This window comes from Arachis hypogaea, chromosome 4, assembly GCF_003086295.3.
Source record: "Arachis hypogaea cultivar Tifrunner chromosome 4, arahy.Tifrunner.gnm2.J5K5, whole genome shotgun sequence".
Classification (NCBI taxonomy): domain Eukaryota; kingdom Viridiplantae; phylum Streptophyta; class Magnoliopsida; order Fabales; family Fabaceae; genus Arachis; species Arachis hypogaea.
Window position 1 is genome coordinate 82,838,980 of NC_092039.1, and position 72,089 is coordinate 82,911,068.

The 72,089-nt window shown below is 38.9% G+C and overlaps 2 non-coding genes across 2 annotated transcripts; both read right to left on the minus strand.

Moving 5' to 3' along the window:
• Nucleotides 1-20,911: 20,911 nt before the first annotated feature.
• Nucleotides 20,912-21,015, minus strand: LOC112799401 (small nucleolar RNA R71). Its single transcript, XR_003200982.1, has one exon. It is a non-coding gene; the product is annotated as a small nucleolar RNA R71 (small nucleolar RNA).
• A 15,390-nt stretch (nt 21,016-36,405) lies between these two features.
• On the minus strand, nt 36,406-36,509 carry LOC112799188 (small nucleolar RNA R71). Its single transcript, XR_003200765.1, has one exon. It is a non-coding gene; the product is annotated as a small nucleolar RNA R71 (small nucleolar RNA).
• Nucleotides 36,510-72,089: the final 35,580 nt, after the last annotated feature.

A 72,089-nucleotide genomic window follows, 5' to 3' on the forward strand; every position in this document is an offset into this window, starting at 1 on the left:
CAAGAAGACTTGTCAAGAACAACTTGAAGATCATGAAGAACACTATGAATGCATGAGATTTTCGAAAAAATGCAAGAAAAATTTTAAAAGCATGCAATTGACACCAAACTTAAAAATTAACACAAGACTCAAACAAGAAACACAAAATATTTTTGGTTTTTATGATTTTCTAATTTTTTTTGTATTTTTATTAATTTTTTTTTTGAAAATAAAGTTTAGAAAAACGAAAAATTAAAAGAAAAAAATTTTGAAAAAGATTTTTGAAAAGAAAATTACCTAATCTGAGCAACAAGATGAACCGTTAGTTGTCCATACTCGAACAATCCCCGGCAACGGCGCCAAAAACTTGGTGGACGAAATTGTGATCACTATGTTCTTTCTACTTGTATTACTGTTGTGTTGTGGAATTTAGGATTTTTAGCATGAGTGGACACAACTCCGTTCAACTAACCAGCAAGTGTACTGGGTCGTCCAAGTAATAAACCTTACGTGAGTAAGGGTCGAATCCACAGAGATTGTTGGTATGAAGCAAGCTATGGTCACCTTGCAAATCTCAGTTAGGCAGATTAAAAATGGTTTATGGGTTTTCGAATAATTAATAATAAAAAGAAGAATAAATAAAAAGGATAGAACACTTATGCAGATTCATTGGTAGGAATTTCAGATAAGCGGATGGAGATGCTGTAGAGCTCTCGGACGCCTGCTCTCCTACTCCTTCTACTCAATCTTTCTTACTCCTTTCCATGGCAAGCTTTGTATAGGGGTTCACCATCAACTATGGCTACTTTCATTCCTCACGGGGAAATATCCTGTGCGGCTGTCACTCGCACAGCTAACCAGTCTGGAGGCATCACCCATGGCTGATGGCTACATCCCATCCTCGCAGTGAAAACTATGCTAACGCACTCTGTCACAGTACGGCTAATCACCGGTTGGTTCCCGCTCCTACTGGAATAGAATCCCTCTTTTGCGTTTGTCACTAACGCCCAGCAGGTTAAAGTTTGAAGCACGTCACGGTCATTCATTACCGGAATCCTACTCGGAATACCACAGACAAGGTGAGACTTTCCGGATTCCCAGGATCCTACTCGGAATACCACAGACAAGGTGAGACTTTCCGGATCCTCATAAATGCCGCCATCTATCTAGCTTATACCACGAAGATTCTGTTGGGGAATCTAAGAGATACGCATTCAAGCTCTGTTGCATGTAGAACGGAAGTGGTTGTCAATCACGCGCGTTCATAGTTGAGAATGATAATGAGGGTAATCTGACTCATTACATTCATCATGTTCTTGGGTACGAATGAATATCTTGGAATAAGAATAGAAGAGATTTGAATAAAAGAAAATAGAACTTCATTAATACTTGAGGTACAGCAGAGCTCCACACCCTTAATCTATGGTGTGCAGAAACTCCACCGTTGAAAATACATAAGCAAAGAGTTCAGGCATGGCCGAATGGCCAGCCCCTCTAAACGTGATCAATGATCTCCTAAGATGAAGAATAAAACAAAACTGAGATCAAAGATGTCTAATACAATAGATAAATGTCCTATATATACTAGACTAGCTACTAGGGTTTACATGAGTAAGTAATTGATGCATAAATCCACTTCCGGGGCCCACTTGGTGTATGCTTGGGCTGAGCTTGATCATTCCACGAGCTAAGGCATTTCTTGGCGTTAAACTTTGAGTTATGACGTGTTTTGGGCGTCCTTTTGTCAGCCTTCTTCAGAGTTTTGCTCAAATCCCTCAATTTCAGTCAGAATTTACCTGAAATCACAGAAAAACACACAAACTCATAGTAAAGTTCAGAAATGTGAATTTAACATAAAAACTAATGAAAACATCCCTAAAAGTAGCTCAAACTTACTAAAAACTATATGAAAACAATGCCAAAAAGCGTATAAATTATCCGCTCATCAGCCATCACGCGGATGCGTGACCTGCAAATTCAACGTAAAAGAGTGTTTGGGCAGAGAGTTGTGCTGGCTTGGGGCAGGAAGTGTGCTAGAAGCACAAATTTGGTCACGCGGATGCGTCCCTGACGCGGCCGCGTCAATTGCACATTTGGCCATCCACGCGTGCGCGTGCGTGACGCGAACGCATCGTATGAAATTTTGGTTCCCAAGCCATGCGAACAGAAAGTCGCGCGGGCGTGCGGCTGGCTTCGCGCAAATCGCGCAAAATCCAGGCACGCGTGCCTGACACTAACGCGTCATTATGGAAATTTCGCGACCCACGCGAACGCGTGCTGTACGCGTTCGCGTCGCTTGCGCCACACTAGTTCGCCGTCCAATTTTCTTTCTCACTCTCTCCCGATCCTAATTCTCTCTTATTCTTTTATCCTTTTATTTTTCTTTCCTCATAATATTTGTCTCTTCTATTTTCAGTTCTTATTTGCTTGAGGACAAGCAAACCTTTAAGTTTGGTGTTGTTGGACGCTGCGCTTATTGGTTTTCTGGCACAAAAGGGAGGCGAATCATCTTCACGGAGGAGCACAACCTGAAGAATAAAGCGACCGCTAGGATAACTAAGGTGGTTGAGTTCCTTTCATTTTTATTCATCCCCCTCTTCTTCTATGTTATGTTCCAATTTTCTGCTATTTTACTTTGTCTGTTGCATGATCTTTTATTAGTTTGAATCCTAGGATTAGTTTTCTTTTAATTGCTTTAATGCTGAAAAAATATTTCATGTACCACTCACTGAACTTGAATCTAAAAAGAAAAAGAAAAAGAAGTGATGTATTGCATGAGAAATTGAGTTTAATTTTAAGAATAGTCTTATTTACTTAAATGTGGTGGTATTTTCTGTGATATTTTTGAATGCATGATATGAACAGTGTGTATTTGACTTTGAATCAAGGGATGTTGATGTATAAGGAACAGGAATTTAGAGAATTATTATGCCTTCTTTGAAATAAACAAAAATTTAATCCTTGAAAAAAAATAATAAAATAAAATAAATGCAAGGTCCAAGGCTCTGAGCATCAATGACTAGGGAGGTCAGACATGATTAAAAGTTCAAAGAGTTGTTTTCCTAGTCATATGCTTGTGGTGTGATTGTGTCAAGTAATCATTGAGACAGAACACTTAGAGTCGAGATCAATTACATTTAACAGAGTATGCCAAAGGTTTTGGGCACCACTGTCTAGGAGTAACTGAAAGAAAAATCAGGACTCAAAGAGAGTTTCCCAGTTAAGTGCTTGTGGTGTTTCTGTGTCAAGTAAAGCTTGAGACAAAACATTTAAAGTCACGGCTAGGCTCAAAGGTGCAAAGCACCAAAGAAAAATAAATTAAAGTAAACTTTGATGTGTTCAAGGATTAAACTGAAATATAAAAGATCAGAGAATTCATAATATTATCCAAATGACATTGACATCCTTCTGATTCAAAGGAGAGTGAGATGCCAAACCTATTCAGGATTACAGTTATAAACCCCACTATAAAAAGAGACATGAGCTTAATCAAACTCTCATTCTCATGCAAATTCACATCATAAGCTTATATTAGTTTTGGTTGCTTGAGGACAAGCAACAGTTTAAGTTTGGTGTTGTGATGCGTGAGCATCTTATCTATCTTTTCCTAGTGAATTTGCATCTAAATTGTTGAGTTTAATTTAGAATTAATTATATTTTAGCCACTATGGATGCTATTTTGAGTTTTGTGCAATTTTATTTATTTTAGGTAGCATTCGGAGGGATTTGATGAAATTTCTGCAGAGAAAAAGAAGAAACCAAAAAGATGACCAGCGAAGACCGACGCGGACGCATGGCTCACGCGACCGCGCGGAATGGGGAAATCGCAATGACGCGATCGCGTGCTTGATGCGAACGCATGGACTGGAATTTGCACAAATGACGCGAGCGCATGGACGACGCGGACGCGTCACATGCGCGATCTGCAATAATTCAGAAAACGCTGGTTACAATTTCTGGGCTATTTTTGACCCAGTTTCCAGCCCAGAAAACACATATTATAAGCTGCATAATGGACAAATCAAGTGGTCCCCACCCATAAACTGAAAATCTGTTAATTAATTTGAATTTAAATTCAAATCTTATCTTTTAAGAAAAGATATTATTTTTAATTTTTGATTTTAAACCTATTAGGATTAGTAATAAATAGAAACTCTGTACATTTAGACAGGTACCAGATTGTTACCAGAACCGTTATTTTTCTTCTCTAAACCATGAGCAACTAATCCTCCTCTGTTAAGGTTAGGAGCTCTGTCTATTTGTAATGGATTAATTCGTTTAATCTTTCTAATTTATTCATGTTTTGATTTATATTTCAATAATTGTTTTCGCTCTTAATTTTATGAATATTGGGTGGAATGGAAGTATGACTGATGAGCGGATAATTTGTACGCTTTTTGGCATTGTTTTTAGTATGTTTCTAGTAGGATTTAGTTAGTTTTTAGTATATTTTTATTAGTTTTTAGTTAAAATTCACTTTTCTGGACTTTACTATGAGTTTGTGTGTTTTTCTATGATTTCAGGTATTTTCTGGCTGAAATTGAGGGACCTGAGCAAAAATCTGATTCAGAGGCTGAAAAGGACTGCAGATGCTGTTGGATTCTGACCTCCCTACACTCGAAGTGAATTTTCTGGAGCCACAGAAGCCCAATTGGTGCGCTCTTAACGGAGTTGGAAAGTAGACATCGTGGGCTTTCCAGAAATATATAATAGTCCATACTTTGCCCGAGATTTGATGGCCCAAACCGACGTTCCAAATCAGCTCAAAACTGCCCGGCGTTAAACGCCGGAACTGGCACAAGAATGGGAGTTAAACGCCCAAACTGGCACAAAAGCTGGCGTTTAACTCCAAGAGAAGTCTCTACACGAAAATGCTTCAATGCTCAGCCCAAGCACACACCAAGTGGGCCCGAAAGTAGATTTTTATGTAATTTACTCATTTCTGTAAACCCTAGGCTACTAGTTCTCTATAAGTAGGACCTTTTGCTATTGTATTTTCATCTTTAGATCTTTGAATCTTTTGATCACGTTTTGGGGGCTGGCCTCTCGGCCATGTCTAGACCTTGTTCTTATGTATTTTCAACGGTGGAGTTTCTACACACCATAGAATAAGGTGTGGAGCTCTGCTGTACCTCGAGTATTAATGCAATTACTATTGTTCTTTTATTCAATTCAGCTTGTTCTTGTTCTAAGATATCACTTGTTCTTCAACTTGATGAATGTGATGATCCGTGACACTCATCATCATTCTCTCCTATGAACGTGTGCCTGACAACCACCTCCGTTCTACCTTAGATTGAGTGGATATCTCTTGGATCCCTTAATCGGAATCTTCGTGGTATAAGCTAGAACTGATGGCGGCATTCAAGAGAATCCGGTAGGTCTAAACCTTGTCTGTGGTATTCTGAGTAGGATTCAATGATTGAATGACTGTGATGAGCTTCAAACTCCTGAAGGCTGGGCGTTAGTGACAGACGCAAAAGAATCACTGGATTCTATTCCAACCTGATTGAGAACCGACAGATGATTAGCCGTGCCGTGACAGGGTGCGTTGAACATTTTCACTGAAAGGATGGGAGGTAGCCACTGACAATGGTGAAACCCTACATACAGCTTGCCATGGAAAGGAGTAAGAAGGATTGGATGAAGACAGTAGGAAAGCAGAGAGACGGAAGGGACAAAGCATCTTCATTCGCTTATCTGAAATTCTCACCAATGAATTACATAAGTATCTATATCTTTATGTTTTATTCATACATCATCCATAACCATTTGAGTTTGCCTGACTAAGATTTACAAGGTGACCATAGATTGCTTCATACCAACAATCTTTGTGGGATCGACCCTTACTCGGGTAAGGTTTATTACTTGGACGACCCAGTACACTTGCTGGTTAGTTGTGCGAAGTTGTGATAAATAGTTGAGATTACAATTGTGCGTACCATGTTGATGGCGTCATTGATGATCACAATTTCGTGCACCAATGACCCATGTTCTAATTGAGTTCTTGTAAAACTTGGAAAAGCTCTTTACTTGAACAACAACTTGAAAACATATTATACTGAATTTTTAATTGTTTGCATTTAATGGGATACGTGACATATAATCCCTTTATTTGTGGATAATTAGGATTCTTTTGGCATATAAACTAGAAACTGATCATCACCCTCTAATTGGAATTAATTGTCCAAGGAATTGGCAGTTAATGAATTTTAGAGGAGACTAGGAAGGTCTAAGGAATTAGGGCCTAGTCACATATAGTTTGCCATGAAATTATATCTTGCATGATTAAATTAGTTAGTGATAAAAGTTAATCTGGAAAATAGATAACTCTAAAACCTTAACTGCTTTCTTAACATTTTATTCCCAACTCATTTATTTGTCTATCCTTTTGATATTCTAAGTTTGAACTTAAACCTTTTGAACATCTCAAAACCATTTTTGCTTGCCTAACTAATCCAATCAATCAATCATTGTTGCTTGATCCATCAATCCTCGTGGGATCGACCTTTACTCACGTAAGGTATTACTTGGTACGACCCGGTGCACTTACCGGTTAGTAAGTGTGGGTTATAAATTCCGCATCATTAGTTGACTCTTGTTTCCGTTGATGCTAGCTTTTTACCAATTAATTTGGTAAGTTAGCTAGGACTTATGGATTAAGGTCAATTATGCTTGCTTGACTTACTCCTCGATGTTAGGTGTAGACAAAGTGAGATTGACTCATCATAGTTGCCATAGTTGTGGTTATGACGATGATAGGATTCCTTGGATCCTCATTTCCAAGTCAAGGCTCTTTTATACATATCTTTGCTTTTTCACTAGTTTTGATCTTGTTTCCTTTTTAATTGCTTTGATTCCAATTTTGATCATATCTTAGTTCTTTTATTTCTTAGTTCTTTTAATATTTCGTTCTTTGATTGCAAAAACCCTTTTTCCTCACAACCGAAAGTGTAACACTTTAATTGCATTCCTAGGAAGAATGACCCGAGGTTGAATTACTCTCAATCTCGGTTTATATTTTGTTTTTGAAAAATCAAACTTTGATGTTTGGGATTGAATTGCCGGTTTGTACTATGCTATCAACGAAATACTTAATTTCAATTGAGAAATTCTAAACCGGTGCAAATTCCATCTATAAAGTTTTTGGCGCCATTGCCGGGGATGCAATTGGTGTTATGTTTTCTGTTGTTGCAAATATGTTAATAGTGTAAATAGCTTACTTTTTGGTTATTTGGTTGTTTTTTCTAATACTTAGGTGTTTGTTTTTCTTATTTGTTGATGTCTTTTACTTTTATTTTCTACTTTCTCTATGAGCTATCACCCTTGTTGCTTGGAGTTTGGTTGTGATCAATTTTTGTAGGGTGTGATAACTTCAAATTGGGATTGCCTCATGGAGTGGGAGAATCAATTGAGGGAAGAGCAATCTTCCCCATACTACAACGAGCCAAACCCTCCCCTATGTGAATATCAAATCCAAAGATATGAAAGATACCCTCTACACGACCCTCAACCACCAAACCTTCAAGCACCACACCATCCACCTCCATGGAAATCTAATGTCTATACACCTTGATACCAACCATATGAACCATCAACCCCTTATACACCACCTTAATACCCTCACCCATATGACACACCTTACAACTATATAACCTTTCTCCCAACTATTGAACCTTCTTCACCTCAATATGAAGTTTTCCAACCCTTGCCCCAAGAACAACAAGATCTTCAAGATTTTCTCCAAGTGCAAGGAGAGTTCCGAAAGAAGCAAGGGGAATTCATAGCTACTATAGCCAAAGTGGTGAACGGCTTGGCCTTACTACACTCAAGCAATCAAGACATCTCCCTTGAGGAAGGTGGAAGATCAATGGTGCGTATGTACGCAAAACCCACACTATTTCGTACAGTAGCAGTACCAGCAAGTGCACTGGATCGTCCAAGCAATACCTGAGCGAGTCAGGGTCGATCCCATGAGGATTGTGGCTTGAAGCAAGCTATGGTTGTCTTGTAGGTCTTAGTCAGGCGGAATCAGAAGTTTGTTAATTGTATGATGATTGATTATATGTCATAAATGCTTAGATAAAACCAATAGGATTAGCTAATAGGAATTATATGCTGGGAATAGGAATAGGGTTGAGAGTTGGAGTTGCTTTGCCTTTCTGAATTAACTCTGGTACTACTGCTCCCCTTACTTGTGAGTGATTTCTTCAATGGCAGGCTGTATGTGATTATCACTGGTTTGAGCAGCTGCCAATACTTCTCTAGATCTGAACCCCAGGGTTAGTGTGGATCCATCTCTACTTGAGGGTGAAGTTCCTGTAGGCTATTCTCCTTAATGATCCTACTCAAAATGCCACGGACAAGGTTGGATCTTCCGGATTGGAGAATGCTGTATCTTTGAGTTCTAGCCTCTACCACAGAGACACTAATCTCCCCAAAAATTGGCTGAACTGATGCCTCGAGAAGTCTCCAACGAAGTCGTGGATTAGCTGTCTGAGAGATGTATATTCAAGCTGTTAGTCGTCCTTGTTTTGTGAAAGATGCATTCTGACCCAAGTAGACACGGGTGTTTGTCAGACACGTTCGTCTTAATGTGATGAACAGAGCTAATTGGTTAGATCATCCTATTCACCATGATGAAGTACGAATATACATCTTAGAATTAATCAAACATGGATCGAAGAGAAACAACAGTACTTTTATTAATTCATAGGACTCAGTAGGGCTCCTCTCCTCAACCTAGGAGGTTTAGAAACTCATACTGAAAGTCAAAACCTGTATGATGGTAAAGATGATGTAAAAAGTGTACGAATAACATGAATAAAATCCCTTAAATACTAAACAATGACTAGTAAGGTGAAACCGTCTATTTTGTGTTAAAATCCACTTATGGAGCCCACTTGGTGAGTTTTTAGGCTGAGCTTTGATGAGATCCACGTGCTATGAGGCTCCTTGGGCATGGAACACCAGCTAGGGGATCCTCTCTGGGCCTTTGGATGCTGGGCTCTGCTCTTTGGGCGTTGGACTCCTAGAAAGGGGCAGGAAGCTGGCGTTGGACGCTAGTTTTGGGCCTTCTAATTCGAAGCAAAGTATAGACTATTACATATTACTGGAAAGCTCTGGAAGTCAACTTTCCATAGCCATTGAGAGCACTGATGAGCGGATAATTTATACGCTTTTTGGCATTGTTTTTAGGTAGTTTTTAGTAAGTTCAAGCTACTTTTAGGGATGTTTTCATTAGTTTTTATGTTAAATTCACATTTCTGGATTTTACTATGAGTTTTTGTGTTTTTCTACGATTTCAGGTAATTTCTGGCTGAAATTGAGGGACTTGAGCAAAACTCTGAAAAAGGCTGACAAAAGGACTGCTGATGCTATTGGAATCTGACCTCCCTGCACTCGAAATAGATTTTCTGGAGCTACAGAACTCTAAATGGCGCGCTCTTAATGGCGTTGGAAAGTAGACATCCAGAGCTTTCCAACAATATATAATAGTCCATACTTTATTCGGAAATTGACGACGTAACTTGGCATTAAACGCCAAGTACATGCTGCTGTCTGGAGTTAAACGCCAGAAAAACGTCATGATCCGGAGTTGAACGCCCAAAACACGTTATAACTTGGAGTTCAACTCCAAGAAAAGCCTCAACTCGTGGATAGATCAAGCTCAGCCCAAGCATACACCAAGTGGGCCCCGGAAGTGGATTTATGCATCAATTACTTACTCATGTAAACCCTAGTAGCTAGTCTAATATATATAGGACATTTAACTATTGTATTAGACATCTTTTGATCACTTTAGATCTGAGGATCAGATCTCTGGATGCCTAGTCCTTAGACCATGGGGGCTGGCCATTCGGCCATGCCTGAACCTTTCACTGATGTATTTTCAACAGTGGAGTTTCTGCACACCATAGATTAAGGGTGTGGAGCTCTGCTGTACCTCAAGTTTCAATACAATTACTATTACTTTTTATTCAATTCTCTTTTATTCTTATTCCAAGATATACGTTGCACAACACTTTGATGAATGTGATGATCCGTGACACTCATCATCATTCTCACCTATGAACGTGCGTGACTGACAACCACTTCCGTTCTACTCTAGGCCGGGCGCATATCTCTTAAATTCCCCAACAGAATCTTCGTGGTATAAGCTAGATAGATGGCGGCATTCATGAGGATCCGAAAAGTCTAAACCTTGTCTATGGTATTCTGAGTAGGATTCTGGAATTGAATGACTGTGACGAGCTTCAAACTCCTGAAGGCTGGGCGTGATGACAAACGCAAAAGAATCAAGGGATTCTATTCCAACCTGATTGAGAACCGACAGATGATTAGCCGTGCTGTGACAGAGCATAGGACCATTTTCACTGAGAGGATGGGATGTAGCCATTGACAACGGTGATGCCCTACATACAGCTTGCCATGGAAAGGAGTAAGAAGGATTGGATGAATGTAATAAGAAAGTAGAGATTCAAAAGGAGCACAGCATCTCCATACGCCTATCTGAAATCTCCACTATTGATTTACATAAGTATTTCTATCCCTTTTTATTTTCTATTTATTATTAATTTTTGAACTCATCATAAACCAATTTAATCTGCCTAACTGAGATTTACAAGGTGACCATAACTTGCTTCATACCAACAATCTCTGTGGGATCGACCCTTACTCACGTAAGGTATTACTTGGATGACCCAGTACACTTGCTGGTTAAGTTGAACGGAGTTATGATCACACCAGGGATTATTAAGATCCCAATTTATCACACCATGATCTCTTTGGGGTATTTTTGATTTCATACAATTACAAAGAGACCTACTTTGAGGATCACAATTTCATCTACCAAGTTTTTGGCGCCGTTGCCGGGGATTTTCGAGTATGGACAACTGACGGTTCATCTTGTTGCTCAGATTAGGTAATTTTCTTTTCAAAAACTTTTTCAAAATTTTTCTTTTCTTTTTTCGTTTTTCCAAAAAATATTTTCAAAAAAAAAAATTAATAAAAATCCAAAAAAATCATAAAATCATAAAAATAAAAAATATTTTGTGTTTCTTGTTTGAATCTTGAGTCAATTTTTAAGTTTGGTGTCAGTTGCATGTTTTAAAAATTTTTCTTGCATTTTTCGAAAATTCCATGCATCCATAGTGTTCTTCATGATCTTCAAGTTGTTCTTGACAAGTCTTCTTGTTTGATCTTGATGATTTCTTGTTTTGTGTTGTTTGTTGTTTTTCATGTGCATTTTTCGTTTGTTAGGGTCCATGCATTAAAGATTTCTAAGTTTGGTGTCTTGCATGTTTTCTTTGCATCAAAAATTTTTCAAAAATATGTTCTTGATGTTCATCATGATCTTCAAAGTATTCTTGGTGTTCATCTTGACATTCATAGTGTTCTTGCATGCATTAAGTGTTTTGATCCAAAATTTTCATGTTTTGGGTCATTTTTGTGTTTGTCTCTCTCATAATTAAAAATTCAAAAATAAAAAATATCTTTTCCTTTTTTTCTCATAATTTTCAAAAATTTGAGTTGACTTAGTCAAAAATTTTCAAAATTAGTTGTTTCTTATAAGTCAAGTCAAATTTTCAATTTTAAAAATCTTATCTTTTCAAAATATTTTTCAAAAATTATATCTTTTTCATTTTTTTTCTATTTTTCGAAAATTTCAAAAATATTTTTCTAAATTTATTTTCAAAATCTTTTTCTTATCTTTATATCAAATTTTCAAAAAAACTCACTAACAATTAATGTGATTGATTCAAAAATTTTTTTTGAAGTTTGTTACTTTCTTGTTAAGAAAGGTTCAATCTTTAAAGTTCTAGAATCTTATCTTGTTGTTTCTTATTAGTGAAGTAAGTATTTTTAAAATTTTTAAAAATTAAATCTTTTTATCCTTTATCTTATCTTTTTCAAAAATTTTATCTTTTTCAAAATTTGATATCTTATCTAACCTCTTATCGACTTATATTTTCAAATTTGATTTTAATATCTTTTTCAACTAACTCTTTGACTTTTTGTTTGTTTCTTATCTTTTTCAAAACCACCTAACTACTTTTCCCTCTCTAATTTTCGAAAATATCTCATCTCTTTTTCAAAAATTCTTTTTGTTTTAAATTTTAATTTTAATCTTATCTTATCTTTAATTTTCGAAAATTACTAACCCCCTTTTTCAAAATTATTTTCGAAATTTCCCCTCTCTCTTCTTGTTCTATTTAATTATTTAATTACTAACACTTTTCTTCACCTCTCTTCACCTAAATATCCGAACCCACTCTTCTTCATTCTTCACTCTTTCTTTTTCTACTAACATAAAGGAATCTCTATACTGTGACATAGAGGATTCCTCTTTCTTTTCTTGTTTTCTTCTCTTTCATATGAGCAGGAACAAGGAAAAAGGCACTCTTGTTGAAGCTGATCCAGAACCTGAAAGGACTCTGAAGAGGAAACTAAGAAAAGCTAAATTACAACAATCCAGAAGTAACCTTTCAGAAATTTTCGAACAAGAGAAGGAGATGGCAGCCGAAAATAATAATAATAATGCAAGGAGAGTGTTTGGTGACTTCACAAAGCCAACGTCCAAGTTTGATGGAAGAAGCATCTACATTCCTGCCATTGGAGCCAATAACTTTGAGCTGAAACCTCAGCTAGTTGCCTTAATGCAACAAAACTGTAAGTTTTATGGACTTCCATCTGAAGATCCTTATCAGTTTTTAACTGAGTTCTTGCAGATCTGTGAGATTGTAAAGACGAATGGAGTTGATCCTGAAGTCTACAGACTCATGCTTTTCCCTTTTGCTGTAAGAGACAGAGCTAGAATATGGTTGGATTCACAACCCAAGGATAGCCTGGACTCCTGGGATAAGCTGCTCACTCCCTTCTTGGATAAATTCTTTCCTCCTCAAAAGCTGAGCAAGCTGAGAGTGGATGTTCAAACCTTCAAACAAAAAAATGGTGAATCCTTCTATGAAACTTGGGAAAGATACAAGCAGCTGACCAAAAGATGTCCATCTGACATGTTTTCAGAATGGACCCTATTAGATATATTCTATTATGGTCTATCTGAATTTTCAAAAATGTCATTGGACCATTCTGCAAGTGGATCTATTCACCTAAAGAAAACGCCTGAAGAGGCTCAAGAACTCATTGAAATGGTTGCAAACAACCAATTCATGTACACTTCTGAGAGGAATTCCGTGAATAATGGGATACCTCAGAAGAAAGGAGTTCTTGAAATTGATGCTCTGAATGCCATATTGGCTCAGAACAAAGTGTTGACTCAACAAGTCAACATGATCTCTCAAAATCTGAATGGATGGCAACATGCATCCAACAGTACTAAAGAGTCAGCTTCTGAAGAAGCCTATGATCCTGAGAACCCTGCCATGGCAGAGGTTAATTACATGGGTGAACCTTATGGAAACACCTATAATCCATCATGGAGAAATCATCCAAATTTCTCATGGAAGAATCAACAAAAGCCTCAACAAGGCTTTAACAATGGTGGACGCAATAGGCTGAGCAATAGTAAGCCTTTTCCATCATCTTCTCAGCAACAGACAGAGAATTCTGAACAAAACACTTCTAATTTAGCCAATGTAGTCTCTGATCTGTCAAAGGCCACTTTCAGTTTCATGAGTGAAACAAGGTCCTCCATTAGAAATCTGGAGGCACAAGTGGGCCAGCTGAGTGAGAAAGTCATTGAAACTCCTCCCAGTATTCTCCCAAGCAATACAGAAGAGAATCCAAAAGGAGAGTGCAAGGCCATTGATGTGATCAATGTGGCCGAATGCACAAGGGAGGAGGAGGACGAAAATCCTAGTGAGGAAGACCTCCTGGGACGTCCTTCAAGCAAGAAGGAGTTTCCTATTAAGGATCCAAAGGAATATGAGGCTCATACAGAGACCATATACACCATGTCCATATCCATCTACCCAAGAGCCATATGATCCTAATCATGCAATCCAAGCGGAACAAGAATCAAGGGATCGTCTCAAGGAAACAGTGGATCGATTTCATGCAATTCTTTATCAACTGGAGCAAGCGATAAATCGATTAGCTTCCCAATGTTCGGACACTCAAGGAACCCCCACGGCTTCACGTGGAGAGTCTACTAAAGAACACAGCATGAAGGAGAAGCTAGAAACTCCGGCAGATAGAGAGCAGCATGACTTTGTGTTAGAACAGCTGGAAGAAGCTATAATTGTTGAAGAGGAAGAAGTGATCGAAGACTTAGGAGATGCTGAATCTCCATGGGAATCTAGAGTTGTAGAGTATTCCTCCAATGAGCTTGAAATTAATGTTGAGGAGGATAGTGCACAACTTCCAAGGCATGTTCCTTATGAAAAATTGGACGGAATAAATCAAGAGCCAAGTTCCCTTGGTGATGATGATCATGAATTAAGCCCCCCTTGTTATGACTCTGCATCCGCAATTGAACCTTTTGAGCTTGAAGAACCTTCCCCAAGTGAATTTGAATTTGATGCGGAGGTAGATTTTTCTCAACCCCCAATTTATGACTTGAGTGACGGGGAGGAATCAGAAGAATCTGATGAGGTTGCGGATGAAGTTGAAGAGGTTTGCAAAGAGACGGAAGAATTCAAAGAAGAGCACAAGGGAGTGGAGCCTGTAAGATCATTGGAAACAACTGTCCCGAAGCCATTACCATCTAATGCAACATTCAAGTGGGTGAAATTCTTATCTTCAACCTTTTCTTTCCTACTTGAATACGGGTTACTTGAAACGGATGGTCAACGCAGTGCTCTTTATGGCTTTAAGAGTAAGAGAGAGATGGTTAGTGGCAAGAGTTATCATGCAAGGTTTAGGATGGTTATATGCTCCAAGTTGAAATGCACAAGTTGGTGCGAGGCTCAATTGATTGGGTCTAGAAGGTTATTTGGATGCTCCAGTGAGAACTCAGATTGCTTACCACCTGGTCAGAACAATAATGATCAACAGGAAGACGGGCGCAAAAGCAAGGTTTGGGACCCCAGAATTCATTCTAGCAGTCAACACTCTTGGGGTCTTGTCACTTGTTTTAAACTGCTTGAAGGCGTTATGTGCCTAGTTTGGGATCCCGGAGGCTATTGGAATTACAAGCATTGGTGGGGATTCCTGAAAGAGTTCAAGCATAAGCCGCCCTGACAAGGAGTTCACCAAATGTACAACTTAAGGACTTTAACTAAAAGTGCTAGGTGGGAGACAACCCACCATGGTATGATCTTTTATTTTTATCTTTAGTCTATTTTATTCTATTTTTATTAGTATCAAGTCATAATGTCTGCATCAGCATTAGCATAAGCATCTACATTCTGCATTCTGCATAAAAAAAAAAGAAAGCCAACCCACGCGTGAGCGTCGGCCACGCGTGGGCTCGATCCCAATTCGGCGCTTCCATCCAATGAACATAAAGTTGTGATGGAATCATGTGGCTGGTGTGCTAGAAGCACAATTCGAGCCACGCGCATGCGTCTGTGTCGCATACACGTCAATTCCATCTTTAGCATACCATGCGTGGGCATGAGCGAGCGCACGCATCACAAGTCAGATCTAGTCCCTTCAATCTGAACAGAGCATTGCGCTAAAACAACGCTAGAATTGTGCGTTTAGCACAATTTTGGACGACACGTACACGTGTGTCATGCATACGTGTTACCTTCATTTATCCCTTTTCACGCGTTCGCGTCTATGACGCGTACGCGTCGTTGCATTTTTGCCTCAATCACGCTCAAGCGTGATCCATGCGTACGCGTGGATTTGATTTCAGTAACACCCTGACGCGAGAACCCTAACTCCCTCGTGTGCCCCTTTCTCTCCCTCTCTTCCCTCTATTGCATCAACCACCACCCACCACCATCAACCTCACACCACAACCACCACCGGCGACCCCGAATTGCCGCCCATGCTGCCGACCACCCCTCCTCTCTCCTTCTTTTCTTCTCCTTCTTCTCTATCCTCTCTGCCCACCTCCGCCTCCACCACACACCACCGACGACAGCCCTGCGCCGCCGTGCTGCCGCCACCTCATGACTGGCAGTACTTTGCGCCACCCCTCTTCCTTCTTCCGCTTTCAGTTCTGTTTCTGTCTGACCCAGGTCCCCTGTTTCGATCTCTGCATTTTAATTTTTCCTCTATTCAATTAAGTTAACTTGCTTCTTTAAATTTTGTTCAAATTAGGATAGTTAGAAATGCATATTCTTAGTTGATTTTAGGTGGTTAGGTAGCTAGGATATGGTTAGTAGATTTAAGTCTGATAAGTGCTCTGTTCTTGCTGTTTGAATTGTCTAATTTTCCCAATTGCTTTGCTTGATGCTTTTAAATGGGTTTAAATTTCTATTCATGTTCTGTTAATGTGTCATTGATTTACTCTGGTGCTAAACTGGTTTATTGATGCTGCTGAGTATCATCTGAAATCGCTAAGTTCTTCTCTACGTTGATTTGGTTCATGGATATTGGATTCTTAATGTATGCTTTTTATGGATTTCAGTTCTGAGTTGCTATTACTGTTGAATTCTTGTTGCGATTTGATCTTCATTGTTAATTCAGTGGAGTTTAATTCTTTGAATTCATATTCGTTATTGATGATTGGTTGCAGGATTTAATAAAGGAAGGCTGATTGCATATCTTCTCTTTGAGCAATTTTTGTTGAATTAGTGCCATGGTTTCATCCATTATTCATTGATCAAAGATAGCATGCTGCATGTGCTTAATTGGTTATAGAATCATTTCTTTTTGCTATCTTATTGGCTCATTTACTTATTCCCTATGAATTTATATATGGTTTTGGTGCTTTTAATTGTTAATGAATTCATAGGAAACCCAAAGTGATTGCTTAAGTTTGAGAAATAGCAAGCTATTTCGCTTTGCTTAATGATGCCTGAGGCATATGAATTTTCTTGCTCTTCATGCTAATTGACAAATATTGAACTTCATATGAGCTTGAATTGACTGGTTGATCTGCTGCTGTTTATTTACTCCGAAAACATTTATATTACTGCCAAAATGCTACCGGATTTTTCTGAACACTGTTTTACTCCACTTCCATTCATGAATTGGCTTTGGTACTTTTGAATTATGCACTATTTGGTTTCAACCAAGCCCACTCATAGGATGATGGGCTAGCATTCCCATTCCCTTTGGTTCCCTTCTTAGTTGAATTGCATTATTGATGATTTTATCCCTTTTTTGTGCCTCTTTCATTACATGATTTATCATCCATAATCTGCATTGTATGCTTGAATGTGAGTGATGAGCGGATAATTTATACACTTTTTGACATTTGTTTTAGGTAGTTTTTAGTAGGATCTAGCTACTTTTAGGGATGTTTTTATTAGTTTTTATGCAAAATTCACATTTCTAGACTTTACTATGAGTTTGTGTGTTTTTCTGTGATTTCAGGTATTTTCTGGCTGAAATTGAGGGACCTAAGCAAAAATCTGATTCAGGCTGAAAAAGGACTGCTGATGCTGTTGGATTCTGACCTCCTGCACTCGAATTAAATTTTCTGGAGCCATAGAACTCTAAATGGCGCGCTCTCAATTGCGTTGGAAAGTAGACTTCCAGGGCTTTCCAGCAATATATAATAGTTCATACTTTATTTGAGTTTAGATGATGCAAACTGGCGTTCAATGCCAGTTCCATGCTGCATTCTGGAGTAAAATGCCAGAAACACGTCACAAACCAGAGTTAAACGCCAAAAACACGTTACAACTTGGAGTTTAACCCCAAGAGAAGCCTCTGCATGTGTAAAGCTCAAGCTCAGCCCAAGCACACACCAAAGTAGGCCCCGGAAGTGGATTTCTGCACTTAGACTTATTTCTGTAAACCCTAGTAGCTAGTTTAGTATAAATAGAACTTTTTACTATTGTCCTAAGCGTCTTGTCTTTGGATGGATCTTTGATCAGTGTATACGATTTTAGACCTTCATGGGGGCTGGCCATTCGGCCATGCCTGTACCATCACTTATGTATTTTCAATGGTGGAGTTTCTACACACCATAGATTAAGGTGTGGAGCTCTGCTGTTCCTCGAGTATTAATGTAATTACTATTATTCTTCTATACAATTCAGCTTATTCTTATTCTAAGATATTCGCTGCACTTTAACATGATGAATGTGATGATCCGTGACACTCATCATCATTCTCACCTATGAACGCGTGCCTGACAACCACTTCCGTTCTACCTTAGATTGAGCGCGTATCTCTTAGCCTCCATTCCGAAAGATCGGAGTCTTCGTGGTATAAGCTAGAATTATTGGTGACCATTCCTAAGATCCAGAAAATCTAAACCTTGTCTTTGGTATTCCGAGTAGGATCTGAGATGGGATGCTGTGATGAGCTTCAAACTCGCGAGTGTTGGGCGTAGTGACAGACGCAAAAGAATCACTGGATTCTATTCCAATATGATCGAGAACCGACAGATGATTAGTTGTGCTGTGACAGAGCATTTGGACCATTTTCACTGAGAGGATGGGAGGTAGCTATTGACAACGGTGAAACCCAACATACAGCTTGCCATAGAAAGGAGTAAGAATGATTGGAAGAAAGCAGTAGGAAAGCAAAGATTCAGAAGGAACAAAGCATCTCCATACACTTATCTGAAATTCCTATTAATGATTTACATAAGTATCTCTATCTCTATTTTATGCTTTATTTATTTTTATATTCGAAAACCATTATAACCATTTGAATCCGCCTGACTGAGATTTACAAGATGACCATAGCTTGCTTCATACCAATAATTTCCGTGGGATCGACCCTTACTCACATAAGGTTTATTACTTGGACGACCCAGTGCACTTGCTGGTTAGTTGTGCGAAGTTGTGACAAAGTGTGATTCACGTTTGAGAGCTCCAAGTCTTTGGTGCCATTGTTGATGATCACAATTTCGTGCAGCAAGTTTTTGGCGCCGTTGCCGGGGATTGTTCGAGTTTGGACAACTGACGGTTCATCTTGTTGCTCAGATTAGGTAATTTTCTTTTCAAAAAATTTTCAAAAATCTTTCAAAAATTTTTTATTTGTTTTCATTTTTCCAAAAAGAAATTTTTGAAAAATCCAGAAAAATTAATAAAATCATAAAAAAAATTTAGTGTTTCTTGTTTGAGTCTAGTGTCAATTTTTTAAGTTTGGTGTCAATTGCATGTTTTTAAAATTTCTGCATTTTTCGAAAAACTCATGCATGGTGTTCTTCATGATCTTCAAGTTGTTCTTGATAAGTCTTCTTGTTTGATCTTTAAATTTTCTTGTTTTGTGTCTTTTGTTATTTTTCATATGCATTTTTGCATTCATAGTGTCTAAACATGAAAAATTTCTAAGTTTGGTGTCTTGCATGTTTTTCTTTTCTTGAAAATTTTTCAAAAATAAGTCTTGATGTTCATCTTGATCTTCAAAGTGTTCTTGATGTTCATCTTGACATTCATAGTGTCCTTGCATGCATCATTGGTTTTGATCCAAAATTTTCATATTTTGGGTCATATTTGTGTTTTTCTCTCTCCTCATTAAAAATTCAAAAATAAAAAATATCTTTTCCTTCTTTTACTCAAAAATTTGAAATCTTTGGGTTGACTTAGTCAAAAATTTTTAAAATAAGTTGTTTCTTGTTAGTCAAATCAAGATTTCAATTTTAAAAATCCTATCTTTTCAAAATCTTTTTCATTTTTCTTATTATTTTTCAAAAATTTTAAAATTGATTTTCAAAATCTTTTTCTTAATTTTATTTCATAAATTTTGAAAACTTTACTAACAATTAATGTGATTGATTAAAAAATTTGAAGTTTGTTACTTTCTTGTTAAGAAAGGTTCAATCTTTGAATTCTAGAATCATATCTTTTAGTTTATTGTTAGTCAAGTAATCAATTTTAATTTTAAAAATCAAATCTTTTTTAAAATATCTTTTCAATCATATCTTTTTAATCATATATTTTTCAAATCATATTTTTTTCAAAATCAATTTCAAAATCTTTTCTAACTTCTTATCTCTTCAAAATTGATTTTCAAATCTTTTTCAACTAACTAATTGACTTTTTATTTGTTTCTTATCTTTTTCAAAACATCTAACTAATTTTCTCTCTCTAATTTTTGAAAATTCCTCACCCTTTTTCAAAATTCTTTTTAATTAACTAATTGTTTCAAATTTTAGTTTTAGTTTTATTTCTTCTCTTAATTTTTGAAAATCACTAACCAATTTTTCAAAAACAATTTTCGAATTTCTCTCTCTCTCATCTTCTTCTATTTATTACTAACACTCTTCTCTTCATCTTAAAAATTCGAACCATTTCTTCTTCTCTGTGTTCGAATTTTCCTCTTCTCCTTCTTCTATTCTTCTTTTCTTCTACTCACATAAAGGAATCTCTATACTGTGACATAGAGGATTCCTCTTCTTTTCTGTTCTCTTCTTTTTCATATGAGGAGGAGCAAGAACAAGGACATTCTTGTTGAAGCAGATCCTGAACCTGAAAAGACTCTGAAGAAGAAGCTAAGAGAAGCTAAAGCACAACAATTCAGAGAAAACCTTACAGAGAAACACGAAAAAGAAGGAGACATGGCCGAACCCAATAATAACTCAAGGAGGATGCTTGGTGATTATACTACACCTACTTCAAACTTTTATGGAAGAAGCATCTCAATCCCTGCCATTGGAGCAAACAATTTTGAGCTGAAGCCTCAACTAGTTGCTCTAATGCAACAGAACTGTAAGTTTCATGGACTTCCATCAGAAGATCTCTATCAGTTTTTAACTGAATTATTGCAAATCTGTGATAATGTTAAGACTAATGGAGTAGATCCTGAAGTCTACAGGCTCATGCTTTTCCCCTTTGCTGTGAGAGACAGAGCTAGAACATGGTTGGACTCACAACCTAAAGATAGCCTGGACTCTTGGGATAAGCTGGTCACGACCTTCTTGGTTAAGTTCTTTCCTCCTCAAAAGCTGAGCAAGCTTAGAGTGGATGTTCAGACATTCAAACAAAAAGATAGTGAATCCCTCTATGAAGCTTGAGAAAGATACAAGCAGTTGACCAAAAAGTGTCCTTCTGGCATGCTTTCAGAGTGAACCATTTTAGATATATTCTATGATGGTCTATCTGAGCTTTCTAAGATGTCACTGGACCATTCTGCAGGTGGATCCATTCACTTAAAGAAAATGCCTGCAGAAGCTCAAGAACTCATTGATATGGTTGCAAATAACCAATTCATGTACACCTCTGAGAGGAATACTGTCAGTAATGGGACGCCTCAAAAGATGAGAGTTCTTGAAATTGATGCTTTGAATGCCATATTGGCTCAGAACAAAATGTTGACTCAACAAGTCAACATAATTTCTCAGAGTCTGAATGGATGGCAAAATGCATCCAACAGTACTAAAGAAGTATCTTCTGAAGAAGAAGCTTATGATCCTAAGAGCCCTGCAATGGCAGAGGTGAATTACATGGGTGAACCCTATGGAAACACCAATAATTCCTCATGGATAAATCATCCAAATTTCTCATGGAAGGATCAACAAAAGCCTCAACAAGGCTTTAATAATGGTGGAAAAAACAGGCTTAGCAATAGCAAGCCTTTTCCATCATCTTCTCAGCAACAGACAGAGAATTTTGAGCAGAGCCCCTTTACCTTAGCAAACATAGTCTCTAATCTATCTAAGGCCACTTTAAGTTTCATGAGTGAAACAAGGTCCTCCATTAGAAATTTGGAGGCACAAGTGGGTCAACTGAGTAAGAAAATAACTGAAAATCCTCCTAGTACTCTCCCAAGCAATACAGAAGAGAATCCAAAAAGAGAGTGCAAGGCCATTGATATTATCAATATGGTCGAATCCAAAGAGGAAGGGGAGAACGTGAACCCCAATGAGGAAGACCTCATGGGACATCCCCCAAACAGAAAGGAGCTCCCTATTGAGGACCTAAAAGAATCTAAGGCTCATATAGAGACCATAGAGATTCCATTAAACTTCATTCTGCCATTCATGAGCTCTGAGAACTATTCTTCCTCTGAAGAGGATGAAGATGTAACTGAAGAGCAAGTTGTTCAATATCTAGGAGCCGTCATGAAGCTGAATGCTAAGTTGTTTGGTAATGAGACTTGTGAAGAGGAATCCCCCTTGCTTATTAGTGAACTAAATACATGGGTTCAGTAAACTCTACCTCAAAATAAGCAAGATCCTGGTAAATTCTTAATATCATGTACCATAGGCACCATGACCTTTGAGAAGGCTCTGTGTGACCTGGGGTCAGGCATAAATCTTATGCCACTCTCTGTAATGGAGAAGCTGGGGATATTTAAGGTACAAGCTGCAAGAATCTCATTAGAGATGGCAGACAAGTCAATAAAACAAGCTTATGGATTGGTAGAGGACGTGTTAGTGAAGGTTAAAGGCCTTTACATCTTTGCTGATTTCATAATCTTGGACACTGGGAAGGATGAGAATGAATCCATCATTCTTGGAAGACCCTTCCTAGCCACAGCAGGAGCTGTGATTGATGTTGACAGAGGAGAGCTAGTCCTTCAATTGAATGGGGACTACCTTGTGTTTAAAGCTCAAGGATCTTCCTCTACAACCATGAAAAAGAGGCACGATAAGCTTTTCTCAATACAGAGTCAAACAAAGCCCCTACAATTAAACTCTAATTTTGGTGTTGGGAAGGCACAACCAAACTCTAAGTTTGGTGTTGAGAAGCCCCCACATTCAAACTCTAAGTTTGGTGTTGGGAGGCCCTCATCATGCTCTGATGGTCTGTGAAGCTCCATGAGAGCTCACTGTCAAACTATTGACATTAAAGAAGCGCTTATTGGGAGGCAACCCAATTTTTATTCATCTATTATTCTTTTATGTTTTATTAGGTTTATGATCATGTGAAGTCACAAAACAATTACAAAAATTAAAAATAGAATAAAAAATAGTAGATGAAAAAGCACACCCTAGAGGAAGAGCTGTCTGGCATTTAAACGCCAGAAACAAGCATATGTTTGGTGTTTAACGCCAGAAACAAGCACCAAGCTAGCATTTAACGCCAGAAACAAGCATCAGGCTGTCGTTAAACGCCAGAAATAGGCTACATCTAGGCGTTTAACGCTAAAAACAAGCTACAGTCTGGCGTTAAACACCAAGATTGCATATAGAGGGCGTTTTACATGCCTAAAAGGTGCATGGATGAGAAATTCTTGACACCTCAAGATCTGTGGACCCCACAGGATCACCTCAGGATCTGTGGACCCCACAGGATCACCTCAGGATCTGTGAACCCCACAGGATCCCCACCTACCCAATCTCCCTCTCTCACACCTTTTCATAACACTCTTCCCCAAACATCATTCACTAATCACCTCAATCACTCTTCCCCATCACCTCTTCACCACTCACATCCATCCTCTCTTCCCCATAAACCCCACCTACCTTCAAATTCAAAATTTCTTTCCCATCCAAACCCACCCTAAATGACCGAACTCTAACCCCTCTCCCTCCACTATATAAACCCCTTCCTCCTTCCTCATTTTCACACAACACTACCCTCTCTTCTCCCCCTTGGCTGAAACCTACACCACTCTCCCTCTCCTCCATCTCTTCTTCTTCTTCATCTATTCTTTCTTCTTTTGCTCGAGGACGAGTAACATTCTAAGTTTGGTGTGGTAAAAGCATAGCTTTTTTATTTTTCCATAACAATTGATGGCACATAAGGCTAGAGAAACCTCAAGAAAGAGGAAAGGAAAGGCAATTGCTTCCACCTCTGAGTCATGGGAGATGGAGAGATTCATCTCAAAAGCCCATCAAGACCACTTCTATAAAGTTGTGGCCAAGAAGAAGGTGATCCCTGAGGTCCCTTTCATGCTCAAGAAAAATGAGTATCCGGAGATCTGACATGAGATCCAAAGAAGGGGTTGGGAAGTTCTTACCAACACCATTCAACAAGTCAAAATCTTAATGGTTCAAGAGTTCTATGCCAATGCATGGATCACTAGGAACCATGATCAAAGTATGAACCCGAATCCAAAGAATTATCTTACAATAGTTCGGGGGAAATGCCTAGATTTTAGTCCAGAAAATGTAAGGTTGGCATTCAACTTGCCTATGATGCAAGAAGACGCACGCCCCTACACTAGAAGGGTCAACTTTGACCAAAGGTTGGACCAAGTCCTCATGGACATATGTGTGGAAGGAGCTCAATGGAAAAGAGACTCAAAAGGTAAGCCGGTTCAATTGAAAAGACTGGACCTTAAGCCTGTGGCTAGAGGATGGTTGGAGTTCATCCAACGCTCCATCATCCCCACTAGCAACCGATCCGAAGTAATTGTGGATCAGGCCATCATGATCCATAGCATCATGATTGGAGAGGAAGTAGAAGTTCATGAAGTCATCTCTCTAGAACTCTACAAAGTAGCCGAAAAACCCTCCACCTTGGCAAGTCTAGCTTTTTCTCATCTCATTTTCCATCTATGCTACTTAGCTGAAGTTGTCATAGAAGGAGACATCCTCATTGAAGAGGACAAGCCCATCACTAAGAAGAGGATGGAGCAAACAAGAGAGCCTACCATGGATCTCAAGAGACGCATGAGGAAGCTCATAATAAAGAAATCCCTGAGATGCCTCAAGGGATGTATTTTCCTCCAAACAACTGTTGGAAACAACTCAACACTTCTCTAGAAGTATTGAGTCATGACATGAACCAATTAAGGGTGGAACACCAAGAGCACTCCATCATTCTCAATGAGATTAGAGAAGATCAAAGAGCTGTGAGGGAGGAGCAACAAAGGCAAGGAAGAGACATAGAGGAGCTCAAGAACACCATTGGTCCTTCAAGAAGAAGGCGCCACCCTCATTAAGCTAGACTCATTCCTTAACTTCCTTGTTCTTATCTCTCTGTTTTTCAATTTTATGCTATATATTTGTCTATGTTTTGAGTCTTTACTACATGATCATTAGTATTTAGTAACTATGTCTTAAGGCTATGAATAATTCCATGAATCCTTCACCTTTCTTAAATGAAAAATATTTTTAATACAAAAGAACAAGAAGTACATGAGTTTCGAATTCATCCTTGATATTAGTTTAATTATATTGATGTGGTGACAATACTTTTTGTTTTTTGAATGAATGCTTGAATAGTGCATATTTTTTATCTTGTTGTTTATGAATGTTAAAATTGTTGGCTCTTGAAAGAATGATGAAAAAGAGAAATGTTATTGATGATCTAAAAAATCATGAAATTGATTCTTGAAGCAAGAAAAAGAAGTGAAGAACAAAGCTTGCGAAAAAAAAGTGGCAAAAAAATTAAGAAAGAAAAAGAAAAAGCAAGCAGAAAAAGCCAATGGCCCTTAAAACCAAAAGGCAAGGGTAAAAAGGATCCAAGGCTTTGAGCATCAATGGATAGGAGGTCCCAAGGAAATAAAATCCAGGCCTAAGCGGCTAAATCAAGCTGTCCCTAACCATGTGCTTGTGGCATGCAGGTCCAAGTGAAAAGCTTGTGACAGAGTGGTTAAAGTCGTGATCCAAAGCAGAAAGAGTGTGCTTAAGAGCTCTGGACACCTCTAACTGGGGACTTTAGCAAAGCTGAGTTACAATCTGAAAAGGTTCACCCAGTCATGTGTCTATGGCATTTATGAATCCGGTGGTAATACTAGAAAACAAAGTGCTTAGGGCCACCGCCAAGACTCATAAAAGTAGCTTGTTCAAGAATCAACATACTTAACTAGGAGAATCAATAACACTATCTGAACTCTGAGTTCCTATGGATGCCAATCATTCTAAACTTCAAAGGATAAAGTGAGATGCCAAAACTGTTTAGAAACAAAAAGCTACTAGTCCCGCTCATCTAATTAGAACTAATATTCATTGATATTTTGAGATTTATAGTATATTCTCTTCTTTTTATCCTATTTAATTTTCAGTTGCTTGGGGACAAGCAACAATTTAAGTTTGGTGTTGTGACGAGAGGATAATTTATACACTTTTTGGCATTATTTTTAGGTAGTTTTTAGTATGATCTAGCTACTTTTAGGGATGTTTTTATTAGTTTTTATGCAAAATTCACATTTCTGGACTTTACTATGAGATTGTGTGTTTTTCTGTGATTTCAGGTATTTTCTGGCTGAAATTGAGGGACCTGAACAAAAATCTGATTCAGGCTGAAAAAGGACTACTGATGTTGTTGGATTCTGACCTCCCTCCACTCGAAATGGATTTCGAGAGCTACAGAACTTCAAATGGTGTGCTCTCAATTGCGTTGGAAAGTAGACATCCAGTGCTTTCCATCAATATATAATAGTACATATTTTATTTGAGTTTAGATGACACAAACTGGCGTTCAACGCCAGTTCCATGCTGTATTATGGAGTAAAACGCCAGAAACACGTCACAAACCAGAGTTAAACACCAAAAACACGTTACAACTTAGCGTTTAACCCCAATAGAAGCCTCTACACGTGTAAAGCTCAAGCTCATCCCAAGCACACACCAAAGTGGGCCCCAGAAGTGGATTTCTGCACTTAGACTTATTTCTATAAACCCTAGTAGCTAGTTTAGTATAAATAGAACTTTTTACTATTGTACTAAGCGTCTTGTCTTTGGATGGATCTTTGATCAGTGTATGCGATTTTAGACCTTCATGGGGGCTGGCCATTCGGTCATGCCTGGACCATTACTTATGTATTTTCAACGGTGGAGTTTCTACACACCATAGATTAAGGTGTGGAGCTCTGCTGTTCCTCGAGTATTAATGCAATTATTATTATTCTTCTATTCAATTTAGCTTATTCTTATTCTAAGATATTTGCTGCACTTCAACATGATGAATGTGATGATCCGTGACACTCATCATCATTCTCACCTATGAACGCGTTCCTGACAACCACTTCCGTTCTACCTTAGATTGAGCGCGTATCTCTTAGCCTCCATTCCGAAAGATCGGAGTCTTTATGGTATAAGCTAGAATTATTGGCGACCATTTCTAAGATCTGAAAAGTCTAAACCTTGTCTGTGGTATTCTGAGTAGCATCTGAGATGGGATGACTGTGACGAGCTTCAAACTCGCGAGTGTTGGGCATAGTGACAAACGCAAAAGAATCACTGGATTCTATTCTAATATGATCGAGAACCGACAGATGATTAGCCGTGCTGTGACAGAGCATTTGGACCATTTTCACTAAGAGGATAGGAGGTAGCCATTGACAACGGTGAAACCTAACATACAGCTTGCTATAGAAAGGAGTAAGAATGATTGGATGAAAGCAGTAGGAAAGCAGATATTCAGAAGGAACAAAGCATCTCCATACACTTATCTGAAATTCCCACCAATGATTTACATAAGTATCTCTATCTCTATTTTATGCTTTATTTATTTTTATATTCGAAAACCATTATAACCATTTGAATCCGCCTGACTGAGATTTACAAGATGACCATAGCTTGCTTCATACCAACAATCTTCGTGGGATCAACCCTTACTCACGTAAGGTTTATTACTTGGATGACCTAGTGCACTTGCTGGTTAGTTGTGCGAAGTTGTGACAAAGTGTGATTCACGTTTGAGAGCTCCAAGTCTTTGGCGCCATTGTTGATGATCACAATTTTGTGCACCAGTGAGCTTGCTTGTTCCTCAACCTTTTGCACTTCTCTTAGTTAGGAACTACATTACCATGCCACTGATTCTAACCTACTTCTTTGACTTTTGACTAAACTGATTTTTTTCACTTTTCTTTTTCGTTTCACCCTTTTTCAAACTAACTCTTTTAATCACTTTCACGGCATGTTAATTGTCGCTTCTTAACAAACAAGCATTCTAGATTTCATTGTATAAATTCTTGGATTGTGATTTCTGATTGATTCCTTTGAATCCCACCTTTTTTTCTTCCAAGAATTTGCCTCTTTATGACTCACTTCATGCTTTTACTTTCATTCTTCTATCGTATATCTCTTGCTTATTATGCTTGCCTCTTGTTTACCTTTTTGTTTCTCTGCTTTGTGTGTTTATCTATATCCTGGGATTTCTATTTTTCAGGATATCTGATCCGAAAGGAAAGGGCAAAGCTAAGGCCAGCACCGGTGTAAAAGGAAAAGAGGACAGTCATCTGTCGCTCTGTCGGATATTCTAGGGGATGAATCCTGGTGTGAGAAGAACTTCACTCCACAGGAAAAAAAGGATCAACTAGTGCCTGCAACTGACCCAGCTAAATTTGCCAATTGTTACTGTGAACTAAAGTTTTTGGTCTTTCGAGACACATGGCACCTCTACTTGGAACGGAAGCTCCAAATACCAACCGAATTAACAAAGTACACTGAAGAGCATATCAAACAGAGAGGTTGGGTATTTCTGGAAAGAGATCTGATAGAGGTAAACGCATCATGGGTCCGTAAGTTCTATTCCAACTATTTTAAGAAGACCCTTGATGCAGTGCAGCTTAGGGGAAAGCATATTTTAGTCATTGAGGAGGTGATAGAGGATATCCTCCACTTCCAGCCTAAAACAGCTGACAAAGATGGTTATCAACAGGCCAAAGAGTCTATTAGATTCATGGGACGCTATCAGGCGCACCATAGCTTTTGATCCTGATGCTCCATGGGCTCTGTGTAAGTCAACGGTAACTCCCAGTGGTATAAAGATTATTTATCTCAATGATGAGGCTAGGCTATGGCAATAAATACTGAGTAATTATGTTATGCCTAGCATTCACGAGTCCGAGGTGCCAGCTGCTATGATCATCCTTATTTGGTGCGTCATGGAAGGAAAAGACCTGTACCTTCCACGGTTCATCAGGAAGTACATGTCTAGAGTTCATGTTTGAGGCACCCTGTCATTCCCTTATCTGATTACCCAGATGGCTCGCCGAGCTGAGGTACCTCGGAAGCCAGAGGATGAGAGACCACCCATTGCCGACTGCAAGAAGATTATTCCACACGGCAAGCAGTTTGGCCCTCTAGGCCACAGATTACCTGCCATTACCACCTCTACTGGTGCAGCCACATCCTCCGCAACGCCTTCAGCACCTTCAGCCCTACCTGCTTCCACAGCACCATCATCCGCCTCTCAGCCTATCTATCACCTTGTGCACAGCCTCTTTGAGTGCCTGGATTAGATGGAGCACCGCAACCAGCGGCGTTATGAGCGGTCTGAGCGTCGCAATAAGCGACACTATAAGCATCTGAAGTTGATGATGAAGTCGGGACATACTGACATCCCCTCTGAGCCCAACACACCCTCGGAGCACTTTGAGGAGGAGGATGAGCAAGAGGAGGATGCACAGGTAGAGGACCATCAGCAGGCACAGCACGAGGAGCCTCAGCCAGAGCAGACTGCAGAGCCTCAGGCCCCTACACAGCCAGAGCCCACAGAGCCAACAACACATCCTACAGGAGGCGATGATCCTTCACACCCGGCTTGACTTTAGCATCACGGACGATGCTGTAATATAAGTGTGGGGAGTTCGCCATCTCTGGCGGATTCTATTTTGGTGAACCATTTTTAGACCTTTTATCCTATTTTGCTTTATTCTATATTTTGCTTTATTTTATTTTTATTTTAGTAATTGCACATTTCTACTTTATTGTACTCTTGTTATCTTGTACATATCTTAGATATTTAGCTTGAATGGCACTTTTAGTCTGTTAGTTGTGATATGGAAAAACATGGATTATTGAGCTTAGTTTACCTTTTTGCATATGAGCATTTGGTTTAATTGAAAATAGGGAGTAAACTAAAATACTTTAGTTTTTCATAATCACAACATCTCATTCAGTATATATATATAATAAATAATGTTGGTCAATTTATGAAATTCTCAGGGAATATATCTCTTTCTCAGAACAGGCAATTATAGATTCACATTGATTTGAGTTAAAACCTTTTTGGTAACTTGTATGACATGTATATTTAGTTGGAATATGGTTTTGAGCTAAGAACACACAACCCGTGAGTTTTTTAGCTTAATTGCATGATTACATTATTTAATCATGATCTTTATTCTTGTGTGTTTCTTCTCTATGATTGCAAGCTTTACTTTGTTCCATTCTATATGTCCATTATTTATTGTATTCATGCTTACATATGATTGAGGCCACTAATTGTTATCAGCTTACCTATCCCAAATAGCCCACCGTTTCATTTACCTTTGTTTGCCACTTTGAGCCTTTTAATCCCCATTTATTATGTATTTTACCACATTACTAGCCTTAAGCAGAAAAATAATTAATTACCCCAATGAATCTTTGGTTAGCTTGAGATAGAGATTGTGTATCAATTAAGTGTGAGAAACTGTGGGAACATGGGTTAATAGGGAATGTGTTATGTTTCTACTTTATTTAACTATTGGGAATTTGGGTTCACACTCATGTGAGATTAGAAAAATCATATGCATTGATATGTTATGTTTGCTTTAAAAAAATTAATAGGGGACAAAAATACCCCAATATTGAGTTTAATAAAGGATCAATGCATATATGGTGAAATTAAAGAAAATTTGATGCATGAGTATGTGAAATATGCAAAAGTGGGAATTATGGGTAACTAAGAATAATTTCATATATATAGAGTGTGTGTATGTTAGGTGAGAGCTTAGGTTAGTTAAGGATTCATATTATAGCTCACTTGGCCATACATATATCCTTACCCTCACCTTAGCCCCATTACAACCTTGAAAAGATCTCATGATGTATGCATTGGTATATTAAATATTTGTTGATTAGTTAGATGAAGAACAAAGTTTTAGAAAGCATGACTAGAGAAGAGTAGAGTGGTTTAACCCCAAACACTTGAGTGATGAGAGTGCATATACACTACCAGTGAGGGTTCAATTGCTCATTCCCATATATCCATACTTGATCATTGCTTGTCTTGCAAGTTTGTGAACTCTTTTGATTAACCCAACTCAATTGTGGATGTGTTTTGATTTGATTTAGACCTGTGATTGTGCATATATGATTTCTTAGAAATTTGACTCAATTTGACCACATGTATGTTTATATATAAATAGAGAGAGTAATTAGAAATTGCATATTAGCATGTAGGTAGCTCACATTTAAATAGGTTGCATTGCATAAGTTCCACCATTCTGCCTTCACTCTTTTATAATTTTTCTTGAGTTTAGCATGAGGACATGCTAATGTTTATGTATGGGGAGATTGATAAACCACTATTTTATGGTATATCTTGTGCTGATTTGAGTGGCTTTTATCAATTCTTTGCTCACTTATTCATATAATTTGCATGGTTTTACAATTCCCTCTTAATTTTGTGATATAGTTGAAAACATGTTTCCTAGGCCTTTAAACTGTCAATTTGGATTACCCTTTGTTACCATTCGATGCCGTGATCTGTATGTTAAGTGTTTTCAGGCTTTATAGGGCAGGGATGGCTTAGAGGATGGAAAGGAAGCATGCAAAAGTGGAAGGAACACGAGAAAATGAAGATTTGAGAAGCTGGCAGCGACGCGTACGTGTGACAAGAAATTTCACCAAGCGACGCGTATGCGTGACTGACACATAAGCGTGATAAGGAATTTCGCCAAACGACGCGTACGCGTGACCTACGTGTACGTGTGAAATGCGCCACGTGCAGAAATTTGCAAAATGCGCTGGGAGCGATTTCTGGGCTCCTTTTGGCCCAGTTCCAAGCTCGAAAAATACAGAATAGAGACTACAGAATGGGGGGATCCATCATTCATTCAATCATACTTCTCATACACATAATTTTAGGTTTTAGATGTAGATTTTAGAGAGAGGCTCTCTCCTCTCTCTAGTTTTTAGGATTTAGGATTTCTCTTCTACTCTTATTGACTACTCATTGTTATTACTTTAGTTTGTGAACTTTTGATGTTAGATTCAATTCCCATATTAATGCAATTACTTTCCCTATGGTTATTCTTGCCTTCATTGATTTGTGTTATTGATGCTTGCAATTGGCAGTTAGATCTATTTCCCTTGCTAGTTTTCTATATTTTTATGTTTTGCCTTCCAAGTGTTTGATAAAATGTTTGGGAGGATTTTAATTTAGATTTTCATCCTTTTGGCCTTGATTGAGTAATTGGTGACACTTGAGTTATCAAACTCCTTTGTTGGTTGTTAATTGAAGGTTCCTAATCGACTTGAATCCCACTAACTCTAGTTTTTCCTTGCGAGTTGACTAGGACTTGAGGATTCATATTGATTTATCCACTTGACTTACCTTCATAGTTAGAGGTTGACTAAGTGAGAAGAATGGACAATTCTCATCATAATTGATAAGGATAACTAGGATAGGACTTCCAGTTCTCATACCTTGCCAAGAGTTTTTCTTAGTTGTTAATTTAATCCCTTGCAATTTATTTTTCTTGTTCCTTAATCAAAACACCAAAATACACTTTTCCATAACCAATTATAAGCACACTTCCCTGTAATTCCTTGAGAGACGACTGATGAACGGATAATTTATACGCTTTTTGACATTGTTTTTAGGTAGTTTTTAGTAGGATCTAGCTACTTTTAGGGATGTTTTCATTAGTTTTTATGCTAAATTCACATTTTTGGACTTTACTATGAGTTTGTGTGTTTTTTTGTGATTTCAGGTAATTTCTGGCTGAAATTTAGGGACCTGAGCAAAACTCTGATAAAAGACTGACAAAGGACTCCTGATGCTGTTGGATTCTGACCTCCCTGCACTCGAAATAGCTTTTCTGGAGCTACAGAACTCCAAATGGCGCGTTTTCAACGGCGTTGGAAAGTAGACATCCAGAGCTTTCCAGAAATATATAATAGTCCATACTTTATTCGTGATTAGATGACATAAACGTGCGCTCAACGCCAGTTCCATGCTGCATTCTAGAGTCAAACACCAGAAACACGTCACAAACCAGAGTTGAACGCCAAAAACACGTTACAACTTGGCGTTCAACTCCAAGAAAAGCCTCAGATCGTGTAAAGATCAATCTCAGCCCAAGCACACACCAAGTGGGCCCCGGAAGTGGATTTATGCATCAATTACTTACTTCTGTAAACACTAGTAGCTAGTCTAGTATAAATAGGACTTTTTACTATTGTATTCAGTGTCTTTTGACTGATCCTGGATTCTGAATTGTATTTTTGATCCTGTGATCACGTTTTGGGGGCTGGCCATTGGGCCATGCCTGGACCTTCATCACTTATGTATTTTCAACGATGGAGTTTCTACACACCATAGATTAAGGGTGTGGAGCTCTGCTGTACCTCAAGTTTTAATGCAATTACTACTATTTTCTATTCAATTCAGCTAGTCCTATTCTAAGATATTCGTTGCACTTCAACATGATGAATGTGATGATCGTGACACTCATCATCATTCTCACCTATGAACGCGTGACTGACAATACAACCACTTCCGTTCTACTTTAGACCGGGCGCACATCTCTTGGATTCCTTAATCAGAATCTTCGTGATATAAGCTAGAATTGATGGCGGCATTCATGGGAATCCGGAAAGTCTAACCTTGTCTGTGGTATTCCGAGTAGGATTCCAGGATTGAATGACTGTGACGAGCCTCAAACTCGCGATGGTTGGGCATGATGACAAACGCAAAAGAATCAAGGGATTCTATTCCAACATGATTGAGAACCGACAGATGATTAGCTGTGCTGTAACAGAGCATTTGGACCATTTTCACTGAGAGGATAGGATGTATCTATTGACAATGGTGATGCCCTACATACAGCTTGCCAAAGAAAGGAGTGACAAAGATTAGATAAAAGCAGTAGGAAAGCAGAGATTCAGAAGGAACACAGCACCTCCATACACTTGTCTGAAATTCCCACCATTGAATTACATGAGTAACTCTATCTTTATTTTATGTTTATTATTTATTATTATTCGAAAATCCATAACCATCTATTATCCGCCTGACTGAGATTTACAAGGTGACCATAGCTTGCTTCATACCAACAATCTCTGTGGGATCGACCCTTACTCACGTAAGGTATTACTTGGACGACCCAGTACACTTGCTGGTTAGTTGTGCGGAGTTGTGACTAAGTGTGATTCATGTTTGAGAGCGCTACCAAGTTATTGGAGCCATTGTTGATGATCAGAATTTCGTGCACCAAGTTTTTGGCACCGTTGCCGGGGATTGTTCGAGTATGGACAACTGACGGTTCATCTTGTTGCTCAGATTAGGTAATTTTCTTTTTATTTTTCTTTTCAAAAAGTTTTCAAAAATATTTTTTAAAATTTTTTCTTTGTTTTCGAAAAATTATTCAAAATTTTTAAGAATGAATTCTAGTGTTTTATAAAGTATGTTGAAGCTTGGCTGGCTGTAAAGCCATGTCTAACTCAATTGGATTGAGGCTTCAAAACCATCAGCATAGAGGCAAGTTAATTGGAATATCAGTTGTTACATGCCTGATTTATATCTTCTAAAGCTGGCTGGCTATTAAGCCATGCCCAACCCTTAGATTGGAGCTTTAGACTAACATTGAAAGATTCCTAGAATTCTTATTAAAAATTTTGAATCTCTTAATTTCTTTTTCCTATATGTTTTTTCGAAAAAATTAAAAGAAAATCCAAAAAAATCATAAAATCATAAAAAAAACCAAAAATATTTTGTGTTTCTTGTTTGAGTCTTGAGTCAATTTTTAAGTTTGGTGTCAATTGCATGTTTTAAAAAATTTATGCATTATTTTTCAAAAATTCATGCATTCATGGTATTCTTCATGATCTTCAAGTTGTTCTTGGTAAGACTTCTTGTTTGATCTTGATGTTTTCTTGTTTTGTGTCTTTTATTGTTTTTCATATGCATTTTTGCATTCATATTGTCTAAGCATTAAAGATTTCTAAGTTTGGTGTCTTGCATATTTTCTTTGCATCAAAAATTTTTCAAAAATATGTTCTTGATGTTCATCATGATCTTCAAAGTGTTCTTGGGGTTCATCTTGACATTGATAGTGTTCTTGCATGCATTATGTGTTCTGATTCATAATTTTCATGTTGTGAGTTATGTTTTTCTCTCTCATAATTAAAATTTCAAAAATAAAAAAAATATATTTTCCTTTTTCTCTCAAAATTTTGAAATTTGGGTTGACTTAGTCAAAAAATTTTAAAATTAGTTGTTTCTTGTAAGTCAAGTCAAATTTTCAAATTTTAAAAATCTTATCTTTTCAAAACTTTTTTCAAAAATCAAATCTTTTTCATTTTTTTAATTTTCGAAAATGTAATTTTTTTAAAATATTTTTCAAAATCTTTTCTTAATTTTATTTCAAAATTTTCGAAACTTAACTAACATGTAATGTGATTGGTTCAAAAATTTGAAGTTTGTTACTTTCTTGTTAAGAAAGGTTCAATCTTTAAATTCTAGAATCTTACTTTTAGTTTCTTGTTAGTTAATTAATTTTAATTTTAAAAATTAAATCTTTTCCAACCATATCTTTTTAATCATATCTTTTTATCATATCTTTTTCAAAATTTTATCTTTTTCAAAAATTTGATTTTAAAATATCTTTTCTAACTTCTTATCTTCTTATCTTTTCAAATTTGATTTTCAAATCTTTTTCAACAAACTATTTGACTTTTTGTTTGTTTCTTATCTTTTTCAAAACCACCTAACAACTTTTCTCTCTCTCTAATTTTCGAAAATACCTCCCTCTTTTTCAAAAATTCTTTTTTTAATTAACTAATTGTTTTAAATTTTAATTTTAATTCTATCTCACCTTTAATTTTCGAAAATCACTAACTACTTTTTCAAAATTTATTTTCGAAATTCCTTCCCTCTCCTCTTCTTCTATTTATTTATTTATTTACTAACACTTCTCTTCACCTCTCTTCATCTCAAACCACTACCCCTATCCTCACCCTTCTGTTTGGATTCTCCTTTCTTTATTCCCTTTCTTCTTCTACTAACAATAAGGAACCTCTTTACTGTAACATAGAGGATTCCTCTTCTCTTCTTTTCTTGTTCTCTTATCTTTCATATGAACAGGAACAAGGAAAAAGGCATTCTTGTTGAAGCTGATCCAGAACCTGAAAGGACTCTGAAGAGGAAACTAAGAGAAGCTAAATTACAACAATCCAGAGACAACCTTGCTGAAATTTTTGAACAAGAAAAGGAGATGGCAGCTGAACCCAACAACAATAATGCAAGGAGGATGCTTGGTGATTACACTACACCTACTTCCAAGTTTGATGGAAGAAGCATCTCAATTCCTGCCATTAGAGCCAACAATTTTGAGCTGAAACCTCAATTAGTTGCTCTAATGCAACATAACTGCAAGTTTCATGGACTTCCATCAGAAGATCCCTACCAGTTCTTAACTGATTTCTTGCAGATCTGTGAGACTGTTAAGACTAATGGAGTAGATCTTGAAGTCTACAGGCTCATGCTTTTTTCTTTTGCTGTAAGAGACAGAGCTAGAGCATGGTTGGACTCTCAACCTAAAGATAGCCTGGACTCCTGGGATAAGCTGGTCACGACCTTCTTGGCTAAGTTCTTTCCTCCTCAAAAGCTGAGCAAGCTTAGAGTGGATGTTCAGACCTTTAAACAAAAAGATGGTGAATCCCTCTATGAAGCTTGGGAAAGATACAAGCAGATGACCAAAAGATGTCCTTCTGACATGTTTTCAGAATGGACCATGATAGATATATTCTATTATGGTCTATCTGAGTTCTCTAAGATGTCACTGGACCATTCTGCAGGCGGATTCATTCACCTAAAGAAAACGTCTGCAGAAGCTCAAGAACTTATTAACATGGTTGCAAATAACCAATTCATGTACACTTCTGAGAGGAATTCCGTGAATAATGGGACGCCTCAAAGGAAGGGAGTTCTTGAAATTGATGCTCTGAATACCATATTGGCTCAGAACAAAATGTTGACTCAGCAAGTCAACATGATTTCTCAAAGTCTGAATGGATGGCAAAATACATCCAACAGTACTAAAGAGGCATATTCTGAAGAAGAAGCTTATGATCCTGAGAACCCTGCAATAGCAGAAGTAAATTATATGGGTGAACCTTATGGAAACACCTATAATTCATCATGGAGAAATCATCCAAATCTCTCATGGAAGGATCAACAAAAGCCTCAACAAGGCTTTAATAATGGTGGAAGAAATAGGCTTAGCAATACCAAGCCTTATCCATCATCTTCTCAGCAACAGATAGAGAATTATGAACAGAATACCTCTAAGTTAGCAAATTTAGTCTCTGATCTGTCTAAGGCCACTTTAAGTTTCATGAGTGAAACAAGGTCCTCCATCAGAAATCTGGAGGCACAAGTGGGCCAGCTGAGTAAGAAAATCATTGAAACCCCTCCTAGTACTCTCCCAAGCAATACAGAAGAGAATCCAAAGAGAGAGTACAAGGCCATCGATATACTCAACATGGCCGAATGCTAGAAGGAGGAAGAGGACATGAATCCCAATGAGAAAGATCTCATGGGACGTCTCTCAAGCAGAAAGGAGTTCCCTATTGATGATCCAAAGGAATCTGAGTCTCATATAGAGACCATAGAGATTCCATTAAATCTCTTTCTGCCATTCATGAGCTCTGAAGATTATTCTTCCTCTGAAGAGGATGAAGATGTAACTGGAGAGCAAGTTTCTCAATATCTAGGAGCCATCATGAAGCTGAATGCCAAGTTATTTGGTAATAAGACTTGGGAAAGTGAACCTCCATTGCTCATCAGTGAACTAGATACATGGGTTCAGCAAACCTTACCTCAAAAGAGACAAGATCCTGGCAAATTCTTAATACCCTGTACCATAGGCACCATGACCTTTGAAAAGGCTCTGTGTGACCTAGGGTCAAGCATAAATCTTATGCCACTCTCTGTGATGGAGAAGCTGGGGATCATTGAGGTACAGCCTGCCTTATTCTCATTATAATTGGCAGACAAGTCAGTAAGACAAGCTTATGGATTAGTAGAGGACGTGTTAGTAAAGGTTAAAGGCCTTTACATTCCTGCTGATTTTATAATCTTAGACACTAGGAAGGAGGAGGATGAATGCATCATCCTTGGAAGACCTTTCCTAGCCACAACAGAAGCTGTGATAGATGTTAACAAAGGAGAATTAGTCCTTCAATTGAATGGGAACTACCTTGTGTTTAAGGCACAGGCTATCCTTCTGTAACAAGGGAGAGTAAGCATGCAGAGCTTCTCTCAGTATAGAGTCAAACAGAGCCCCCACAATCAAACTCTAAGTTTGGTGTTGGGAGGCCACAGCCAAACTCTAAGTTTGGTGTTGAATCCCCACATCCAAACTCTATGTTTAGTGTTGGGAGTCCACAACATTGACCTGATCACCTGTGAGGCTCTATGAGAGCCCACTGTCAAGCTACTGACATTAAAGAAGCGCTTATTAGGAGGCAACCCAATTTTTATTTATCTAATTTTATTTTATTTTCATTGTTCTTTTATGTTTTATTAGGTTCATGATCATGTGGAGTCATGAAAAAATATTAAAATTAAAAACAGAAAAAAATAGCAAAAGAAAAATCACACCCTGGAGGAAGGACTTACTGGCGTTTAAACGCCAGTAAGGAGCATCTGGCTGGCATTCAACGCCAGAACAGAGCATGGATCTGGCGTTGAATTCCAGAAACAAGCAACATCCTGGCTTTCAAACACCAGGAATGCACCCTGAGGAGAGCTGGCGCTGAACGCCAGAAACAAGCATGGAACTGGCGTTCAACGCCAGAAACATGCTGCACATGGGCATCAAACGCCCAGAACATGCATCACTTCGGCGTTTAAACGCCAGAATTGCATGCAAAGGCATTTTACATGCCTAATTGGTGCAGGGATATAAATCCTTGACATCTCAAGATCTGTGGACCCCACAAGATCATCTCAGGATCTGTGGACCCCACAGAATCCCCACCTACCATATTCTCCCCTCTTCTCAACATTCATCCTCTCTTTCCAATAAAACACTCTTCCCCAAAACCCTTCACTAATCACCTCAATCTCTCTTCCCAATTACCCCCTTCACCACTCACATCTATCCACTCTTTCCCATAAACCCCACCTACCTTCAAAATTCAAATTTCTTTCCCACCCAAACCCACCCTAAATAGCCAAACATACTCCCTCTCCCCTCACTATATAAACCCCTCTATTCTCCTTAATTTTCACACAACACAACTCTCTCTCCTATACCTTGGCCGAATACACTTTTCTCTAAGTTTGGTGTGGTAAAAGCATAAGCTTTTTTGTTTTTCCATTATCATTAATGGCACCTAAGGCCGAAGAAACCTCTAGAAAAAGGAAAGAGAAGACAAAAGCTTCCACCTTCGAGTCATGGGAGATGGAGAGATTCATCTCCAAAGCCCATCAAGACCACTTCTATGATGTTGTGGCCAAGAAGAAGGTGATCCCCGAGGTCCCTTTCAAACTCAAGAAAAATGAGTATCCGGAAATCCGACATGAGATCCAAAGAAGAGGTTGGGAAGTTCTAACCAATCCCATCCAACAAGTCGGAATCCTAATGGTTCAAGAGTTCTATGCCAATGCATAGATCTCTAGGAACCATGATCAAAGTATGAATCCGAATCCAAAGAACTATCTTACAATGGTTTAGGGGAAATACTTAGATTTTAGTCTGGAAAATGTGAGGTTGGCATTCAACTTGCCCATGATGCAAGGAGATGCACACCCCTACACAAGAAGGATCAACTTTGATCAAAGGTTGGACCAAGTCCTTAGGGACATATGTGTTGAAGGAGCTCAATAGAAAAGAGACTCCAAAGGCAAGCCGGTTTAATTAGGAAGACTGGTCCTCAAGCCTGTGGCTAGAGGATGGTTGGAGTTCATCCAACGCTCCATCATCCCCACTAGCAACCGATCTGAAGTTACTGTGGATCGGGCCATCATGATTCATAGCATCATGAATGGAGAGGAAGTAGAAGTTCATGAAGTCATCTCCCTTGAATTCTACAAAATAGCCGAAAAGCCCTCTACCCTAGCAAGGCTAGCTTTTCCTCATCTTATTTGCCATCTATGTTACTCAGCTGGAGTCATCATAGAAGGAGACATCCCCATTGAGGAGGATGATGAGCGGATAATTTATACGCTTTTTGGCACTGTTTTCAGTGTGTTTTTAGTAGATTTTAGTTAGTTTTTAGTATTTTTATTAGTTTTATTTAAAATTCACTTTTCTGGGCTTTACTATTAGTTTGTGTGTTTTTTTGTGATTTCAAGTAATTTCTGGCTGAAATTGAGGGACCTGAGCAAAAATCTGATTCAGAGGCTGAAAAAGGACTGCAGATGCTGTTGGATTCTGACCTCCCTGCACTCGAAGTAGATTTTCTGGAGCTACAGAATCCCAATTGGCGCGCTCTCAATTTCGTTAGAAAGTAGACATCCTGGGCTTTCCATCAATGTATAATAGTTCATACTTTGCCCGAGATTTGATAGCTCAAACCGGCGTTGCAAATCAGCTTCAGAATTCCCGACGTTTAACGCCGGAACTGGCACAAAAATTGGAGTTAAACGCCCAAACTGGCACAAAAGCTGGTGTTTAACTCCAGAAAAAGTCTCTACACATGAAAGCTTCAATGCTCAGACCAAGCACACACCAAGTTGACCCCAAAAGTGGATTTTTACGTCATTTACTCATTTCTGTGTACCCTAGGTTACTAGTTCACTATTAATAGGACCTTTTGACATTGTATCTTTACCTCATGACACATTACACGTTTCTTATTGTATCCTCTATGGCATGAGTCTCTAAATCCCATGGTTGGGGGTGAGGAGCTCTGTTGTGTCTTGATGAATTAATGCAATTACTACTGTTTCTCATTCAATCACGCTTGCTTCTATTCTAAGATATCACTTGTTCCTAAACTTGATGAATGTGATGATCCGTGACACTCATCATCATTCTCACCTATGAACGTGTGCCTGACAACCACCTCCGTTCTACCTTAGATTGAGTGAATATCTCTTGGATTCCTTAATCAGAATCTTCGTGGTATAAGCTAGAATTGATGGCGGCATTCAAGAGAATCTGGAAGGTCTAAACCTTGTCTGTGGTATTCTGAGTAAGATTCAAGGATTGAATGACTGTGACGAGCTTCAAACTCCTGAGGGCTAGGCGTTAATGACAGATGCAAAAGAATCACTGGATTCTATTCCAACCTGATTGAGAACTGATAGATGATTAGCCGTGCTATGGCAGAGCGCGTTGAACATTTTCACTGAGAGGATGGGAGGTAGCCATTGACAACGGTGAAACCCTACATACAGCTTGCCATGGAAGGAGCCTTGCGTGCTTGAAGAAGAAGACAGTAGGAAAGCAGAGATTTAGAAGATAGAGCATCTCCGAGACCTCAACTTGTTCTCCATTACTGCAAAACCAGTACTTATTTCATGTTCTTTTACTTTTCACAACTAAACCTGATAATTATTGATATCCTGACTAAGAGTTACAAGATAACCATAGCTTGCTTCAAGCCGGCAATCTCCGTGGGATCGACCCTTACTCACGTAAGGTATTACTTGGAGGACCCAGTGCACTTGCTGGTTAGTTGTGCGGGATTGCAAAAGTGTGATTGCAATTTCGTGCACTAAGTTTTTGGCGCCGTTGCCGGGGATTGTTCGAGTTTGGACAACTGACGGTTTATCTTGTTGCTTAGATTAGGACTGTTTTATTTTTTCTTTGTTGGTTTAGAGTCTTTTATTTGAGTTTAGTTTCATATTTTAAGTTTGGTGTCAATTGCATGCTTTTGTTTTCTTTTAATTTTTCGAATTTGCATGTTCTTTGTCCTTTCTTGATCTTTAAAATTCTAAGTTTGGTGTCTTCTTTGTGTCTTCCTTTAAAATTTTCAAAAATTTGTGTTTGATTTTCTAAAACTTTTAAGTTTGGTGTCATTTTGTTGTTTTTCTCTTTCCTCATTTCAAAAAAAATCAAATCTTTTTCAAAGTAATTTTCAATCATATCCTTTCAATTGCTAATTTCAAAATCTTTTTTTATTAATTGATTTAGTTTTCAATTTGCTGTGATCTTATTTCCTTTTAGTTTTCGAAATTTTACTTTATTTTCCATTTATTTTATTTTGTTTTTTTCGGTCACTTTTAATTAAAATAAAAAAAATTACTTTACTTAGAATCCATATCATATTCCCTTTCTCCATCATGGACTTAAGTGGAATTGAGCAATCCAGAAGGACTCTGGGGTCATATGCTAACCCCATTACAGCTGCATATGGCAAAATTGCTAGTATTCCGGTCTTCCACAGGAAGAACCTACTGAGTTTCTGGCATAATTCTTACAAATTGCTGACACAGTACGTGATAAAGAGGTAGATCAGGATGTCTACAGATTATTACTGTTTCCATTTGCTGTAAAAGATCAAGCTAAGAGGTGGTTGAATAACCAACCCACAGCAAGCATAAAAACATGGAGACAGTTATCAGACAAATTCCTGAATCAATTTTACCCTCCAAAAAGGATGACACAGCTAAGGCTGGACATCCAAGGTTTTAAACAAGAGGATAATGAATCCCTTTATAATGCCTGGGAGAGGTATAGAGGTATGCTAAGAAAATGCCCCTCTGAAATGTTTTCAGAGTGGGTACAGTTAGACATCTTCTACTATGGGCTTACAGAAAAAGCTCAGATGTCTCTAGACCACTCAGCTGGTGGATCTATACATATGTGGAAGACGATTGAAGAGGCTCAAGAACTCATAGATACTGTTGCTAGAAATCAACATTTGTACTCTAGCAGTGAGCCCTCTACAAAAGAAGAAGCTATGGCAGTAGCCACTGATCATAATCCTCAAGAACAAATTATTGAGCTTAATCAGCAACTAATCCTGATGACAAAACAATTAGCAGAATTTAAAGAGATGCTCCAAGAAACTAAAATTGCTAACAAGAACATAGAATCACAGTTGAATCAGACAAAACAGCAATTATCTAAACAGATAACAGAAGAATGCCAAGCAATTCAACTGAGGAGTGGGAAGACATTGAATAACACTGCTCAAAGTAGCAAAAAGCCAAGAAAGGAACAATTGACAGAGGATAACCAAACCACTGCCCTAAATCCCTCTGAGGACAGTAAGAGCCCAGAGAGGAATGCTCCTGGCGTTCAAACGCCAGAAAGGGGGGAAAAGCTGGCGTTAAACACCCATTCCCTGCCTAGTTCTGGCGTTCAAACGCCAGAAAAGGGGGAAAAGTTGGCGTTAAACGCCCATTCCTCACTCAATCTTGGCGTTCAAACGCCAATGAGGAATCAGACACCTGAGAGTGCTGATAGTAACCCCTTTAAAAAGGCTTCTCCAACCACCTCTGTAGGGAATAAACCTGCAGCAACTAAGGTTGAAGAATACAAAGCCAAGATGCCTTATCCTCAGAAACTCCGCCAAGCGAAACAGGATAAGCAATTTGCCCGCTTTGCAGACTATCTAAGGACTCTTGAAATAAAGATTCCGTTTGCAGAGGCACTTGAGCAAATACCTTCTTATGCTAAGTTCATGAAAGAGATCTTAAGTCATAAGAAGGATTGGAGAGAAACTGAAAAAGTGTTTCTCACTGAAGAATGCAGTGCAGTCATTCTGAAAAGCTTACCAGAAAAGCTTCAAGATCCAGGAAGCTTTATGATACCATGCACATTAGAAGGTGCTTGCACCAAGACAGCCCTGTGTGACCTTGGAGCAAGTATCAATCTAATACATGCATCCACTATCAGAAAGCTTGGGTTGACTGAAGAAGTCAAACCAACCCGGATATGTCTCCAACTTGCTGATGGCTCCATTAAATATCCATCAGGCATAATTGAGGACATGATTGTCAAGGTTGGGCCATTTGCCTTTCCAACTGACTTTGTAGTGTTGGAAATGGAGGAGGACAAGAGTGCATCTCTCATTCTAGGAAGATCTTTCCTAGCAACTGGACGAACTCTTATTGATGTAAAAAAAGGGAAGTAACCCTGAGAGTCAATGAGGATGAGTTCAAGTTAAATGCTGTCAAGGCTATGCAGCATCCAGACACATCAAATGACAGCATGAGCACTGATATTATTGACTCTTTAGTGGAAGAGATCAATATGGCTGAAAGTCTGGAATCAGAGCTAGAGGACATCTTCAAGGATGTTCAGCCTAATCAGGAGGAACCAAAGGAAATAAAAGAATTTTTGAAAATTCCTCAGGAAAAGGATAAGCCTCCCAAACCTGAGCTCAAACCACTACCATCATCTCTGAAATATGCATTTCTGGGAGAGGGTGACACTTTTCCAGTGATCATAAGCTCTACTTTAAATTCACGAGAAGAGGAAGCACTAATTCAAGTGCTAAGGACACACAAGACAGCTCTTGGGTGGTCCATAAGTGATCTTAAGGGCATTAGCCCAGCAAGACGCATGCACAAGATCCTATTGGAGGATGATGCCAAACCAGTGGTTCAACCACAAAGGAGGCTAAATCCAGCCATGAAGGAGGTGGTGCAGAAAGAGGTCACTAAATTACTAGAGGCTGGGATTATTTATCCTATTTTTGATAGCCCCTGAGTAAGCCCTGTCCAAGTTGTCCCCAAGAAGGGAGGCATGACAGTGGTTCATAATGAAAAGAATGAACTAGTTCCTACAAGAACAGTTACAGGGTGGCGTATGTGTATTGACTATAGAAGGCTCAATACAGCCACCAAAAAGAATCATTTTCCTTTACCATTCATAGACCAAATGCTAGAAAGACTAGCTGGTCATGATTATTACTACTTTTTGGACGGCTATTCAGGTTACAACCAAATTGCAGTAGATCCTCAGGACCAAGAGAAAACAGCATTCACTTGCCCTTCTGGCGTGTTTGCCTACAGAAGAATGCCTTTTGGTCTATGTAATGCTCCTGCAACTTTTCAGAGATGCATGCTATCCATCTTTTCTGATATGGTGGAGAAATTCCTAGAAGTTTTCATGGATGACTTCTCAGTATATAGAGACTCATTCAACTCCTGTCTTAACCATCTAGCCCTTGTCCTGAAAAGGTGCCAAGAGACTAACCTGGTCTTAAACTGGGAGAAATGTCACTTTATGGTGACTGAAGGAATTGTCCTTGGGCATAAAATTTCAAGCAAAGGAATAGAAGTGGATAAAGCAAAGGTAGAGGTAATTGAAAAATTACCACCAGCTGCCAATGTTAAAGCAATCAGAAGCTTTCTGGGGCATTGATGAGCGGATGATTTATACGCTTTTTGGCATTGTTTTCAGTATGTTTTTAGTATATTTTAGTTAGTTTTTAGTATGCTTTTATTAGTTTTTAGTTAAAATTCACTTTTCTGGACTTTACTATGAGTTTGTGTGTTTTTCTGTGATTTCAGGTATTTTCTGGCTAAAATTGAGGGTCCTGAGCAAAAATCTGATTTAGAGGCTGAAAAGGGTTGCACATGCTGTTGGATTCTGACCTCCCTGCATTTAAAGTGGATTTTCTGGAGCTACAAAAGCCCAATTGGCACGATCTTAACGGCGTTGGAAAGTAGACATCCTGGGCTTTCCAGCAATGTATAATAGTCCATACTTTGTCCGAGATTTGATGGCCCAAACTGGCATTGTAAATCAGCCTCAGAATTCCCAGCGTTTAACGCTGGAACTGGCATAAAAATTGGAGTTAAACGCCCAAACTGGCATGAAAGCTGGCGTTTAACTCCAGAAAAAGTCTCTACACATGAAAGCTTCAATGCTCAGCCCAAGCACACACTAAGTGGACCCAGAAGTGGATTTTTACGTTATTTACTCATTTCTGTATACCCTAGGTTACTAGCTTACTATTAATAGGATCTTTTGACATTGTATCTGGACCTCATGACACTTTACACATTTCTTTGTGTACTTCATACGGCATGAGTCTCTAAACCCCATGGTTGGGGGTAAGGAGCTCTGCTGTGTCTTGATGGATTAATGCAATTACTACTGTTTTTCATTCAATCATGCTTGCTTCCATTCTAAGATATCACTTGTTCCTAAACCTGATGAATGTGATGATCCGTGACACTCATCATCATTCTCAACTATGAACGTGTCCCTGACAACCACCTCCGTTCTACCTTAGATTGAGTAGATATCTCTTGGATTCCTTTAACCGGAATCTTCGTGGTATAAGCTAGAATTGATGGCGGCATTCAAGAGAATCTGGAAGGTCTAAACCTTGTCTGTGGTATTCTGAGTAGGATTCAATGATTGAATGACTATGACGAGCTTCAAACTCGGGATTGTGGGGCGTTAGTGACAGACGCAAAAGAATCACTGGATTCTATTCCGACATGATCGAGAACTGACAGCTGGATAGCCGTGCCGTGACAGGGTGCGTTGAACATTTCCACTGAGAGGATGGGAGGTAGCCACTGACAACGGTGAAACCCTTGCATACAGCTTGCCATGGAAGGAGCCTTGCGTGCTTGAAGAAGAAGACAGTAGGAAAGCAGAGATTCCGAAGATGGAGCATCTCCAAAACCTCAACCTGTTCTCCATTACTGCAAAACAAGTACTTATTTCATGTTCTTTTACTTTTCACAATCAACCCTGATAATTATTGCTATCCTGACGAAGAGTTCCAAGATAACCATAGCTTGCTTCAAGCCGACAATCTCCGTGGGATCGACCCTTACTCACGTAAGGTATTACTTGGACGACCCAGTGCAGTTGCTGGTTAGTTGTGCGGAATTGCAAAAGTGTGATTGCAATTTCGTGCACCAAGTTTTTGGCGCCGTTGCCGGGGATTGTTCGAGTTTGGACAACTGACGGCTTATCTTGTTGCTTAGATTAGGACTGTTTTATTTTTGTTGGTTTAGAGTCTTATATTTGAGTTTAGTTTCATATTTTAGGTTTGGTGTCAATTGCATGCTTCTGTTTTTCTTTTAATTTTCAAATTTGCATGTCCTTAGTCCCTTTTTTTATCCTTAAAAATTCTAAGTTTGGTGTCCTCTTTGTGTTTTTCCTTTAAAATTTTCGAAAATTAGTGTTTGATTTTCTAAAAATTTTAAGTTTGGTGTCATTTTGTTGTTTTTCTCTTTCCTCTTTTCAAAAAAAAAATCAAATCTTTTTCAGAATAATTTTCAATCATATCTTTTTAATTGCCAATTCCAAAATCTTTTTAATTAGTTGATTGATTTAGTTTTCAATTTGCTTTGATTTTATTTTTCTTTTAGTTTTCGACATTTTATTTTATTTTCCTTTTGTTTTATTTTATTATTTTCGGTCATTTTAAAAAAAATTATCTACTTGCAATCCATATCATTTCCCTTTATCCATCATGGACCTAAGTGGAATTGAACAGTCCAGAAGGACTCTGGGGTCATATGCTAACCCCATTACAGTTGTATATGGGAGTAGCATCTGTACACCTCCCATCAAAGCAAGCAGCTTTGAGCTAAATCCTCAACTCATTATAATAGTGCAGCAAAACTGCCAGTATTCTGGTCTTCCACAAGAAGAACCTACTGAGTTTCTGGCACAGTTCTTGCAAATTGCTGACACAGTACGTGATAAAGAGGTGGATCAGGATGTTTACAGACTATTATTGTTTCCATTTACTGTAAAAGATCAAGCTAAGAGGTGGTTGAATAACCAACCTACAGCAAGCATAAAGACATGGAAACAGTTATCAGACAAATTCCTGAATCACTTTTACCCTCCAAGGAGGATGACACAGCTAAGGCTGGACATCCAAGGCTTTAAACAAGAGGATAATGAATCCCTTTATAATGCTTGGGAGAGGTATAGAGGTATGCTAAGAAAATGTCCCTCTGAAATGTTTTCAGAGTGGGTACAGTTAGACATCTTCTACTATGGGTGGTGGACGAAATTGTGATCCTCAAAGTTGGTCTCTTTGTATTTGTATGAAATCAAAAATACCCCAAAGAGATCATGGTGTGATAAATTGGGATCTTAATAATCCCTGGTGTGATCATAACTCCGTTCAACTTAACCAGCAAGTGTACTGGGTCATCCAAGTAATACCTTACGTGAGTAAGGGTCGATCCCACAGAGATTGTTGGTATGAAGCAAGCTATGGTCACCTTGTAAATCTCAGTTAGGCAGATTAAATTTGTTTATGGGTTTCCGAAAATAGAAATAAGAAAATAAATAATAAAAAGGATAGAATACTCATGCAGATTCATTGGTGGGAATTTCAGATAAGCGAATGGAGATGCTGAATGGCTCAAGGACGCCTGCTCTCCCATTGCTTCAACTCAATCCTTCTTACTCCTTTCCATGGCAAGCTGTATGTAGGGCATCACCGTTGTCAATGGCTACATCCCATCCTCTCAGTGAAAACGTTCCTATGCTCTGTCACAGCACGGCTAATCATCTGTCGGTTCTCAATCAGGTTGGAATAGAATCCCTTGATTCTTTTGCGCTTGTCATCACGCCCAGCCTTCAGGAGTTTGAAGCTCGTCACAGTCATTCCATCATAGAATCCTACTCGGAATACCACAGACAAGGTTTAGACTTTCCGGATCCTCATGAATGCCGCCATCTATCTAACTTATACCACGAAGATTCTGTTGGGGAATCTAAGAGATACACATTCAAGCTCTTGTTGCATGTAGAACGAAAGTGGTTGTCAATCACGTGCGTTCATAAGTGAGAATGATAATGAGGGTTACTTATCATCACATTCATCATGTTCTTGGGTACGAATGAATATCTTGGAATAAGAATAAGAGAGAATTGAATAAAAGACAATAGAATTGCATTAATACTTTGAGGTACAGCAGAGCTCCACACCCTTAATCTATGGTGTGCAGAAACTCCACCGTTGAAGATACATAAGTGAAAGAGGTTCAGGCATGGCCGAATGGCCAGCCCTCTCCATGATCAAGTGACCGAATATTCAAGAGATTAAACTGTCAAAAGATTCAACTGTAAAAAGATGTCTAATACAATAGATAAAAGTTCTATTTATAATAAACTAGCTCCTAGGGTTTACATGAGTAAGTAATTGATGCCTAAATCCACTTCCGGGGCCCACTTGGTGTATGTTTGGGTTGAGCTTGATCAATCCACGAGCTGAGGCTTCTCTTGGAGTTGAACTTCGAGTTATGACGTGTTTTGGGCGTTCAACTCCGGATCATGACGTTTTTCTGGCGTTTAACTCTAGACAGCAGCATGAACTTGGCGTTCAACGCCAAGTTACGTCGTCTTTCTCCGAATAAAGTATGAACTATTATATATTGCTGGAAAGCTCTGGATGTCTACTTTCCAACGCCGTTGAGAGCGCGCCAATTGGAGTTCTGTAGCTCCAGAAAATCCATTTCGAGTGCAGGGAGGTCAGATTCCAACAGCATCAGCAGTCCTTTTGTCAGCCTTCTTCAGAGTTTTGCTCAAATCCCTCAATTTCAGTCAGAATTTACCTGAAATCAAAGAAAAACACACAAACTCATAGTAAAGTCCAGAAATGTGAATTTAACATAAAAACTAATGAAAACATCCCTAAAAGTAGCTCAAACTTACTAAAAACTACCTAAAAACAATGCCAAAACGCGTATAAATTATCCGCTCATCACAACACCAAACTTAAATTGTTGCTTGTCCCCAAGCAACTGAAAATCAAATAGGATAAAAGAAGAGAATATACTATAAATTCCAGAATATCAATGAATATTAATTTAATTAGATGAGCGGGACTTGTAGCTTTTTTTGCTTCTGAACAGTTTTGGCATCTCACTTTTTCCTTTGAAGTTCAGAGTGATTGGCGTCTCTGGGAACTTAGAATTTCGGATAGTGTTATTGACTCTCCTAGTTAAGCATGTTGATTCTTGAACACAGCTACTTATGAGTCTTGGCCGTGGCCCTAAGCACTTTGTTTTCCAGTATTACCACCGGATACACAAATGCCACAGACACATAACTGGGTGAACCTTTTCAGATTGTGACTCAACTTTGCTAGAGTCCCCAGTTAGTGGTGTCCAGAGCTCTTAAGCACACTCTTTTGCTTTGGATCATGACTTTAACCACTTAGTCTCAAGCTTTTCACTTGGACTTTCATGACACAAGCACATGGTTAGGGACAGCTTGATTTAGCCGCTTAGGCCTGAATTTAATTTCCTTGGGCCCTCCTATCCATTGATGCTCAAAGCCTTGGATCCTTTTTACCCTTGCCTTTTGGTTTTAAGGGCTATTGGCTTTTTCTACTACTCCTTCTTTTTCTTTCTATTTTTTTTTCGCAAGCTTCCTTTTTCACTGCTTTCTCTTGCTTCAAGAATCAATTTCATGATTTTTTTTTTCAGATCATCAATAACATTTCTCTTTGTTCATCATTCTTTCAAGAGCCAACAATTTTAACACTCATAAACAACAAGATCAAAAGACATATGCACTGTTCAAGCATTCATTCAGAGAACAAAAAGTATTGTCACCACATCAATATAACTAAATTAAATTCAATGATAAATTCGAAATTCATGTACTTCTTGTTCTTTTGAATTAAAACATTTTTCATTTAAGAGAGTGAAGGATTAATGGATTTTATTCATAGCTTTAAGGCATGGTTACATACTAATGATCATGAAGTAGAGACACAAAACATAGATAAACACAATAATTAAAAACCGAAAACAGAAAGAAATAAAGAACAAGGAATGAATCCACCTTTAGTGGCGTCTTCTTCTTGAAGGTCCAACAATGTCCTTAAGCTCTTCTATGTCCCTTCCTTGCCTTTGTTGCTCCTCCCTCATTGCTCTTTGATCTTCCCTTATTTCTTGGAGAATGATCGAGTGCTCATGATGTTCCACCCTTAATTGTTCCACATTGTGGCTCAAATCTTCTAAGGAGGTATTGAGTTGCTCCCAATAGTTGTTGGGAGGAAAGTGCATTCCTTGAGGCATCTCAGGAATTTGTTGATGATGAGCTTCCTCATGCACTTCTTGAGGGCCGTGAGGAGCTTCTCTTGCTTGCTCCATCCTCTTCTTGGTGATGGGCTTGTCTTCTTCAATGGAGGCATCTCCTTCTATGATAACTCCAGCTGAGTAACATAGATGGCAAATAAGGTGAGGGAAGGCTAGCCGTGCCATGGGTGAAGGCTTGTCAGCTATTTTGTAGAGTTCATTGGAGATGACCTCATGAACTTCTACTTCCTCTCCACTCATGATGCTATGGATCATGATGGCCCGATCCACAGTAACTTCAGATCGGTTGCTAGTAGGAATGATGGATCTTTGGATGAATTCCAACCATCCTCTAGCCACAGGCTTGAGATCCAGTCTTCTTAGTTGAACTGGCTTGCCTTTGGAGTCTATTCTCCACTGAGCTCCTTTCACACATATGTCCATTAGGACTTGGTCCAACCTTTGATTAAAGTTGACCCTTCTAGTGTAGGGGCGTTCATCACCTTGCATCATGGGTAGGTGAAACGCCAACCTCACATTTTCCGGACTAAAATCTAAGTATTTCCCCCGAACCATTGTGAGATAGTTCTTTGGATTCGGGTTCATACTTTGATCATGGTTCCTAGTGATCCATGCATTGGCATAGAACTCTTGAACCATTAGGATTCTGACTTGTTGCATGGGGTTGGTTATGACTTCCCAACCTCTTCTTTGGATTTCATGTCGGATTTCCGGATACTCATTCTTTTTGAGCTTGAAAGGGACCTCGGGGATCACCTTCTTCTTTGCCACAACATCATAGAAGTGGTCTTGATGGCTTTTGGAGATGAATCTTTCCTTCTCCCATGACTCGGAGGTGGAAGCTTTTGTCTTCCCTTTCCCTTTTTTAGAGGATACTCCGGCCTTAGGTGCCATTGATGGTAATGGAAAAACAAAAAGCTTATGCTTTTACCACACCAAACTTAAAATTTTGCTCGCCCTCGAGCAAGAAAGAAAAGAAGAGTAGAAGAAGAAGAAGAGAAGATGGTAGAAAGGGAAAGAAGTAGGTTCGGCTATGTGGGAGAAGATGGGGTTTGTGTTGTGTGAAAATGAAGGAGAAAGAAAGGGTATTTATAGGGAGAGGGAGGGTGGGTGTTCGGCCAATTTGGGTGGGAATGGGTGGGAAATTGAATTTGAATTTTATGAAGGTAGGTGGGGTTTATGGGGAAGAGAGGGTTGATGTGAATGGTGAATGGGGTAATTTGGGAAGAGGAATTGAAGTGATTGGTGAGGAGTGTTGGGTTTTGTGACATGGGGAATACAAATCACAAAAATAGGATTAGGAGGTAAAGTGGGAATATATTAGGTGGGGATCCTGTGGGGTCCACAGATCCTGAGGTGATCCTGTAGGGTCCACAGATCCTAAGGTGAAAAGAAATACCATTCCTTCACCATATAGGCATGTAAATTGCCTCCGTGCATCATTCTGGCGTTCAAACGCCCATTGGTGCACGTTCTGGGCGTTCAACGCCCATGTAATGCATGTTTCTGGCGTTGAACGCCAGTTTCATGCTTGTTGCTGGCGTTTAACGCCAGCTTGTCTCCTCCAGGCACATTCTTGGCGTTCAGCGCTAGGATGTTGCTTGTTTCTGGCGTTCAGCGCCAGAATGGTGCTCTGTTCTGGCGTTGAACGCCAGCCAGATGCATCTTACTGGCGTTGAACGCCAGTCTGCGCTACCTCCAGGGTGAAAAATTTTTTTCTTCTGTTTTTGACTCTGTTTTTAATTTTTTTTGATTTTTTTCGTGACTCCTCATGATCATGTACCTAATAAAACACAAAATAACAATAGAACAAAATAAAATAAAAATTAGATAAATAAAATTGGGTTGCCTCCCAATAAGCGCTTCTTTAATGTCAATAGCTTGACAGTGGCTCTCATGGAGCCACAAGGTGATCAGGTCAATTTTAATGTGTAGTCCCAACACCAAACTTAGAGTTTGGATATGGGGTCTGAACACCAAACTTAGAGTTTGGTTGTGGCCTCACAACACCAAACTTAGAGTTTGACTGTGTGGGTTCTTCTTGACTCTGAACTGAGAGAAGCTCTTCATGCTTACTCTCTTCTGTCACAGAGGGATGGCCATGTGCCTTAAACACAAGGTAGTCCCCATTCAATTGAAGGACTAATTCTCCTCTGTTGACATCTATCACAGCTCCTGCTGTGGCTAGGAAAGGTCTTCCTAGGATGATGCATTCATCATCTTCCTTCCTAGTGTCTAGGATTATAAAATCAGCAGGGATGTAAAGGCCTTCAACCTTTACTAGCACGTCCTCTACTATTCCATAAGCTTGTCTCAATGACTTATCTGCCAATTGCAATGAGAACAAGGCAGGTTGTACCTCAATGATCCCCAGCTTCTCCATTACAGAGAGTGGCTTAAGATTTATCCCTGACCCCAGATCACATAGAGCTTTTTCAAAGCTCATGGTGCCAATGGTACAAGGTATTAAGAACTTGCCAGGATCTTGTTTCTTTTGAGGTAGAGTTTTCTGAATCCAAGTATCTAGTTCACTAATGAGCAAGGGAGGTTCACTTTCCCAAGTCTCATTACCAAACAACTTGGCATTCAGCTTCATGATAGCTCCTAAGTATTGAGCAATTTGCTCTCCAGTCACATCTTCATCCTCTTCAGAGGATGAATAGTCTTCAGAGCTCATGAATGGCAGAAGGAGATTTAATGGAATCTCTATGGTCTCTGTATGAGCCTCAGATTCCTTTGGATCCTTAATAGGAAACTCCTTCTTGCTTAAGGGACGTCCCAGGAGGTCTTCCTCACTAGGATTTTCATCCCCCTCCTCCCTAGTGCATTCGGCCACTTTGATTAAATCAATGGCCTTGCACTCTCCTTTTGGATTCTCTTCTGTATTGCTTGGGAGAATACTGGGAGGAGTTTCAATGACTTTCTTACTCAGCTGGCCCACTTGTGCCTCCAAATTTCTGATGGAGGATCTTGTTTCATTCATGAAACTGAAAGTGGCCTTTGACAGATCAGAGACAATATTGGCTAAATTAGAAGTGTTTTGTTCAGAATTCTCTGTCTGTTGCTGAGAAGATGATGGATATGGCTTGCTATTGCTCAGCCTATTGCGTCCACCATTGTTAAAGCCTTGTTGAGGCTTTTGTTGATCCTTCCAGGAGAAATTTGGATGATTTCTCCATGATGGGTTATAGGTGTTTCCATATGGTTCACCTATGTAATTAACCTCTGCCATGGCAGGGTTCTCAGGATCATAAGCTTCTTCAGAAGCTGCCTCTCTAGTACTGTTGGATGCATGTTGCAATCCATTCAGATTTTGAGAGATTATGTTGACCTGTTGAGTCAACATTTTGTTCTGAGCCAATATAGCATTCAGAGCATCAATTTCAAGAACCCCTTTCTTCTGAGGTATCCCATTATTCACGGAATTCCTCTCAGAGGTATACATGAATTGGTTGTTTGCAACCATGTCAATGAGTTCTTGAGCCTCTTCAGGCGTTTTCTTCAGGTGAATAGATCCACCTGCAGAATGGTCCAATGACATTTTCGAAAATTCAGAGAGACCATAATAGAATATATCTAATAGGGTCCATTCTGAAAACATGTCAGATGGACATCTTTTGGTCAGCTGCTTGTATCTTTCCCAAGCTTCATAGAGGGATTCACCATCTTTTTGTTTGAAGGTTTGAACATCCACTCTCAGCTTGCTCAGCTTTTGAGGAGGAAAGAATTTATCCAAGAAGGCAGTGACCAGCTTATCCCAGGAGTCCAGGCTATCCTTAGGTTGTGAATCCAACCATATTCTAGCTCTGTCTCTTACAACAAAAGGGAAAAGCATGAGTCTGTAGACTTCAGGATCAACTCCATTCGTCTTTACAGTCTCACAGATCTGCAAGAACTCAGTTAAAAACTGATAAGGATCTTCAGATGGAAGTCCATAAAACTTGCAGTTTTGTTGCATTAGTGCAACTAGTTGAGGCTTAAGCTCAAAGTTATTGGCTCCAATGGCAGGAATGGAGATGCTTCTTCCATCAAACTTGGACGTTGGCTTTGTGAAGTCACCAAGCATTCTCCTTGCATTATTATTATTATTTTCGGCTGCCATGTCCTTCTCTTGTTCGAAAATTTCTGAAAGGTTGTTTCTGGATTGTTGTAATTTAGCTTCTCTTAATTTTCTCTTCAGAGTCCTTTCAGGTTCTGGATCAATTTCAACAAGAGTGCCTTTTTCCCTGTTCCTGCTCATATGAAAGAGAAGAAAACAAGAAAAGAAAGAGGAATCCTCTATGTAATAGTATAGAGATTCCTTTATGTCAGTAGAAGAAGAAAGGGGATAGAAGAATGGAGATGGGGATTCGGATTTTTGGATGAAGAGAGGTGAAGAGAAGTGTTAGTAATTAATTAATTAAATAGAATAAAAGAAGAAGAGAAATTTCGAAAATAATTTTTGAAAAAGAGGTTAGTAATTTTCGAAATTCAAAGACAAAATATAATTAAAATTAAAATTTAAGACAAAAAAAAGAATTTTTGAAAAAGAGAAAGGTATTTTCGAAAATTAGAGAGGGAAGAGTAGTTAGGTGGTTTTGAAAAAGATAAGAAACAAACAAAAAGTTAGTTAGTTGATTGAAAAAGTTTTGAAATCAAATTTTGAAAAAGATAAGAAGATAAGAAGTTAGATAAGATATTTTGAAATCAAATTTTGAAAAAGATAAAATTTTTGAAAAAGATAAGATAAAAGATAAAAAGATAAAAAAAAAGATATATTTTGAAAAAGATTTAATTTTTAAAATGACTTAACTAACAAGAAACTACAAGATAAGATTCTAGAACTTAAAGATTGAACCTTTCTTAACAAGAAAGAAACAAACTTCAAATTTTTGAACCAATCACATTAATTGTTAGCTAATTTTCGAAAATATGGTATAAAAGATAAGAAAAAGATTTTGAAAATATTTTGAAAAAGATTTTTGAAATTTTCGAAATTTAAAAAAAATGAAAAAGATATGATTTTTGAAAAAGATTTTGAAAAGATAAGATTTTTAAAAATGAAATTTTGACTTGACTTGTAAGAAACAACTAATTTTGAAAATTTTTGACCAAGTCAACCCAAAATTTCGAAAATTTGGAGGAAAATAAGGAAAAGATACTTTTTTTATTTTTGAATTTTTAATTATGAGAAAAAAAACAACAAAAATACTCAATGCATGAAATTTTTAGATCAAAACAATGAATGCATGCAAGAATGCTATGAATGTCAAGATGAACACCAAGAACACTTTGAAGATCATGATGAACATCAAGAACATAATTTTGAAAAATTTTTGATGCAAAGAAAACATGCAAGACACCAAACTTAGAAATCTTTAATGCATGGAAAATATGGATGCAAGAGTGCACAAGAAAAACAACAAACAACACAAAACAAGAAATCATCAAGATCAAACAAGAAGACTTGTCAAGAACAACTTGAAGATCATGAAGAACACTATGAATGCATGAGATTTTCGAAAAAATGTAAGAAAAATTTTAAAAGCATGCAATTGACACCAAACTTAAAAATTAACACAAGACTCAAACAAGAAACACAAAATATTTTTGATTTTTATGATTTTCTAATTTTTTTGTATTTTTATTATATTTTTTTTCGAAAAACATTTTGGAAAAACAAAAAAAAAATAAAAGAAAAATTTTTGAAAAAGTTTTTGAAAAGAAAATTACCTAATCTGAGCAACAAGATGAACCGTCAGTTGTCCATACTCGAACAATCCCCGCTAACAGCGCCAAAAACTTGGTGGACGAAATTGTGATCCTCAAAGTTGGTCTCTTTGTATTTGTATGAAATCAAAAATACCCCAAAGAGATCATGGTGTGATAAATTGGGATCTTAATAATCCCTGGTGTGATCATAACTCCGTTCAACTTAACCAGCAAGTGTACTGGGTCATCCAAGTAATACCTTACGTGAGTAAGGGTCGATCCCACAGAGATTGTTGGTATGAAGCAAGCTATGGTCACCTTGTAAATCTCAGTTAGGCAGATTAAATTTGTTTATGGGTTTCCGAAAATAGAAATAAGAAAATAAATAATAAAAAGGATAGAATACTCATGCAGATTCATTGGTGGGAATTTCAGATAAGCGAATGGAGATGCTGAATGGCTCAAGGACGCCTGCTCTCCCATTGCTTCAACTCAATCCTTCTTACTCCTTTCCATGGCAAGCTGTATGTAGGGCATCACCGTTGTCAATGGCTACATCCCATCCTCTCCTTGAAAACGTTCCTATGCTCTGTCACAGCACGGCTAATCATCTGTCGGTTCTCAATCAGGTTGGAATAGAATCCCTTGATTCTTTTGCGCTTGTCATCACGCCCAGCCTTCAGGAGTTTGAAGCTCGTCACAGTCATTCAATCATAGAATCCTACTCGGAATACCACAGACAAGGTTTAGACTTTCCGGATCCTCATGAATGCCGCCATCTATCTAACTTATACCACGAAGATTCTGTTGGGGAATCTAAGAGATACACATTCAAGCTCTTGTTGCATGTAGAACGAAAGTGGTTGTCAATCACGTGCGTTCATAAGTGAGAATGATAATGAGGGTTACTTATCATCACATTCATCATGTTCTTGGGTACGAATGAATATCTTGGAATAAGAATAAGAGAGAATTGAATAAAAGACAATAGAATTGCATTAATACTTTGAGGTACAGCAGAGCTCCACACCCTTAATCTATGGTGTGCAGAAACTCCACCGTTGAAGATACATAAGTGAAAGAGGTTCAGGCATGGCCGAATGGCCAGCCCTCTCCATGATCAAGTGACCGAATATTCAAGAGATTAAACTGTCAAAAGATTCAACTGTCAAAAGATGTCTAATACAATAGATAAAAGTTCTATTTATAATAAACTAGCTCCTAGGGTTTACATGAGTAAGTAATTGATGCATAAATCCACTTTCGGGGCCCACTTGGTGTATGTTTGGGTTGAACTTGATCAATCCACGAGCTGAGGCTTCTCTTGGAGTTGAACTTCGAGTTATGACGTGTTTTGGGCGTTCAACTCCGGATCATGACGTTTTTCTGGCGTTTAACTCCAGACAGCAGCATGAACTTGGCGTTCAATGCCAAGTTACGTCGTCTTTCTCCGAATAAAGTATGGACTATTATATATTGCTGGAAAGCTCTGGATGTCTACTTTCCAACGCCGTTGAGATCGCGCCAATTGGAGTTCTGTAGCTCCAGAAAATCCATTTCGAGTGCACGGAGGTCAGATTCCAACAGCATCAGCAGTCCTTTTGTCAGCCTTCTTCAGAGTTTTGCTCAAATCCCTCAATTTCAGTCAGAATTTACCTGAAATCAAAGAAAAACACACAAACTCATAGTAAAGTCCAGAAATGTGAATTTAACATAAAAACTAATGAAAACATCCCTAAAAGTAGCTCAAACTTACTAAAAACTACCTAAAAACAATGCCAAAAAGCGTATAAATTATCCGCTCATCAATGGACTTACAGAAAAAGCTCAGATGTCTTTAGACCACTCAGCTGGTGGATCTATACACATGAGGAAGACAATTGAAGAGGCTCAAGAGCTTATAGACACTGTTGCTGGAAATCAATATTTGTACTCTAGCAATGAGTTCTCTCCAAAAGAGGAAGTCATGGCAGTAGCCACTGATCCTAATCCTCAAGAACAGATGATTGAGCTTAATCAACAATTACACCTGATGACAAAACAATTAGCAGAATTTAAAGAGATGCTCCATGAAACTAAAATTGCTAACAAGAACATAGAACTGCAGTTGAATCAAGCAAAACAGCAGATATCTAAACAGATAACAAAAGAGTGTCAAGCAGTTCAACTAAGGAGTGGGAAGACATTGAATAACACTGCTCAAAGTAGCAAAAAGCCAAATAAGGAACAATTGACAGAGGATAACCAAACCATTGTCCAAAATCCCTTTGAGGACAGTAAGAGCCCAGAGAGGAGTACTGTTGGCGTTCAAACGCCAGAAAGGGGAGGAAAGCTGGCGTTAAACGCCCATTCCCTACCCAGTTCTGGCGTTCAAACGCCAGAAAAGGGAGAGAAGTTGGCGTTAAACGCCCAATCTTCAACCATTCCTGGCGTTCAGACGTTAAGGGAGGATCAGACACCTGAGAGTGCTGATAGTAATCCCTCTAAAAAGGCTTCTTCAACCACTTCTGTAAGGAATAAACCTGCAGCAACTAAGGTTGAAGAATATAAAGCCAAGATGCCTTATCCTCAGAAACTCCGCCAAGCGGAACAGGATAAGCAATTTGCCCACTTTGCAGACTATCTAAGGACTCTTGAAATAAAGATTCCATTTGCAGAGGCACTTGAGCAAATACCTTCTTATGCTAAGTTCATGAAAGAGATCTTAAGTCATAAGAAGGATTGGAGAGAAACTGAAAAAGTATTTCTCACTGAAGAATGCAGTGCAGTCATTCTGAAAAGCTTACCAGAAAAGCTTCAAGATCCAGGGAGCTTTATGATACCATGCACATTAGAAGGTGCCTGCACCAAGACAGCCCTATGTGATCTTGGAGCAAGCATCAATCTAATACCTGCATCCACTATCAGAAAGCTTGGGTTGACTGAAGAAGTCAGACCAACCCGGATATGCCTTCAACTTGCTGATGGCTCCATTAAACACCCATCAGACATAATAGAGGACATGATTGTCAAGGTTGGGCCATTCGCCTTTCCAACTGACTTTGTAGTGCTGGAAATGGAGGAGCACAAGAGTGCAACTCTCATTCTAGGAAGACCTTTCCTAGCAACTGGACGAACTCTCATTGATGTACAAAAAGGGGAAGTAACCCTGAGAGTCAATGAGGATGAGTTCAAGTTGAATGCTGTAAAAGCTATGCAGCATCCAGACACACCAAATGACTGCATGGGCGCTGACATTATTGACTCTTTAGTGGAAGAGATCAATATGACTGAAAGCCTAGAATCAGAGCTTGAGGACATCTTCAAAGATGCTCAACCTGATCAAGAAGAACCAGAGAAAACAAAGGAATTTTCAAAAATTCTTCAGGAGGAGGATAAGCCTCCCAAACCTGAACTCAAACCACTACCACCATCCCTGAAGTATGCATTTCTGGGAGAGGGTGACACTTTTCCAGTGATTATAAGCTCTGCTTTAAATCCACAGGAAGAGGAAGCACTGACTCAAGTGCTAAGGACACACAAGACGGCTCTTGGGTGGTCCATAAGTGATCTTAAGGGCATTAGCCCAGCTAGATGCATGCACAAGATCCTGTTGGAGGATAATGCCAAACCAGTGGTCCAACCACAAAGGAGGCTAAATCCAGCCATGAAGGAGGTGGTGCAGAAAGAGGTCACTAAATTATAGAGGCTGGGATTTTTTATCCTATTTCTGATAGCCCCTGGGTGAGCCCTGTCCAAGTTGTCCCCAAAAAGGGAGGCATGACAGTGGTTCATAATGAAAAAAATGAACTGGTTCCTACAAGAACAGTCACAGGGTGGCATATGTGTATTGACTACAGGAGGCTCAATACAGCCACCAGAAAGGATCATTTTCCTTTACCATTCATAGACCAAATGCTAGAAAGACTAGCTGATCATGATTATTACTGCTTTTTGGATGGCTATTCAGGTTACAACCAAATTGCAGTAGATCCTCAGGACCAAGAAAAAACAGCATTTACTTGCCCTTCTGGCGTGTTTGCCTACAGGAGGATGCCTTTTGGTCTGTGTAATGCTCCTGCAACCTTTCAGAGATGCATGCTATCCATCTTCTCTGATATGGTGGAGAAATTCCTGGAAGTCTTCATGGATGAGTTCTCAGTATATGGAGACTCATTCAGCTCCTGTCTTAACCACCTAGCACTTGTCCTGAAAAGGTGCCAGGAGACTAACCTGGTTTTAAACTGGGAGAAATGTCACTTTATGGTGACTGATGGAATTGTCCTTGGGCACAAAATTTCAAGCAGGGGAATAGAGGTGGATAAAGCAAAGGTAGAGGTAATTGAAAAATTACCACCACCTGCCAATGTTAAGGCAATCAGAAGTTTTCTGGGGCATGCAGGATTCTACAGAAGGTTTATAAAGGATTTTTTGAAAATTGCAAAACCTTTGAGCAACCTGCTAGTTGCTGACACACCATTTGTGTTTGACACACAGTGTCTGCAGGCATTTGAGACCCTGAAAGCCAAGCTGGTCACAGCACCAGTCATCTCTGCACCAGACTGGACATTGCCATTTGAACTAATGTGTGATGCCAGTGACCATGCCATTGGTGCAGTGTTGGGACAGAGGCATAACAAGCTTTTGCACGTCATTTATTATGCCAGCCGTGTTCTAAATGATGCACAGAAGAATTACACAACCACAGAAAAAGAGTTACTTGCAGTGGTCTATGCCATTGACAAGTTTAGATCCTATTTAGTGGGGTCCAAGGTGATTGTGTACACTGACCATGCTGCTCTTAAGTACTTACTCACAAAGCAGGATTCAAAACCCATGCTTATAAGATGGGTGTTGCTTCTGCAAGAGTTTGATATAGAAATAAGAGACAGAAAAGGGACAGAGAACCAAGTAGCTGATCATCTGTCCTGAATAGAACCAGTAGCTGGGGCGTCCCTCCCTTCTACTGAGATCTCTGAGACTTTCCCAGATGAGCAACTCTTTGCCATCCAGGAAGCTCCATGGTTTGCAGATATTGCAAATTATAAAGCTGTCAGGTTCATACCACAGGAGTACAGTAGAGTGCAAAGAAAGAAATTAATTTCAGACGCCAAGTACTACCTATGGGATGAGCCATATCTCTTCAAGAGATGTGCAGACGGAATGATCCGCAGATGTGTACCCAGAGAAGAAGCACAGAGGATCCTGTGGCATTGCCATGGATCACAGTATGGGGGATATTTTGGAGGTGAGCGAACAGCCACTAAGGTCCTCCAATGTGGCTTCTACTGGCCTACTCTCTATAGAGATGCCCGAGAGTTTGTGCGTAACTGTGACAGCTGTCAAAGAGCTGGTAACTTACCTCATGGATACGCCATGCCTCAACAAGGGATCTTAGAGATTGAGTTGCTTGATGTATGGGGAATTGACTTTATGGGTCCATTCCCACCATCATACTCAAACACTTACATTCTGGTGGCAGTGGACTATGTATCTAAATGGGTAGAAGCAATTGCTACACCCAATAATGATACTAGAACAGTGCTGAAATTCCTCCAGAAACACATCTTCAGCAGATTTGGTGTTCCCAGAGTCATAATCAGTGATGGGGGTACTCATTTCTGCAATAAACAGCTTTACTCCGCTATGGTCCGATATGGAATTAGCCACAAAGTGGCTACCCCATACCATCCACAGACAAATGGGCAAGCTGAAGTCTCTAACAGAGAGCTAAAAAGAATCCTAGAACGGACTGTGATGGCCCGAAGAAAGGATTGGGCAAGGAGCTTGGATGATGCTCTGTGGGCATACAGAACAGCATTTAAGACCCCAATAGGAACCTCACCATACCAACTTGTGTATGGCAAGGCCTGTCATTTGCCCGAGGAACTGGAACATAAAGCCTACTGGGCAACCAGATTCCTAAACCTGGATGCTAAGTTAGCTGGTGAAAAGAGATTACTCCAGCTAAATGAGCTAGATGAATTTAGACTCAGTGCCTTTGAAAATGCAAAGATTTACAAGGAAAAGGCAAAGAAGTGGCATGACAAGAAGTTGTCCTCCAGAGTCTTTGAGCCAGGACAAAAAGTTCTGCTCTTCAACTCTAGGCTCAGATTGTTCCCAGGAAAACTTAAATCCCGGTGGAGGGGTCCGTATGTGATTACAAGAGTGTCACCATATGGATATGTTGAGCTTCAGGATATTGATTCTGACAAAAAGTTCGTTGTTAATGGACAGAGGATCAAGCATTATCTTGAAAGCAATTTTGAGCAGGAATGCTCAAAACTGAGGCTGGAATGATCCTCAGTAAAGGTCCAGCTAAAGACAATAAAGAAGCGCTTGCTGGGAGGCAACCCAGTCATTAGCAGGTTATATGTTTTATTTCTACAAGGGGCAATTATCAATATTGAAGGAATCCACAGAGTTACAGAAAGATTCAGTGCAAAAAGCAGAGAAAAAGAGCTTACTGGCAAAAAAACGCCAGTAAGGGGTACTTTGGGCATTAAACGCCAGAATGGGCATCATTCTGGGCGTTTAACGCCAGTAAGGGTACCATTTTGGGCGTTAAACGCCAGAATGGGCACCATTCTGGGCATTTAACGCCAGGTGTGCAGCATCCTGGGCGTTTAACAAAACGCCCAGTGATAAAGGGGATTCTGGCGTTTAACGCCAGCCAGAGTACCTGGCTGGGCGTTAAACGCCCACAATGGCTAGCAAATGGGCGTTAAATGCCAGAATGGATGCCATTCTGGGCGTTTAACGCCAGAAAGGTGGGGGACATAGATTTTGCTTTCTGATTAATTTTTTTTCAAACTTTCCTTTTTGAACCATACTTTTCTACATAAACACATTTCAAACTTTCATCATTTATATTCAAATCTTCAAAAAAAATTATTAAAATCATTCTTCAAATCTCTCTCAAATCCTTCCCAAATCTTGTTCAAAAACTCAACTTTCTCTCAAATTCTTTCCATATCTTCTCAAATCTCCTTACAAATTTTCGAAATCTCTCCTTCCCCCCTTACAAATACACGTTCGGCCTCCCTCTTCCCCCACACCATTCAAATTTGCTCTTCTCCTCTCTCTCCCCTTTCCTTTCTTTTGCTTGAGGACAAGCAAACCTCTAAGTTTGGTGTGCTTTTCTGTGATCACTAAAGCCAAGATTTATCAAGATCATGGCTCCTAAGGGAAAACAAACCAATTTAAGAGGAAAGAAAGAGAATAATCTAAAGAATCTTTGGAATCAAGAGAAGTTCTTAACCAAAGAACATGAAGACCATTATCATAAAATAATGGGTCTGAGGTCAGTGATCCCGGAAGTCAAATTCGATCTGAAAGAAGATGAATATCCGGGGATCCAAGAGCAAATTCGAAACAGAGGATGGGAAGTTCTAACCAATCCTGAGATAAAGGTTGGAAGAAATATGGTTCAGGAATTCTACTCAAATCTGTGGCTGACAGATAAGCAGAGAATGACTGGAACTGCTTTCCATACTTACAGAACCATGGTCAGAGGGAAAGTTATCTACTTCCATCTGGACAAAATAAGAGAAATCTTCAAATTGCCTCAACTACAAGATGATCCTGAATCCTTTAATAGGAGAATGGTGAGAGCAAATAAAGGGTTGGATCAAGTTCTAGAGAACATATACCTCCCTGGAACTAAGTGGATAACCAATTCAAAAGGTGTCCCAAACCAACTCAAGAGGGGAGACCTCAAACCAATTGCAAGAGGTTGGCTAGACTTTATTGGGCGTTCCATATTGCCCACTAGCAACCGTTCTGAGGTCACTGTCAAGAGAGCAGTGATGATTCATTGCATTATGCTTGGAAAAGAAGTGGAGGTTCATCATCTGATTGCTTGTGCGATCTACACAATTGCAAATAAGAATTCCACTGAAGCTAAACTGGCTTACCCAAGCTTGATCTCCTTGCTCTGTAAAGAGGCTGGGGTGAAGATGGGAGTGGATGAATTCATACCCATTGAACATCCAAGCACCAAGAAGTCAATGGAAGGACAAATGCAAGATAACTCTATCAAGAAGAGGGCGCAGGAATTCCTCCCTGAACTCCCTAAAATTGACTACTAGACCGGCCTAGAAGCATCTATCACCAAGTTGCAAGAAACTATGGAGCAACTTAAGGAAGAACAGCAGAATCAGAACTGCATACTCTGCAAATTGCTGAAGGAACAAGAGAAGCAGGGGCGTGAACTTCAAGAGTTGAAACGCCAAAAGCTCTCCTCTCAAGTTGAGGGAGCATCCACTTCTCAAAGTCAAGGTTGTTGAGTCCTAACTCTGTGATAACCTCTATCATTAGGAGCCTATTTGAATTTTTTTTATTTTCTACTCCTACTAGTCTTATCTTATATCTATTTTTGAGTCTTGTTCTTAATTCATAATTAATAAAATTTAAAGTTCATGCCTTAAAGCTATGAATGTCCTATGAATCCATCACCTCTCTTAAATGAAAAATGCTTTAATCACAAAAGAACAAGAAGTACAGGATTTCAAATTCATCTTTGAAACTAGTTGAATTAGTTTGATGTGGTGACAATGCTTTTTGTTTTCTGAATGAACGCTTGAACAGTGCATATGTCTTTTGAATTTGTTGTTTTAAGAATGTTAAAATTGTTGGCTCTTGAAAGAATGAAGGAAAAGGAGAACTGTTATTGAGGATCTGAAAAAATCATCAAATTGATTCTTGAAGCAAGAAAAAGCAGTGAATTCAAAAAAAAAAAACAAAAAGAAAAGAAAGAAAAAAGGAAGAGAAAAGAAAAAAATATAATAATAAAGTTGTGACCCAAGGCAAAAAGAGTGTGCTTAAGAACCTTGGACACCTCTAATTGGGGACTCTAGCAAAGCTGAGTCACAATCTGAAAAGGTTCACCCAATTATGTGTCTGTGGCATGTATGTATCCGGTGGTAATACTGGAAGACAGAGTGCTTTGGGCCACGGCCAAGACTCATAAAGTAGCTATGTTCAAGAATCATCATACTTCACTAGGAGAAACAATAACACTATCTGAGTTCTGAGTTCCTATAAAGGCCAATCATTCTGAACTTCAAAGGATAAAAGTGAGATGCCAAAACTATTCAGAAGCAAAAAGCTACTAGTCCCGCTCATCTAATTGAAGCTTAGTTCCTTTGATATTTTGGAGTCTATAGTATATTCTCTTCTTTTTATTCTATTTTGATTTTCAGTTGCTTGGGGACAAGCAACAATTTAAGTTTGGTGTTGTGATGAGCGGATGATTTATACGCTTTTTGGCATTGTTTTCAGTATGTTTTTAGTATGCTTTTATTAGTTTTTAGTTAAAATTCACTTTTCTGGACTTTACTATGAGTTTGTGTGTTTTTCTGTGATTTCAGGTATTTTCTGGCTGAAATTGAGGGTCCTGAGCAAAAATCTGATTTAGAGGCTGAAAAGGGCTGCAGATGCTGTTGGATTCTGACCTCCCTGCATTCGAAGTGGATTTTCTGGAGCTACAGAAGCCCAATTGGCACGCTCTCAACGTCGTTGGAAAGTAGACATCCTGGGCTTTCCAGCAATGTATAATAGTTCATACTTTGCCCGAGATTTGATGGCCCAAACCGGCGTTTCAAATCAGCCTCAGAATTCCCAGCGTTTAACGCTGTAACTGGCATAAAAATTGGAGTTAAACGCCCAAACTGGCATGAAAGCTGGCGTTTAACTCCAGAAAAAGTCTCTACACATGAAAGCTTCAATGCTCAGCCCAAGCACACACTAAGTGGACCCAGAAGTGGATTTTTACGTCATTTACTCATTTCTGTATACCCTAGGTTACTAGCTTACTATTAATAGGATCTTTTGACATTGTATCTGGACCTCATGACACTTTACACGTTTCTTTGTGTACTTCATACGGCATGAGTCTCTAAACCCCATGATTGGGGGTGAGGAGCTCTGCTGTGTCTTGATGGATTAATGCAATTACTACTGTTTTTCATTCAATTATGCTTGCTTCCATTCTAAGATATCACTTGTTCCTAAACCTGATGAATGTGATGATCCGTGACACTCATCATCATTCTCAACTATGAACGTGTCCCTGACAACCACCTCCGTTCTACCTTAGATTGAGTAGATATCTCTTGGATTCCTTTAACCGGAATCTTCGTGGTATAAGCTAGAATTGATGGCGGCATTCAAGAGAATCTGGAAGGTCTAAACCTTGTCTGTGGTATTCTGAGTAGGATTCAATAATTGAATGACTGTGACGAGCTTCAAACTCGCGATTGTAGGGCGTTAGTGACAGACGCAAAAGAATCACTGGATTCTATTCCGACATGATCGAGAACCGACAGCTGGATAGCCGTGCCGTGACAAGGTGCGTTGAACATTTCCACTGAGAGGATGGGAGGTAGCCACTGACAAAGGTGAAACCCTTGCATACAGCTTGCCATGGAAGGAGCCTTGCGTGCTTGAAGAAGAAGACAGTAGGAAAGCAGAGATTCCGAAGATGGAGCATCTCCAAAACCTCAACCTGTTCTCCATTACTGCAAAACAAGTACTTATTTCATGTTATTTTACTTTTCACAATCAACCCTGATAATTATTGCTATCCTGACTAAGAGTTACAAGATAACCATAGCTTGCTTCAAGCCGACAATCTCCGTGGGATCGACCCTTACTCACGTAAGGTATTACTTGGACGACCCAGTGCACTTGCTGGTTAGTTGTGCGGAATTGCAAAAGTGTGATTGCAATTTCGTGCACTAGGCATGCAGGATTCTATAGGAGGTTTATAAAGGATCTTTCAAAAATTGCAAAACCTCTAAGCAACCTGCTAGCTGCTGACGCACCATTTGTGTTTGACACACAGTGTCTGCAGGCATTTAAGACCCTGAAAGCCAAGCTGGTCACAGCACCAGTCATCTCTGCACCAGACTGGACATTACCATTCGAACTAATGTGTGATGCCAGTGACCATGCCATTGGTGCAGTGTTAGGACAGAGGCATAACAAGCTTTTGCACATCATTTATTATGCCAGCCGTGTTCTAAATGACGCACAGAAGAATTACACAACCACAGAAAAAGAGTTACTTGCAGTGGTCTATGCCATTGACAAGTTTAGATCCTATTTAGTAGGGTCAAAAGTGATTGTGTACACTGACCATGCTGCTCTTAAGTACTTACTCACAAAGCAGGATTCAAAACCCAGGCTCATAAGATGGGTGTTGCTTCTGCAAGAGTTTGATATAGAAATAAGAGACAGAAAGGGGACAAAAAACCAAGTAGCTGATCATCTGTCCCGAATAGAACCAGTAGCTGGGGCGTCCCTCCCTTCTACTAAGATCTCTGAGACCTTCTCAGATGAGCAACTCGTTGCCATTTAGGAAGCTCCATGGTTTGCAGATATTGCAAACTATAAAGCTGTGAGGTTCATACCCCAGGAGTACAGTAGGGTGCAAAGAAAGAAATTAATTTTAGATGCCAAGTACTACCTATGGGATGAGCCATATCTCTTTAAGAGATGTGCAGACGGAATGATCCGCAGGTGTACCTAGAGAGGAAGCACAAAGGATCCTGTGGCATTGCCATGGATCACAGTATGGGGGACATTTCGGAAGTGAGCGAACAGCCACTAAAGTCCTCCAATGTGGCTTCTACTGGCCTACTCTCTATAGAGATGCCCGAGAGTTTGTGCGAAACTGTGACAGTTGCCAAAGAGCTGGTAACTTGCCTCATGGTTATGCCATGCCTCAACAAGGGATCCTAGAGATTGAATTGTTTGATGTATGGGGTATTGACTTTATGGGTCCGTTCCCACCATCATACTCAAACACTTACATTCTGGTGGCAGTGGACTATGTATCTAAATGGGTAGAAGCAATTGCTACACCCACTAATGATACTAAGACCGTGCTGAAATTCCTCCAGAAACACATCTTCAGCAGGTTTGGTGTTCCCAGAGTACTAATCAGTGATGAGGGCACTCACTTCTGCAATAAACAGCTGTACTCTGCTATGGTCCGATATGAAATTAGCCACAAAGTAGCAAATCCGTATCATCCACAGACAAATGGGCAAGCTGAAGTCTCTAACAGAGAGCTAAAAAGAATCCTAGAACGGACTGTAATTGCCCGTAGAAAGGATTGGGCAAAGAGCTTGGATGATGCTCTGTGGGCATACAAAACAGCATTCAAGACTCCTATAGGAACCTCTCCATACCAACTTGTGTATGGCAAGGCCTGTCATCTGCCCGTGGAACTGGAACATAAAGCCTACTGGGCAACCAGATTCCTAAACCTGAATGCTAAGTCAGCTGGTGAAAAAAGATTACTTCAGCTAAATGAGCTAGATGAATTTAGACTCAGTGCCTTTGAAAATGCAAAAATCTATAAGGAATAGGCAAAGAAGTGGCATGACAAGAAGTTGTCATCCAGAGTCTTTGAGCCAGGACAAAAAGTTCTGCTCTTCAACTCTAGGCTCAGACTATTCCAAATAAAACTTAAATCCTGGTGGAGGGGTCCGTATGTGATTACAGGAGGATATGTTGAGCTTCAGGATATTGGTTCTGATAGAAAGTTCATTGTTAATGGACAAAGGATCAAACATTATCTTGAAAGCAATTTTGAGCAAGAATGCTCAAAACTGAGGCTTGAATGAATTTCAGTAAAGGTCCAGCTAAAGACAGTAAAGAAGCGCTTGCTGGGAGGCAACCCAGTCATTAGCAGGGTATCTGTTTTGTTTAATAAAAATGTGATACATATTCTCAAAAGGCGATCATCAAAATTGAAGGAATTCACAGAGTTACAGAAGGATTCAGTGCAAAAAGCAGAGAAAAGGAGCTTGCTGGTGAAAAAAACACCAGTAAGGGGTACTCTGGGCATTAAACGCCAGAATGGGCACCATTCTGGGCGTTTAACGCCAGTAAAGGTACCATTTTGGGCGTTAAACGCCAGAATGGGCACCATTCTGGGCGTTTAACGCCAGGTGTGTAGCATCCTGGGCGTTTAGCAAAACGCCCAGTGATGAAGGGGTTTCTGGCGTTTAACGCCAGCCAGGGTACCTGGCTGGGCGTTAAACGCCCAAATTGGCCAACATTTGGGCGTTAAATGCCAGAATGGATACCATTCTGGGCGTTTAACGCCAGAAAGGTGGGGGACAGAGATTTTGCTTTCCAATTCAAATTTTTTCAAACTTTCTTGTTTTGATCCATAATTTTCTACATAAACACATTTCAAACTTTCATCATTCACCTTCAAATTTTCAAAATTAAAAATCATTCTTCAAATCTCTTTCAAATCCTTTCCAAATCTTCTTCAAAAACTCAAATATCTCTCAAATTCTTTCCATATCTTCTCAAATCTCCTTCAAAGTTTTCGAAATCTCTCCCCCTTCCTTATAAATATACACTCGGCCATACCCCCTTCCACACCATTCGAATTTGCTCTCCTCCTCTCCCTCTTTTTTCCTTTCTTTTGCTTGAGGGCAAGCAAACCTCTAAGTTTGGTGTGTTTTTCCGTGATCACTAAGCTAAAATTCATCAAGATCATGGCTCCTTAAGGAAAACAAACCACTTCAAAAGGCAAGAAAGAGAATACTCCAAAAGACCTTTGGAGTCAAGAGAGGTTCTTAACCAAAGAACATGCAGACCATTACCACAAAATAATGGGTCTAAGGTCAGTGATCCCGGAAGTTAAATTTAATCTGAAAGAAGATGAATATCCGGAGATCCAAGAGTAAATTCGAAACAGAGGATGGGAAGTTCTAACCAACCCTGAGATAAAGGTTGGAAGAAACATGGTTCAAGAATTCTACTCAAATCTGTGGCTGACAGATAAGCAGAGAATAACTGGAACCGCTTTTCATACCTACAGAACCATGGTCAGAGGGAGAATTATTTACTTCCATCTAGACAAAAATAAGAGAGGTCTTCAAATTGTCTCAACTACAAGATGATCTTGAATCCTTTAATAGGAGAATGGTGAGAGTAGATAAGGGGTTGGATCAAGTTCTAGAGGACATATGCCTCCCTGGAACCAAGTGGATGACCAATTCAAAAGGTGTCCCAAACCAACTCAAGAGGGGAGATCTCAAACCAGTTGCAAGAGGCTGGTTGGACTTCATAGGGCGTTCTATCTTGCCCACTAGTAACCGTTCTGAGGTTACTATCAAGAGAGCAGTGATGATTCATTGCATTATGCTGGGAAAAGAAGTGGAGATTCATCATCTGATTGCTTGTGAGATTTACACAATTGCAAACAAGAACTCCACTGACACCAAACTGGCTTACCCAAGCTTAATCTCCTTGCTATGTAAAGATGCTGGGGTAAGGATGGGAGTAGATGAATTCATCCCAATTGAGCACCCAATCACCAAGAAGTCAATGGAAGGACAAATGCAAGATAACTCTATCAAGAAGAGGGCACAAGAGTTCCTCCCTGAATTTCCTGAAATTGACTATTGGGCTCGCCTAGAAGCATCTGTTGCTAGGCTGCAAGAAGCTATGGAACAAATTAAGGAAGAACAGCAGAATCAAAACTGCATGCTCTGCAAATTGCTGAAGGAACAAGAGAAGCAGGGGGCGTGAGCTACAGGAGCTAGAGCGTAAAAAGCTCTCCCTTGAAGGGTCAAAGACCCCACAAGTTGAGGGAGCATCCACTTCTCAAGATCAAGGTTGTTGAGTCCTAACTCTGTGATAATCTCTATCATTAGGAGTCTATTTTAGAGTCATTTTAAATTTTGTTTTCTATTACTATTAGTCTTATCTTATATCTATCTTTGAGTCTTGTTCTTAATTCATGATTAATAAAATTTAAGGTTCATGTCTTAAAGCTATAAATGTCCTATGAATCTATCACCTCTCTTAAATGAAAAATGCTTTAATCATAAAAGAACAAGAAGTACAGGATTTCGAATTCATCTCTGAACTTAGTTGAATTAGTTTGATGTGGTGACAATACTTTTTGTTTTCTGAATGAATGCTTGAACAGTGCATGTCTTTTGAACTTGTTGATTAAAGAATGTTAAATTTGTTGGCTCTTAAAGGAATGATGAAAAAGGAGAAATGTTACTGAGGATCTGAAAAATCATCAAATTGATTCTTGAAGCAAGAAAAAGCAGTGAATACAAAAAAAAAGTTGTGATCCAAGGCAAAAAGAGTGTGCTTAAGAACCCTGGACACCTCTAATTGGGACTCTAGCAAAGCTGAGTCACAATCTGAAAAGGTTCACCCAGTTATGTGTCTGTGGCATGTATGTATCCGGTGGTAATACTGGAAGACAGAGTGCTTTGGGCCACAACCAAGACTCATAAAGTAGCTATGTTCAAGAATCATTATAATTAACTAGGAGAATCAATAACACTATCTGAATCCTAAGTTTCTATAGATGCCAATCATTCTAAACTTCAAAAGATAAAGTGAGATGCCAAAACTGTTCAGAAGCAAAAAGCTACTAGTCCCGCTCATCTAATTGGAGCTAAGTTTCATTGATATTTTGGAGTCTATAGTATATTCTCTTCTTTTTATCTTATTTGATTTTCAGTTGCTTGGGGACAAGCAACAATTTAAGTTTGGTGTTGTGATGAGCGGATAATTTATACACTTTTTGGCACTGTTTTCAGTGTGTTTTTAGTAGATTTTAGTTAGTTTTTAGTATGCTTTTATTAGTTTTTATTTAAAATTCACTTTTCTGGGCTTTACTATGAG